This window comes from Triticum urartu, chromosome 3A (assembly GCF_056163025.1).
Source record: "Triticum urartu cultivar PI428250 chromosome 3A, HENAU_Tu73, whole genome shotgun sequence".
Classification (NCBI taxonomy): domain Eukaryota; kingdom Viridiplantae; phylum Streptophyta; class Magnoliopsida; order Poales; family Poaceae; genus Triticum; species Triticum urartu.
Genome location: NC_141875.1, coordinates 645,403,372 through 645,474,241, shown reverse-complemented (window position 1 = coordinate 645,474,241; position 70,870 = coordinate 645,403,372). Strand labels below are relative to the sequence as shown.

Here is a 70,870-nt window from a genome sequence, read left to right as displayed (position 1 = left end):
CTATATCAGTACCAGGGTAGGGAACCACCCAAATGTCCGAGGTATAGACACAGTTGCTTCTCATAAATGGTACTGTTAACGTTGTGTCAATAGCAGTTGGATCGCCTTTCACCATCATCGGATAGTTTTGTCCAAGGAAGAGCGAGTTTTCTCCAAGACTATCAATTCTGTACCAGGGAGAAGGAGTTGGCGCTAGCACACTAGTATCCATCCCGAATACCATGCAACGGGTGTTGGAATAGGTCCAGAGAGTGTGACCATGGGAGACTACACCTACTTCCTTAGCAGTAACATCATCAGTGGGCTGTATACACACAAGAAGAGGTGATCCATCGGAATTAGTTGCCAGGCGCCTCAGAGTATGTGGGCGCTGCTCGTCCTCATGCTCGTGATCATCACCATCGTCATATCTCCCTTGGTTATAAAAATTTTCAAGTATAGGTGGTGGGATGTTCACAGGACCTTGGAAACACAAGAAGAAGGTTAATTAGTAAAGGGAAACTTGCTAACCCGCATGCATGTGGATGAAACAATTATAATTACGGTGGAAGACAAACGTACCGAAACTATGAGGATCCCATGCAAAAACAGTGCCACGAGTGGTGGCAGCAAACACAAGGCCCTTGTATTGAATTGCATCAGAGTACTCATCCGTGTACAGAAACTGATTTTTGAGCAATATCCATCGAGTCGAACCACAAAGGACGGCAACAAGCTTGTCGAAGATAGCAACAACTTGATAGTTGTTGTAATTCCAAGAGCGGTTGGGAACTCGACAAATTGCTATCTTCCGTAGAAGACAGTCACCATGATCGTATTTGAACGTGCGTACAATACCGGTGTGCTCAACCTCTGGGCAGTCTGCTGAGATTTTTGTAAGTGGAACCCGGTCACGAGTGTACACATTCACAAGTTCCTACTCGCAGTTGGACCCAATGTAAACAACCCAATCTCCATTTGTGCCCGCCCAAGCCTTGCCCTCAAGCGATGGCATCTTAACATCATACGTATCATTATCAAGCGGCATCAACTGGCACAGGGCGAGGCCTCCGTCGTGCCGACGCCAGTCATCAGAGTCACGGTGAAGAAGATAGGGGAGATCAAACCGCTCCTTGACTCTTGGGTTCTTTGTAATGATGTTATTAGTTGAGTCGAGAATGGACTTGAATGAACCTGCCATGCTAGCCGAGGTGATGACGTCGCACCGATCAATGAGTTCCCCCACCACATCATCTTTCAGATCGCGGCAAGAATAACGGGGTTGTTTCCAGCCTGTTCCCTCCATGGAGAAGACGATCAAACAATGGCAGAAGAAAGGGTGAAGGGCTGAAGGAAAATGGAGGAGGGAGAGGAAGAGCGTGCGACAGCAGTTCCAAATCGAGAGGGAAAGGCGAAGAGTCGGTGGACGGTTGCGAGTTTGCCACGGTTCACGAAGAGGCGCCCCGGCCTACACGTCCGTTCGGAAATACTCCTACTACTCGTCGTCGTCTCACTGATATGTTGGAACGGGACCACATGTCAACGAAACATGGTGTGTAATTTCTCATGCAAAATGCGATCTGGCCGCGTTGGCCCGAGGTGCCGCATTAGTTATCAACCTTTATTTTTTTAATGGCGTGCCGATCAGTTTTGAAGCACGACTAACTGGTACTGTACGCAGAGAAAATATAAACTACTCTACCACTACTCCACCTCCGGTACTACTAGTATAAAAAAGATATATAGGCTGGAGCTTGAGCGCTTTCTTGCTAAGGGCTGCCCACTTGCTTCTCACACTACCACCCTCTCTCCAGATCTAAAAAAGATGGCCCCTCTCTCCCTCCTCACCGGTGGTCATAGATCCGCCGGGGAAGAAAAGGACGTGCAACGTTGACACACTCGTCGGCGGCGAGCGAGGTCACGCACTGACGACAAGGCCGTCCTCTCAGACCTAGCGCCCGCGTGGGATGGCCTCCTTCCCCAAGCTCGCTGCCGTAGTGTGTGCGGAGGACGACGACCACGAGCGAAGCCACTTCCCGCCGACCCTCAGGTATGCTACCTCTTTTCGAACCATAACCTTGTTCTGTTGCCCCATCTACCACGTCGTTGCATGTGGATCTTTTTCCACTCCACCATGTTCCCAATTTGCTATCCTCTGCTCTGCTGGCCACGCAGACGAAAACCATAATTTGCACTATTAAAGGAAACCCTACTTCATGCAGACTAATCCATGTCTGGGTTGAATAAGGAAAGGAAGGGAGACTGTATTGTCCAAGAGAGTAGGCATCGAACCCGCATCTAGGTTGAAAAGGGGAAAATCAGTAGCTAAGGAACGAGTCTCGTGTCTCTTGGTTGAAGAAGGGTAGAAAGGCATGAAAAAGCAATAGAGAATGACCAGGTCGATCGGTTTGTTGTCCTCGCATAGGAAAAAGGTGGCTAAAGAGAACAAAAATGGGACGTAGTCCACATATGCTGCCTGGATATTTGTTGCTCTGGGCAACCATACCTCCCTCACCACTCTGCGTCCGTGGAGGTACATCGTACTGGTGCGCCCACTGTCCGAATGGGCCTCCCATGCTCTTATTGCCACTTTTTTGCTGTTAGTATAATACCAGCAGTCAAGTCAAGCAATGCTACTGCTAAAGTGATGCCACATTTAACTAATGCCGCTCTCAGTCTAATGCCATCGATAAATTTAAGCAATGCCATTTAATGTCACTGGATTATTTCAAGGTTAGCTGTTGATTGTGAATGTATTAAAGATTTTTCAGCTAAGGCATTCTAATGTTGTTGCACAGCTAGTATACCAACAATGAAACTTGTTACTACCTTCAGATTTTTGCACTGTTAATGCTTATAGATTACATACCTCACTTTCATGAGATAAGTTAATTTTTGTGTACAGTGTCACCAAAATGCCAAGGCGCTGATGTCATTTTATTTTGGTTAAACTGCACAGACAATTATGAAGACAAGAGGAAAGGTCAAGAGTGGGCACCTCCTCCTCCAGCTGTTCTCTTGATTCGTTCGATCAAGTTTTTATGTTTGATCGATTATCAAGATTGGGATAGCAATTTTTAAGGTCCCCCCAAGTTCGAAATGATATTTACCTTGGAGGTACATGGTTTGCAATTTTTTTATACTATCATTAGTTAATAATGCTAGTTACCTTCAGACTTTTGTATTTGGTTTAATGCTCATGCACAGCTAGTATACCAATGCTGAAACTTGTTACCTTTACATTTTGTATTGTTAATTCTTATAGAAACCTTCTAGTGCTAGAGTTTATTGAAATCTGTTCAGTAAAACCATTGTATTGTACCCTGTAATAAACTAACTACTCTACTATTGCACTAGCCACTGGATTAGTGTATATTTGTAGTATTCGAATGGTGTTGCATTAGCGTATGGACATAAATAAAGTGTGGCAAGCTTTCCTAGATATGTGCTCAAAAAAACTACTACCTATTTTTCTAAATACTAGATGTTTGGGTACTTTAAATTGAACCGCGAAAACGTCTTATATTAAGGAACAAAGGGTGTAGAGTTCACTCAAATTACACCGGTAAAGCTAGTCACACCTTTGTTAAAATTAATGTTCATTATGTTATCGGAGGAGGTCTGTATGTTTGTCTCTAATGCCTGTCGACTACATACCTGACATCATGATGTAATGTTAAGTCATTTCCTTTTGTACAGTGTCACTGAATTGTCAAGGCGGTGATGGCATTTTATTTTAGTAGAACTGCACAAAATTTGCTTAAAAGAAGAGGAAAGGTCAGGAGTGGCTCAGTTTTTCAGAAAAAATTATCTATGCCTTCCTGACATCAGCCGCTGTTGCCTTATTTATTCCTTCAAACAGGTGGTTAGAAACAATCTTGCTACCTTTTCCCATTAAGAAATTGGAATGCTTATATTTGTGAGTCTATGCTTCAACTAGTGCCACTTTTAGAGTAATCACACTTTCAATATCTATGCAAACAGGGATGCTCGATTTTAGTGGAACTGCACAAAAAGTCCAACTGGTTCAACATTAGGAGCATGTTTTTTTCCAAACGTTTATATCCAATTGGTGGCAATATGAGCTGTTCATTACGAAGGTACATGGTTTGCTACTATCTTGCTACTCTTTTTGTACTGTCATTAGATAGTAATACTAGTGGTTTGCATGTGAATTTATTGGCAGGGTGGACCTACATTGGAGGTGCAGGACAGGATTCAATGATTGGATGCTCAATTTCGGTTATATCGATTTCATCTCTTCCATCACTGTGAACATGGATATCCTTGGTCTGATGAAGAATAGGCGCTATATTTCAGCTCTGAACCAGCAAATCAATTCAGTATGAAATTGTCCAGGGCAAAACATAACTGTATCAGATTGTCCAGTGCAGAACATGACAGATGCTAAGCAGAAGAGACATGTTTAAACCGAAAATACAAGGTGTGGTATATGTTTACTAGCTGCTTGATATTTGTGCAGACAGAGATGTCTACCCGTTGCTATTTGGCAAACAAACAAAGTGTCCGCAATTTTGGTTGAACTGCACAAGAGAATAGTATAGTCACTGCATGCAGTGCCATATGAAAATAGACACAGAAAGATTGGATAGTCACTTCATGGACTGCAGAAAAGTAGTACTGTACTATTTATTGGCCAACACTAGGTGCTTCATTGCTTTGGTCTGATTATACAATGGGCATCATTTTGCCTAAGTTAAAGTTTGTATTCCGAAAATAGTCTCGCGGTGTGATCGAGAGAAGACCAAATCATATTGCAGTGGATGTTCCTCCATCATGTGTGGTTCATTCTCATGGTTCCAGCTGTTGGTGAAATCACTTACGTTTGCAAGAGGAATTGTAGACTTCACAAACAAATTTGTCTTTCAGTCTATACTGAATGTTGGCCAAGAGAAGCATCCATGTTAGTAGGAAGAACAGATGTTTTTTCTAGATCTTTGCTTTTGGAGCTACATATTTGTATATGATTTGTGAATCATTGAGATGCATTAACATGTTGATCTTATGTATGGGAATCATACTAGTTAGTTTTAGTTGCGACGCAAGATCCGAAGTGGCTGATCTTTGCTTTTGGAGCTACATATTTGTATATGATCTGTGAATCATTGAGATGCATTAACGGTTACTTATTTCTGTTCGCTCGATGTTTACAAGTTATTGATCGATCACTAGCTAGCCTACAAATGCGCTCGTGGCAGTTTTATTTGCGATGCAAGATGCGAAGTGGCAGTTCTTTGAATAAAAATGCCTATCTCTGAAGAAACTGACAAGCTACACTATCGATCCTACATGGATAAAAATGCCTACCTCTGAAGAAGTTTAAGCCTAATTAATTTCGTGAGCAAAGCAGCAAGACCAAGGCATGGCAATAATTAACGGCATGCAGAAGTTTAAGCCTAATTAATTCCAGTGATTTAAGTGGCTGCATGCGTGCCCTCGGCTGCGACTCGTTGCATGCTGCTTTGCATACTGCCTGCGAGCGATTCTGAGTGCCTGCATGCAGCCGGCCGTAATTAAGGCAGCTAACTGATGCGAAAAAAGATACGCTTTAATTGTTGTGGGCTTTTTAAATCCGTAGAATCATTATTGACAAGGAGGGAGATGATTCGAGTGCACTCGTTTGACCGCCATGTCAGCGTGCGACCTAGACGGGACGGGACGGCACAGTCATAATTTCAGTTTCTCTAATTTCCCACGGCAAGCTGGCACGCTAAGTCATTCTGCATTGAATTCTGATGACCATTGCGCTACCTTCCACCTATAAGTAGTGCTTCCCGGCCTTCTCCGGTGCCACCGTGACCCAACTCGCCATATCCTCATAAGCCCCCACCGGCCCGACATCGCTCGCCACGTCCGCCATGCCCCCGCCCGTCCGCGGTAGGCAACGCCGGAGGCGGTCACCGCCGGAACTAGTGTTCGGGTTTTCACCGGAAGGCAGACGAGGGGAGGAGGCATTCTATCTGTCTTTAGATGGCAATGCGGAGATCGAGGAGTTGTTGGAGCGTGACCGCATGGCGGAGGAGCAGGAGTTGTTGGAGCACGACCGCCTGGCGAAGGAGCAGCATATCACCAATTTGTGCCGCTAGCAGGACATGGAGCAGCAGCGCACCGATGCTCTGAGTCGCGAGCAGAGCGCCCGCAACTGGGCCGACTACGTGGAGGCCGGCGCCCGGCAAATAGCCCTAGAGGCTGTCGGGCACGCACACGTTCGCGACGCCAATTTTTACTACCAGCTCGTCAAGTGGGGTTCCCGCTTGGAAGCCGAAGCTTTGGTGGGCCACGCCGGCATGGAAAGGGCCAACGCGCGAGAGCAACGCACCCTATCGCACCTCTTACAAGTCCGAGGCGAGGCGCACGACGCTGGTGCCGGCGTTTAGTGTGTACCAGATATGGCGGCCGGCATCGTCTAGTTAGCTAAGAGTAAGTTAGTACTTGTGCGCTACTAGAGGATTAGTGGGAGTAGATAGTTAACTTGGCTATGATGGTTGTCAACGTGGAAGTTTAGTACTCTATATGTGGATAAGACCTGTTACTTTGCTCTGAATGTTGAACTTTCCGTTTGAACGTATGGAATGAGCTGTTATTCTTTTAAATGGGTTGTATTTTTCCTCCACGGGTTTAGAGGCTGATTTGTGGGCCTAGCAAGTTGACGCGTACACAATCAGGAGATGATTGTACGTGGAGAGGATGACAGCAGGGACCCGCCAAGGTCATGGCAGTACACAAGCAAGTGCCTCCTTATTTCAAGCCAATAAAATAAATGGCTCCTCCTAGTGGATTTCTGACATCTGGGTCCCATGCCATTGTCAAGGTAGTCAATAAACGAGAGAATTGCACAACGAGCGGCTGACACCAGGGACCTAGCAGCTCGCCCAGTTATTTTTGTTTTGGGTTAATTTGATAAATGCCACTCCAAATCTGGTGTATTCAAGAAATGCCACTACAATTTCCAAACTTTGAAAAATGCCATTTCATGTCATTTCTAGTGGCATTTTTCGAAGTCTGGAGTGGCGTTTTTCAAAGTTTGCAAACTACAGTGGCGTTTTTCAAAGTTTGCAAAAATTGCAGTGGCATTTTTCAAAGTTTGGAAATTGCAGTGGCATTTTTATGAATCGCCATAATTGGAGTGGCATTTATCTAATTTGTTTTTGAGACGGAAGCAGGGTGTCAACTGGGCTGTGCGGGACACTCTGGCCTGTCTAGACAACCTTTTCTTTTATGTTTACCACATACCAGCCCAGTAGTTTTTTCTTCTTTCTGAAAATGGATAGCCCAGTTTTTTTGTGATTTGTCAAGTAAGTCGCTTTATCAGGCCTGTTGGGCTACAAATCTTTCAAGACAAGGAGAGCTTCATTCGGCTGGCTGAGAAAATAGCCTATCAGTAATGAGAAATTGGATGTACATTTTTAAAACACATCAAACCGGCAATTAGTTTCAAATATCTTTTTTCATTCCGAGATTTTAAATTGCATTGATTTTTATGCATGGACAATTTATTGGATTTTATATTGATATACATTTATTTTAAAAATCAGTCTGAATATGACTTGAAATTTCGGGATTAAAAACAGTTCAGACCGCACCGACATATGCAAAATTTCGTATAATTTTTTAACCGTGGCCACAATATGGATTGTAATGCTAACAAAAAGAATATAGGCTCAAAAATACCCGTAAGAATTAGCAAATTGGCTGTAAATTATTTGAAATAATGGCAGAAGGGTTGTATGCTGTTTTCCACAGATTTGAGGCTTTCCATAGATGGCCTGTATACTGTTGGATGTCCATCCAACGGCCGTCGTGCTTCTTCAATCTCTGCTCTTCCTGCTCCAGCTGCTCAAACAAGCACCGGCGGGACTGCCTGCTCCCTCCTCCCCGCGGCCGGCTGTGCTGCCGCGCAGGCCTCACCACCCCATCGTACTCCCATTGCTGGCCTAGTCATCCCTCTACTCACCCACACCTACTGTTATTCTCCGGCGATAGCAGACGAACCAGTAAACCCTCGTACAGTCGTACTCCCCTCCGTGTGGGAAACAAAAACAACTGCCGAGTCTTCCCTGCCTCCATGTTGTTCCCTTCCTAGGCCTCGCCGTCGTCCACCGCCCTGGTGCTCTCGGCGTGGCGTGGTCAACGACCGACATGCATCTGAAGTGGACTGTACGTGGAGAGGCTGACAGCTGGGTCCACGGCCGCACGCAAGGAAATGCCTCCTTATTACGCGCAAAATAATGATTCCTCCACCTAACATCTGGGACCCACTGAAAGGGCCTCTGTATTTCGTGAAAAAAATGTTACCGCTGCTGACAGCTCGGACCCACCAGCTATATCTTCGCACGCAAGGAAGTGCCTCCTTATTACGCACAAAAAAATGAATACTCCCCCTGCTAGCTGGGACACAGTATAGTGGGCCTACTAAGTTGACGGGGACGAAGGGATTTGTCAACTTAGTCAATATGCACGATTCTAGCTCGACTGGTCGTACGATGTCCATCCAACAGCCGTAGTGCTTCTTCAACCTCTGGTCTTCTTGCTCCAGCCGCCCAAAGCAGCGCCGGTCGTGCCGCCTGCTCCTGCCTCCCATGGCCGGCTGTGCTGCCGCGGAGGCCTCACCGCCCCATACTACTCCCACCGCTGGCCAGGCCATCCCTCCACTCCACTCACCCACACCCCCTGTTATTCTGCGGCGATGGCAGCGCAGCCGAACTAGTGAACCCTCGTACTCCTCTCCACGTGGGCATCCACTGCCGCGTCTTCCCCGACTCCGCGTCGTCCCCTTCCTAGGCCTCGTCGTCGTCCACCGTCGTGGTGCTCTCGGCGCGGCGTGGACAATATGGTCAACGACCGAATTCCATCGGAAGAATATTGTACATGGAGAGGCTGACAGCTGGGTCCATGGCAGCCACAAGGAAGTGCCTCCTTATTACGCGGAAAATAATTATTCCTCCACCTGACAGCAGGGACCCACCGATGACCACCAGTATTTCGCGAAAAAACGTTTGCCCCTGACTGCTAGGACCCACCCGAGGGCCGCCGTATTTCGCGAAAAAAACGTTCCCCCTACTGTCAGCTCGGACCCACCGAAAGTGCCTCCTTATTACGCATAAAAAAATGAATACCCCCTGCTAGATGGGACCCACCTTGGTGGGAGGCTGACTTGTGGGCCTACTAAGTTGACGGGGATGGAGGGCTTTCTCAACTTAGTCAATATAAACGATTCTAGCTCCAGTGACCGTATGATGTCCATCCAACGGCCGTAGTGCTTTTTTCAACCTATGGTCTTCTTGCTCCAGCCGCCCAAAGCAGCGCCAGTCGTGCCACATGCTCCTGCCTCCCGTGGCTAAATCTGAGAATGGTTTCATACTTAAACCATACTTGAATCATACCCGTACATGTATGTCTCAAAACCATACTTGAACCATACCCGTTTAATGCCATTTTCAGCCCAACCAAAACTAAACCATTTTTTTCACCTAAACCAATTTAAACCCAATGCATAACCGTGGGTTTAAACCAAATACATAACTATGGGTTTGCTTCAATGTATATACGATTGCACAAATCGACATGTTAAGAAGCAAAAAATGACATAGAAAAGGCATAAGTGCATCTACAACAGTTTGGGAACAAAGTTATCGTTGAGATACGGTCAACACACAGCAAGGGTCAAAAAGACAATGCCCACAACTGAAAAGCTCACTGTCAAGTGTATTGAAACCAATTGCTTAGCTAAAGCACAAGCAAACACATTTGATTTGCATGTGGTGTTTCCCCATAATACAGAATTACATAATGCATCGCAGCATGTACGCGGATCAAAGATACTCGTTGTCGATGCGTCCTTGATTATTGCACATAACCAATGCCCAGAAACCGGTTTGGACCAATAGTTTATAGCCGTTAATAACCAAATTGTTTAAGCCATAACCAACTATACCCAAATTGGTTTGTTCACATACCCAAACCAAAACCAAACTAAAAAAAATTCAGCCCAATAAAACCATAACCAATCAAACCCAAAGTGAGAACCGAACCATTTCACCTAGTTTTTTAATAACCATTCTCAGGTTTACCCGTGGCCGGCTATGCTGCCGCGGAGGCCTCACCGTCCCCTACTATTTTCACAGCTGGCCAGGCCCTGCAGCGACGGCAGCCTCACACCGCAGTCGAACCAGTGAACCCTCGTACTCCACTCCGTGCGGGCTTCCACTGCTGCGTCTTCCCCGGCTCCCCGTCGTCCCCTTCCTAGGCCTCACCGTCGTCCACCGCCCTGGTGCTCTCGGCGCGGCGTGGTCAACGTGGTCAAGGAACGACTTCCATCGGACGTGGACTATACGTGGAGAGGCTGACAGCTGGGTCCACGGCCGCAGCAAGGAAGTGCCTCCTTATTACGCGGAAAATAATGATTCCTACACCTGACAGCTGGGACCACCGGACGGGCCACTGTATTTCGTGAAAAAACGTTTCCCCTGACTGCTGGGACCCACCAGCTACATCTTCGCACGCAAGGAAGTGTGTCCGGGCAAAAAAAACGATTCGCCCCCCTGACTGCTGGGACCCACCAGCTACATCTTTGCAGGCAAGGAAGTGCCTGACAGTTGGGACCCACCTGGTCGAAGCGTACATAGCGTTGTCATTCTGGTCGCGAACGTGTACGTACATATATACTGGTGGATGTAGAGGCGCGCACGTGTCGTAGTAGAGGCGCGTACGTGTCGTAGTAGAGACGCGCATGTAGCATGTACACGTACGTACAACGGCCAGGGTGCAAGAAAGAAAATACGGCCACGTATGTGTACATACGGGCGGGGTCTCGAGTGCCTACTCGCGCATACGTACGGCCAGGGCTCGTGTACATGGCTAGGTCGGAACGGAGAAACAGCGTCGTCGTCATGTTCATGGGGAGGTAACGTAATGCGTCGTGTTCATGGGGAGGCAACGAAATGCGTCGTGTTCATCGGGAGGCAACGGAACGCGTGGGAGCCAACCGGGTGGGTCGGAACGGAATGCGTGATCGTGTTCATCGGGAGGGCTTGGACGGAACAGGCGATGGAAACGAGGCCTGGCGTACCGCACAACGGAGGAAACAGACTTCCTACGTTCGGAACAGGGTCTTGTTGATCGGGAGGAGACTGGCGTACCGCAAAACGGAGGAAACGGACCTCCTACGGTCGAAACGGGGTCATGTTGATCGGGAGGGGTGTGGCGTACCGCAAAATGGACGAAATGGACTTGTGTTGGAGCGCTACGGTCGAAGCGGGGGTCATGTTCATCGGGAGGGGTGTGGCGTACCGCAAAACGGGACTCCACGGGATATTGTTCATCTCCACCGTCGACCTCCTCCAGCCTCCACGGGCTACCGTCAACCTCCTCCAGCCTCCATGGGCTCCTGTTCATCCAGCCTCCACCGCGCGCTACTCCACCGGCTACTGTTCAACCACCCCTCCACGGGCACCCCTCCACCGTCTACTGTTCATCCAGCCCTCCACACCACAGGGTCCTGTTCAACCACCCCTCCACGGGCACCCCTCCACCATCTACTGTTCATCCAGCCCTCCACCACACCACGGGGTCCTGTTCATCCAGAGGCAACGCCACCGCTCATTGTTCATCCAACCCCCCCCCCCCCCCGCAACGCTCACTGTTCATCCAATCGATCGGCTTCAGTTAGTAGCAGTAGCGAAGGAATCGCTCGGTCGGGTTCAGTTAACAGCCATCGCTCGATCGCTCGGGTTCAGTAACGCGTAGCCTGCAGTGCAATCGCTCGGGTTCAGTTAGAGCCCAATGCCTCACTCGGGTTCAGTTAGAGCCAACGCCTCGCACACACGCGCGTACGTGTACGAGAGAAACGCGCATCGCTCGGCCCCCGACCTCCCACCGTAACCGGGAACTCCCCGAAATTTTCCTCCCCCTCGCTTCTATCATGGTTTTTTCTGTAATGGACGGCCCAAAGAATGTCATGCAGCTGCGTCTCCGACCCGCCCAGGACGAAAAGCCCATTTTCTGTCATGATTTTTTGTCATAGAAGTAGGAGACCACCACATCTATGATGATACCGGGTTTAATACACTTATTGTCATAGAAGTGTCATATGTATGACAGAATTTTTTTCGTTCAGCCCAAAATGTCACGGATGTGTCTTTTATTTGTAGTGCCTTCAGGATACAAAGGTTCCTGAGTCATTCTACCAGTTCTAGTCATAACTCTAACAGCATTATCATTATTCTTACTATTCAATTCATTGAGCAAATCATTTTGAGCTTTAAGTACTTGTTCTATTTGAGTGGTAACCATAGAAGTATGTTTACTAATAAGTTTAAGTTCACCTTTAACATTAGCCATATAATCACCCAAGTGTTCAAGCATATTTGAATTATATTTCAATTGTCTACCAAAATAAGCATTAAAATCTTCTTACTTAGCCATAAATTTATCAAACTCATCTAAGCATGGGCTAGCAAACTTAGTAAACGGGATTTCAGCTTTATCATATCTATAGAGAGAATTTAACTTTACTACCTGTGTCGGGTTGTCAAGACCATGAGTTTCTTCAATAAGTAATGGATTAAGATCATATGTTTCTTCAACAGGCGGTAAATTAAGACCATGTATTTCTTTAATAGGAGGTAAATTCTTAACATCTTCAGCTTTAATACCTTTTTCTTTCATAGATTTCTTTGCCTCTTGCATATCTTCAGGACTGAGAAATAGAATACCCCTCTTCTTCAGAGTTGGTTTAGGAATAGGCTCAGGAATTGGCTCCGGAGGTGTCCAATTATTTTCATTTGTCAACATATTATTCAATAGAATTTCAGCTTCATCCGGTGTTTTCCCCTGAAAACAGAACGAGCACAACTATCCAGGTAATCTCTGGAAGCATCGGTTAGTCCATTATAAAAGATATCAAGTATTTCATTTTTCTTAAGAGGATGATCAAGAAAAGCATTAAGTAATTGGAGAAGCCTCCCCCAAGCTTGTGGGAGACTCTTCTTCAATTTGCACAAAATTATATATATATATATATCCCTTAAAGCAGCTTGTTTCTTATGAGCAGAGAAATATTTAGCAGAGAAGTTATAAATCATATCCTAGGGACTACGCACACAACCAGGATCAAGAGAATTAAACCATATCTTAGCATCACCCTTTAATGAGAACGGAAATATTTGAAGGATATAAAAGTAACGAGTTTTCTCATCATTGGTGAACAGGGTAGCTATATCATTTAATTTAGTAAGATGTGCCACAACAGTTTCAGATTCATAGCCATGAAAAGGATCAGATTCAACCAAAGTAATTATATCAGGATCAACAGAGAATTCATAATCCTTATTGGTAACACAGATAGGTGAAGTAGCAAAAGCAGGGTCAGGTTTCATCCTAGCATTTAGAGATTGCTTATTCCATTTAGCTAATAACCTCTTAAGTTCGTGTCTATCCTTGCAAGCTAAAATAGCTAAAGAAGCTTCTTTATCAAAAACATAACCCTCGGGAATAACAGGCAAGTCTACATCATCAATTTCATCAGTATTATCAGATTCAATATTTTCAATCTCTCTAGCCCTAGCAAGTTGTAAATCAAGAAATTCATCAAGTGGCACAGTAGTATCAAGCATAGAAGTAGTTTCATCATAAGTATCATGTATAGCAGAAGTGGCATCATCAATAACATGTGACATATCAGAACGAATAGCAGAAGTAGGTTTAGGTGTCGCAAGCTTACTCAAAACAGAAGGTGAATCAAGTGCAGAGCTAGATGGCAGTTCCTTACCTCCCCTCGTAGTTGAGGGATAAATCTTGGTTCTTGGATCTTTCAAGTTCTTCATAATGATAAGCAGATATAAATCCCAAGTGACTCAGAGAATAGAGTTATGCTCCCCGGCAACGGCGCCAGAAAATAGTCTTGAGAACCCAAAAGTATAGGGGATCGCAACAGTTTTCGAGGGTAGAGTATTCAACCCAAATTTATTGATTCGACACAAGGGGAGCCAAAGAATACTCTCAAGTATTAGCAGCTGAGTTGTCAATTCAACCACACCTAAAAACTTAATATCTGCAGCAAAGTGTTTAGTAGCAAAGTAATATGATAGTAGTGGTAACGGTAGCAAAAGGTAACAATAGCAAAAGTAATGTTTTGGTATTTTGTAGTGATGATGGCAATAGCAACGGGAAAGTAAATAAGCGGAGAACAATATGTGGAAAGCTCGTAGGCAATGGATCAGTGATGGAGAATTATGCCGGATGCGGTTTATCATGTAACAATCATAACCTAGGGTGACACAGAACTAGCTCCAGTTCATTGATATAATGTAGGCATGTATTCTGAATATAGTCATACGTGCTTATGGAAAAGAACTTGCATGACATCTTTTGTCCTACCCTCCCGTGGCAGCGGGGTCCTTACGGAAACTAAGGGATATAAAGGCCTCCTTTTAATAGAGTACCGGAACAAAGCATTAACACATAGTGAATACATGAACTCCTCAAACTACGGTCATCACCGGTAAGTATCCTGATTATTGTCACTTCGGGGTTAACGGATCATAACACATAATAGGTGACTATAGACTTGCATGATAGGATCAAGAACTCTCATATATTGATGAAAACATAATAGGTTCAGATCTGAAATCATGGCACTCAGGCCCTAGTGATAAGCATTAAGCATAGCAAAGTCATAGCAACATCAATCTCAGAACATAGTGGATACTAGGGATCAAACCCTAACAAAAATAACTCGATTACATGATAGATCCCATCCAACCCATCACCGTTCAGCAAGCCTATGATGGAATTACTCACGCACGGCGGTGAGCATCATGAAATTGGTGATGGAGGATGGTTGATGATGACGATGGCGATGGATTCCCCTCTTCGGAGCCTCGAAAGGACTCCTGATCAGCCCTCCTGAGAGGTTTTAGGGCTTGGCAGCGGCTCCGTATCGTAAAACGCGATGAATTCTTCTCTCTGATTTTTTTCTTCCTGAAACAGAATATACAGAGTTGGAGTTGGAGTCGGAGGAGCTCCAGGGGGCCCACGAGGTAGGGGGGCCCCTGGCCTTCATCTTTTGCAAGTATTTTTTATATTTTCCAAAAAGTTGCTTCGAGAAGTTTCAGGTCATTCCGAAAACGTTTGTTTCTGCACATAAATAACACCATGGTAATTCTGCTGAAAACAGCGTCAGTCCGGGCTAGTTCCATTCAAATCATGCAAGTTAGAGTCCAAAATAAGGGCAAAAGTGTTTGGAAAGGTAGATACGACGGAGACGTATCAAGGGTCCAAGTCCTCTGGATCATGTTCGTTCCGAAAATCACGTTCCCGAAGGTTTCATTCCGTTTGGACTCCGTTTGATATTCCTTTTCTTCGAAACCCTAAAATAGGCAAAAACAACAACAATTCTGGGCTGGGCCTCTGGTTAGTAGGTTAGTCCCAAAAATAATATAAAAGTGTGTAATAAAGCCCAATAATGTCCAAAACAGAATATAATATAGCATGGAACAATCAAAAATTATAGATACATTGGAGACGTATCACATAACAACTTATCCTCCATCACCGAGTATCCCACCCATCATGCTTACTCTAGGGAACAATGAGAAGGTCAAGAAAGAAGCTTAATGGGATTTGACCAAACACATGCCAAGCCTGCTGCGGCTAGGGACGACATCGGCAGTGGAACAGAGGGTACTTGGCTGTGGACGGATCCAGAGTGGACGGCAACATAGTCCAAGGAGGACAACCTCGTGGGTCTGGGCTATGCCCAAAGAGCGAGGTACAACCGCGGCGTTTACGAGAAGGGTGCAGAACTACCGATGTGAAGGGTTCAGGGAGGGGGCATGGGGCTTAGTAGGAAAAAAGTGATCCGAGAGTGGGATTTTTTTTTGAACTAAGGCTCAAGCGCGAGCCCGGCTTTGAATTAACAAAGCCATCAACCGGCCAGGATTACATCAACCGCCAACTTACAAAGACAGAACAAAGAAACAGCTAAAAGGATACAGAGTGCTGAGCAAGCAGCTAGAAGGCATCCTACCATCTACAAGCAAAGATGAAGACATTAAAGAACAAGACCATCTTGAAGACAATGGAGCCCTCCACCAAGTGCAATCCATCCCGTCGAGACACCAGCAAGCCTTGCGGAGATCCAACTAGCATGTAAGGTAACGCTGACAGCTCCTAGACTCCGACCAAACCGTTGACAACATCCTACATCTCCGAAGGCGCTCCCTAGCCCCTCGCCTCGCACGAGGCGCCGATCCATAGGACGATGCAAACTCTCTCCCAAGAGCAAAGATGTACAACCGATGTCGTTGCCGCCCGGAAAGCCTGACCAGGGAACCACCAACTCGCGTCGCCGAGCTCCACAAAGGCAAACATGGCACTGGGGGGAACCAGCACTCAAGGAGAAGCAAAATGCACGGTGAGGCTGCTGATGACAGAGCAACAATGATGGTAAGCCACTGAACTTGGAGAAGAACCTCCAAGACACCACCAACTCCAACCATGTCGCTGCCAGACGCCCACCAACCAGACCGAACTTGCCACCACCCCATGCTCAACCGAAGGCGGCACCTCCATGAAGGTGACGGCGCCACGAGCGTCGTTGCCGCCCAATCCAGAGGGATTTGGGTTTTCACCCCGGTGCACGAGCAGGGGAGAGAAGCAGATGGGGGAAAGGGGTCACCTTGATGGCGCCTACAAGTAGGAGACGGCGCCCTCAGGCGTCGCCGTCGTCGCGGCCGGCATAGCCAGCCGTGGATTTCTCCGGGGCCCCCGTCACCCCCACCCCTACCACAGACGCGGCGCCGGTGACCAGGGCCAGCCGGAAACCAGATCTGGCAGGGGCCGTAAGGATTGGGGACGAAGGCGTCAGATCCGGGGCGGGCGCCCCCGCGGCCACCGCGCCCCACAGCCACCACCCGCCGCTGCCTTGCCACCCGCGTGGCCAAGGGGGGCGGCCAGCACCTGTGACGCCGCGAGCTGAAGACGATGACGCACCACCACCCGAGGCTGCCGCCCCGGCTACAGAGCCCCTGCGCGAAACAGGCGGACAGATCCTCGCCACCACCCTCCCCGGCGGACGCACGGCTTTCCGGCGACCCCCTCCGGTGGTGGCGAGGGATAGGAGAAGGGGGGGCCGGCGGCGGCTAGGGTTAGCGCCGCCCGAGTCGCCCCTGCGGGAGCGACGCGGGGGCCAAGGGGGGGACTCCATGTTCTGATGACTCGAGTGGGATTTGAGTGGGCGGGGGGATGGCGGAGGTCCTGATGCCCGTAAATCTCCTTCGATTTGCATTTGGTTTGTGAGAATTCAGACAAGCAAAATACTCCCCCTGTCTCATAATATAAGAGGGTGTTTGTTTCCAGGGACTTATTGGTTTAGGGACTTAAAAAAGTCCCTATAAGTCTCATCTAAACCAAACAGGAGGGACTTATAGGAACTTAAAGTGGGCATTTGGAACTTATGAAATAAGACTCTCAAGGAGGGACTTATAGTTATAATATGGTCTTTTAGTCCATGTTAAGTCCCAGAAACCAAACAGGTAGGGACTTTTCGTGAAGCTAATGAGGTTGCTCATATCTTAGCTAGCCACTATTTTAGCAATAGATCTTCCTCCTTTTGGGAAGCTAATATCCCGGACTTTATTTCTCAAGCTATTGTAAACGATCTGTCCTTGATGTGAGGAATAAAGTCTTGATGCTTAAAAAAAAGGCTTAGAAATCAAACAGGTAAGGACTTTTTAGGGACTCAGGACTTATATGTTGGGACTAAAAAAAGTCTTAGGACTTATGAACCAAACATGACCTAAGAGCTCTTTAAGCGCACTTATATTATAGGACGGGGAAGTACAAAGCTGCGTTGGATGCAAGTACGCTCGAACGGTTCAATCTGACGGGTGTTTTGTGGGACGGTGTTGAAAATAAGACGAGGACGAGGATCCTGGTTCGTTGCAGATGGACAGGCTGTTGGCGCTGGTTCGTTCCACAAAACATGCCCCCGTCAGTCCCGTGAACCAGACACGGAGTTGATGGACGATTAAGCCGTGTCCCGTTGTCGATGGATGGATGGACCGAGGCGGGGCGCCACCCAGTTTTGGGGTGATCGAGTTGAATTCGATCAGGCCGGACGGACCGCACGCGCACCGTCCGTCCTCGTGCTGCACTGCATGGCGCCATGGCCGCCTCCTCTCTTGGGTTTACGTGATCTGGACGGCTCAACGAACCAAATCCCGCACTATCTGTCCATCTTACTAAAATCACTTGCTTCGTTAATTAAGAGTAACTTCAATGAGACGAGACGACCCATTTCGTCCGCCCGTATCCGTTTAGATCGACGCGCGTAAAAGTGGTGTCCCAACACGCTGACCCAAACCCAAATTACGTCCGTTTCGCGTCCACGTCTACACATTTGCGGACTAAATTTGCGTCCTAAATGCGTCAGCGCGGACACTGAACGGACGCCACGCACGTTTTCTCGCTATCCGCGGCATCCCACCTGACGGTCGTCCAACTACCCGATGTCCACGCGGTCAGCTTAATTTATGGCCACGGGCCCACGCGTCAGCGACGGCGGTTGCCTTTTTTTAAGCCGACGGTGCGGCGGGGCCGTCCTCATCCAAACTCGCCACATCTAGGCAAGCTCGCTCTCCCGTTGCCGGCAAACCCTAGCCAGCCCTAGCCAAATGGGGCTCTTCTCCGGCGCCGGCAGCAGCAGCAAGGCCAAGGGCAAGGCCCCTGCCGTCCCTTTCCCTTCCGAGTTCCTACCGCCTCCGACGGCGCCGGCTCGCCGGCAGAGGGTGCGCGTGAACGTGCCAGTGCACCAGGCGGAGTGGCACTAGCAGCACAGCGTGCCTCTGTCGTACCCCGACGTGACCCTGTCGCACGACTGGCATCTGGATCCATATAGGATCCTAGTGCCGGCGGCGCCGCGGACGGCTAGGGCGCACGCGGAGGAGGTGCGGCACCGGTGGGCGTTGCTGACGTCGGAGCAGCCCAAGACGCCGCCTACGCATCCGACTCGCCGAACTGAAAGAGGTGGTTCGCCTTCGAGCACGAGGAGGCGAGGCGACGCGGCATGCGCGAGGTCGACCGCAGCATGCCGCGGCCCCCGGTCGTCGTCCACGAGGAGGACCAGGCGGCGGAGGACGCCTATTAGGCGGCCCTTGCGGCGGTCTACCACGAGAGCGAGGAGGACGAGCGACGCAGGGTGGAGGAAGAGGAGGCCCGGTATGAGGCGGCCATGGCGCAGGCCCTTGCCCTCTCCGCGGTCGGCGATTGCGTGGTGCCGCCGGTGGCCCCGCCGTCCCCCCCCCCCCCCCCCCCGACGCAACGTCAAGGCCGACCCGGAGCCCGAGCCCGAGTCGATCGAACGCCACTCCTGGACCGGAGTGTTGCGTGAGTGGGTGTCCGCGCCACCTGTTTGGATGGGGGTGGCGGCGCAGGAGCAGGCGTACCTCGAGATGTGGTGCGGGTGCTGGCTGGCCGAAGAGCGCCGTCGCGACGAGTACGAGGAGATGCTCGAGCGCGACCTCGAGGAAGAGGCGCGCCAGGCCGCGGTTGTATAGGCGGCCGCACAGCCCCCGCGTCGGAATAGCTGCCCGCGGCCTACATCGCTGCCGATTGGAACACGGCGTTCCCCTAGGCCGGCCCTGCGCCGACGCTCATCGACCTCACCGACGACGCCGCCGCTGCCTAGGGCAACGCACCACCTCGTAGTTTAGTTTTTTTAGTGTCTTTTAATGCTAATGTGGATGTGTGGACTCTCACCGGTCTTCCTGGCCGGCTTTAATGTTTAATTAAGTTGGTTTTATTTTAAATATGCATGCACAATTTTTTTGTCGGCGCCGTCAAAATGGATCGGGCGAGCGTTGAACGCATACGCCGACCCCAAACCCGGAAGCTGACGTCCGTGTCCACCTGACCGACCCAAACGAAAAACGGACAAAATCTTCGTTCGTTTGGGTCGGCCCGTTGGAGTTGCTCTAATCACCACTGGCGCTACAGTGCCTCCTACGTAGTAGTACTACGTTCTGGCACCAAAACGAAGAGCCACTGGCGAGTGTAACGGTTTACAGGCTTGTCTGGGCCCGGGCGTGTGAATTTCGCAAAGGGGATCTGTCCGTGGCTCGTACTCCTTTGGATCGGGCTGAGCTTAGGCTTAGCATGCCCGTGACAACGATTGGTGACAGTAGTTAGCAGCCAGGCGAGCCGTCGTCTCAATCAAGATCTTAATTAATCCTTGTCGTCGTTTCTCAAAAGAATAAATTAATCCTTGTCTCACCTGCCACTCATGACGTACGTGACCTCTTGGTGTTTAGGGCAGCTTGCACGGAACACGCCCAGCCGTGCAGTACTTGGCCAGGGATCGATCTGTACGCTTCTGAAGGAAGATAAAAAGAGAAGAAAATAGTGTGAGTTTTTTTTTGTGTGAGGGAGTGTGAGTTTTTTTTTGAATTGGTTGGATTGCTTACCACATGTGTTACATGATAAGAAAGTAGTGTGAGTGGGCTCCAGAGACATACTTGCACGTGAATCTCTAGACATACTTGCACGTGAATCTCTTGTCAGATTTTCGTGCAACCAAGATGATTCGGTGCATACTTGCACGTGTGAACCGTGCATTACACTGGGTTGTTCTGCTGAGATGAGCACATGACAAGGTTATTCTTAGTTGAGTAAAGTCTGCTTTAAACCTTAAATTCATATAGCTCATGGGAATCAAACCCTAACCTTTCAATTTCTAAAGTTGGTACCCTCTACTCACTGATACCAATCTATCTCCACCTTGAAGCCGTTTGGCGCAATGGAAAAAAGATGATCCTGACCAGGATTAATCTATATTCTCACTTAGAACACTGACCCATATGTCAATTCCATCTCCACCCTGTTCCCAAATCCCCTCCTCTCTCTCTTTGTGTGTGTGTGTCTCTCTCTCACTAGTGCAGAACCGGGCAATAGCACCGGTTCGTAAGGCCCTTTAGTGCCGGTTCCATAACCGGCACTAAAGTATGGTCACTAAAGGCCCCCCCTCCTTAGTACCGGTTCAACATGAACCGGTGCTAAAGGGAAACCACGTGGCACGAGCCAGCTCCGGGGGTCGGGAGCCCTTTAGTACCGGTTGGTAACACCAACCGGTACTAAATGTTTGTGGGTTTTTGTTTTATTTTGTATTTTTCAATTAAATTTGTGTTATCAATTTAATTTAGGATTGTTTTACGTTATAATGAGTTGTAGTCGTCGTCATCATCATCATCATCATCATCGTATATTAATAAATAAATAAACTCTAGCTAGCTAAAAATCATCGTAGTCGTCTAATTACCACTATTTAGTCATCATAGTCATTACCGCTAGCTATCTAATCATCACCAACACTGGCTAGCTTAAAAAGGAAACATTCACTTTGTAACAGAAGCAAAGATATCATCGAGTTCAACATAATCATCACCAACATCGAAGTTCACGACACGGACATGAGACACTAATTAAGAGCATGAACTAGTGCTGCTCCCTCTCAGGTAGAATAGCATAGAACATGTATAGCTCTCCTGATTCATCATACCGGAGCATGCAGATGAATCTGTCTCCTAATCTTGGGTTGCGCTTCTCCTTGCTGCCCCCTAGTACTTCTCTGTGATCGTTAATAATTTTGCTCCAATCTTTCACTATTAAGCATTCTTCGCTTTCAGAAATCCTGAATGCACTCATGTGCAATGTAGGATATCTTGGCCGTAAGCTAACCATTGACATGTCACCTTTAGTCTCGATCCACTGAGGCACAACTGTCATCGGAAGTCCCTGTTGAAGAACATCGTATAATAATTAATATACTAAGCAATGAAAGTTTAGCTTCAAAAATAATATATGCAAAAGATGCACTAATTGAGGACAAATAGTTAAAATATTACCATCTTTCGATTATAGATGTGACCGTAGTTCAATACGATCACCATTGGTCGCACGTTTTGAGTACTAACATTTCTAAGTTCAGGAAAAAAATTTGTCTTGACAGTATTAAGATCCTCAAGCCATGAAACATAATGACTTATCTCCTCGCAGTTTAGTTGAGCCCCGGGGCAGTAGTAGGTCCTGTCTACCAAGAGTCGGACATGTTTGCTTGAACCGAAATAAGCTGACAATACAAATTAGTTGTCAACTATTTTTGAATAAACTGTATCAAAGACATAAACATATGCATGCATGGTTGAGAAAAACTCACATAATGGTAGAACTGGAGGCGTTTGCACATCGACCCAGATGTCTATATTACCTTCAATATCATCTTCCGGACGAATATCAAAGATAACAACCATACCAGGCTCAAATGCATAAGCCTTGCATAGTGCTTGCCAAGTTTTGCATTCAAAATGGGTGTATGTGTCTGCATTATATAATTTGACGTTGAAAGTATACACATGCTCCGTCTTCAAGTAAACTCTCTTTACCTCCATATCATCTATAGCACTAAAACCTATCTTATCCAAGACAAAAATTCTTGCATGGCAGAGGATGCGCTAGTAGAATAGTGAAAATTTAAAATTATAAGTTGAAGCAAATGAAGCATAAGTTTTGCATTCAAATAATAATTGACAAAGTGACTTACTGTATCAACTTCAAATGTCTCATCCAGCTTGATGCTGAAGCGCCTACCATCAACATGGAAATTTCTGTCGCACAGGCCGCGCTGGTCTTCACAGTGTTCGCACATAATGAAATCTTTTTCGTCGTCAGATGACATTTCCTATGTTCATATAGGTGAAATATTAAACACCTATTACTATCTAACATTAATTAATATCTAGCCAAATATATATTCATCTAACATTTGACATTAATATATCTAACTATATTCATCTCTAACAATTGACATTACTATATATTTAACTTTTCTATCTAATTCATCTAACATTCGACATTAATCTAACATTTATATAAACTCAAAACATAAAAAAAATTAAATAAACAGAAAAACTCATTAACAAATAATATTTTAATTAGATCATCAAATCTCAGATACCTAAATTTTCTTAGTAAAAATAAACTAGTTATATTAATAATTGAACTAGTTCAAATCTCATATACCTAAATAAACTACTTATATTAATTATTGAACTAGTTCAAATCTCATATACCTAAATAAACTAGTTCGACAATTTTATTACTAAAAATAAACTAGTTATATTAATTATTGAACTAGTTCAAATCTCATATACCTAAATAAACTAGTTCGATAATTTTCTTACTAAAAATAAAGTAGTTATATTAATTATTCAACTAGTTCAAATCTCTAGTTCGACAATTTTCTATCTAGCTAATTCATATAACATTCGACATTAATCAAACATTCGATCATCTAATTAACTTTTCTAAAAAACAGAAAATAAGTAAAAAATGTGTGTGTAGTGTGTATGTATATATGCATGTGTGTGTATGTGTGTATGTGCGCGGTCCCGTACGTACGAGTGGGGGCGCCGGCGTACGGGGCGGGGGCGGCGGCGTACGTACGGGCGGGGGCGCCGCCATATCGGCCAGGTGCGACGACGACGGACGGCGGCGCGGCGGGTATACGCGAGAGCGAGAGACGTACGGGACCGCGGCGGGACGACGACGGACGGCGGCGCGAGACGGGACGACGACGGGCGGCGGCGGGGACAGCGACGACGACGACGGACGACGGGCGACGGGCGGCGAGGACGGGTTCGAGCGGCGCGCGAGAGGTTGGAGACGGAAGAAGTGGGAGATCTAACTGAATTTTCGTAAGTGTTGTATATATAGGAAAGGCCTTTAGTACCGGTTGGAGCCACCAACCGGTACTAAAGGCCAACTTTGGCGAGGCCAAGAGGCGGGAAGAGCAGGCATTTAGTACCGGTTGATGGTTTCAACCGGTACTAAAGGGTGGTCTTTAGTACCGGTTGGAGCCACCAACCGGTACTAAAGGCCTCGCGCCGCCATCCCAAAGTTTAGTCCCACCTCGCCAGGCGAAGGGCAGCCGCACTGGTTTATAAACCCAGCCGCGGCTACCTCTTCGAACTCCTCTATATAGCAGGCTTCTGGGCCTAATTAATTAGGGCGCGCTGCCCTGTGAGCCTGCTGGCCCTTCTGGGCCTGCATTTGCACACCCTAGGTCTGGCAGGCCCACTGGGCAGCGCGCCAACAAATTTTTTATATAGTTTTTTGTTTTCTGCATTATTTATTTTCTTCTATTTATTTTTGAGTAGTTTTTTATATAGTTTTTTATTTTCTGCATTATTTATTTTCTTCTATTTATTTTTGAGTAATTTTTTTGTATAGTTTTTTATTTTCTGCATTATTTCTTTTCTTCTATTTATTTTCTTCTGGAAATTGAATGCTGCATACTGAACAATTAGGTAAATGACCGAAAAACAACAAATGATGTCAGAACATGTTGGAAATTGATGACGTCGCTTTGAATGCTGCATACTGAACACAAAAGAAGTCCGGAGTTCAAATAAGTTTAAAAAACATTGAAGTGGCCGTGTAACCGATGAGTTCTCGTCCGAAACCCTGATACTCCGAAAGAGTATGTCCAGTTTGTACATGAAGTGCGTCCAGTTTTTGCCGTGACCCTCTCTACTCTTTCGCGCATGCTATGCGGGTGATATGATGATACCATGCCAAGTTTCAACATTTTCAGGATTCATTTTGTAGTGATTTTCAATTTCACGGTCATTTAGCTCTCTAAACAATTAGGTAAATGATCGAAAAACAAAAAATGATGTCAGAACATGTTGGAAATTGATGACATCGCTTTGAATGCTGCATACTAAATACAAAAGAAGTTCGGAGTTCAAATAAGTTTAAAAAACATTGAAGTGGCCATGTAACAGATGAGTTCTCGTCCGAAACCCTGATACTCTGAAAGAGTTTGTCCAGTTTGTACACGAAGTGCGTCCAGTTTTTGCCGTGACCCTCTCTACTCTTTCGCGCATGATATGTGGGTGATATGATGATACCATGCCAAGTTTCAACATTTTCAGGATTCATTTGTAGTGATTTTCAATTTCACGGTCATTTAGCTCTCTAAACAATTAGGTAAATGACCGAAAAACAAAAAATGATGTCAGAACATGTTGGAAATTGATGACGTCGCTTTGAATGCTGCATACTGAACACAAAAGAAGTCCGGAGTTCAAATAAGTTATTAAAAATAAAAAAGAGGTGCAATGCTGGTTAATTTGCTTCAAGCCATTCGGAATAGTGTAGACTGCACTGCACATAGCTCAGTGCAATCTATGCTATTCCGTAAGGCTTGAAGCTAATCAACATGTAGGTGAGCATTGCAACTCTTCGTCATTGTCTGTGCACTCACGGCTTATAAACCGCTCATACTGCCTCTCTCTTGGCGAGGTGGGACTAAAAATCAGCTTACAAAGAAACTCTAGTACCGGTTCATGGCATGAACCGGTACTAAAGGTCTTCGTGGGGGCCCCAAACTAACCATAGCCTGACACAGCCTCATTAATACCGGTTCGTGGCATGAACCGGTACTAAAGGTTACCCACGAACCGGTACTAATGATGCCCGCCCGCCTAGCCGTTGGAACCGACACTAATGGTCACATTAGTGCCGGCTCAAATTCAAATCGGCACTAATGTGCTTCACATTTGACCCTTTTTCTACTAGTGTCTCTTCCCTAAAATGGTGGAATGCATGGCCAGAAAGACGGAGGCGTTGGTCGGCGGCAAAATTGTTGAGGCAGACGGAGTAGTTGAAATGCCACCCCTTTGCGCTGGAGCCGGACAGCTCGCTGTACGCGAACGCCTGCAGTGCCCCGTCGATGGTCGCGCCCAGGTCTGCTGCCGTCTCGTGGAACAACCATTGCAGCTCTCGTGGTGTTCCACGGCCTTAGCTCCGCCCTGGCATTCACGCATGCTTCTCCTCCCCTCAAAGCTGGCGCGCGTGCTATCGACGGTGAAGAAAAGGTAGGGCACGACGAGCGAGTCATGCTGGGTTTGGCCGAGTGCCATAGGTGCTACTCGCTGGCTCCTCATCCTCCTAGCGTAGGAGAAGATGGCGAATTGGCGATGAAGAGCTAGAGCTTCTCCTCACCAAGCGACAAGCACCGCGACTGGCCAGCTCTGATGGATGAAGGACAACGACACGAACATCCTGAGTGCTTATATCGGTGCCACATGGGCTGCATGACCACGGCGGCCCACATGCTCCGGCCGGGAGAGTAGCTCCGCTGCACCTTGTCATTAGTGAAGGTGTAGCGAAAGTGCCACGTGACGTACTTGGCATCGGCCGCCTTCAACTTGAACACCTCCGTGCTCTGCAGCGCCACGAAGCACGAACGACATCCGTCAACGGGCATTGCCTTGAACACCGGCTGGCGGGCTTGAGCACGAGGTGCGGTTCGTATAGAGATATGAAGAGAATGAGGAGATTATGTTAGAGTTGTGTTGAATATTATTGTATAAAATACGTTACAGTTATACTCTGAGTTGTATGATGTGTAAATAGGATATGTAGCCTTATCCTACTAGGACACTTGTAAGGTATCTTATACATATGGGGGTAAACACATGATTTAATCTCTATGCTAACATAACAGCAATCACACAAGGGGAGTTGGCGATGTGCGCCGGCACCCGGGTGGTCGATGTTCGGTATTGTGATGGTGTCATGGAAGGAGCGTCCGTAGTCAGACCCTGAGGATGCAACTGAATCTCGTTAAAAATCTTGATGCCTTGCTCATGTGATTGTCTGGTACTCAGTAGATCGACTATCCGTTTCAGATTAATTGTAATAGATAAGATGAATATGACGTGTGGACCCATGTACTCAGTGAGAGTAAAGAATGATCCTGGCCAGGATAGTTGTTTTTCTAGAGCGCCAAATTGGCGTAACCGGATCTGGTATTAGATAGACCAGCATCAATAAGTACGGTACATATTTTAGGGATTGAAATGTTAAGGTTTAATCTGACGAGCTGCATAAATTTAAGGTTTAAAATAGATTTCATTTTCCTTACACGACAAGATATTTTTATTTCTTTGTTGTCCATGATTAAAGGAATCACGAGCAGGGCGTGGCAAACCATACCTTGGCCGAAGGGTGTTGCATGCAGGGCTACTGGTAAGCTGACAAGTTAGGGTATTTCCAAGGCGCACGTGTAAACCCCCCGCAATTGTTTAGATTGAACTTCGAACCGTCGAAGCCATCCAACGTCGATCTGTATCAATTCAAGGAACGGTCTGGACACGATTTCTTTCACAAACCGAAGACAAAAGTGGGGGAGGTTTGAGGGAGTGCGTATCGCTCCCAAGCCCGTTTCTGACCGCCCTGACCCATCAAAAACCCGTCACCCGCCCCTCTCGCGCTTTCTTTCCTATGCACGCGCTGCATTCATGTCGACCCAGAGCACGCGGACGCTGGTGATGCCGCGATGTGACCGGAGGAAGGGAGGGCGGCGCTGACCGAGGCGCCCTCTTGGCAGTCGCTGCCTCAATGCAGACACATGTTTCCGAGGAACCAACTCCGGCCGCTGGGCCGCATTGAAGTGGCTGACCAGCCCTTCGCATGGCCTGGCAGTGGCTATTTAAGCCATGCTCTGGCACCGTCCATGTCGCATCATTCTCCTTCTTCCTCCTCCTCGTCGCACCCCCTTCCATATCCCCGGCGATGGGCAAGTCCTGGGCATCGGCGCTAGCAGGCGGTTCTGGGCGGGATCTGGCGGCTCGTGGAGATGCCTCCCTCGGACTCTGGGGCCGTCGTCCTCGTGGGCTGGCGGTGACTTGACGCCTGCGGAGATCATCATCTCCTTCGGCGACGAGGAGGACCATCAGCCGCCGCAGTCCGCGCCAACGGTGCCAGGCCAGGTCTACGCCGGCACTGACGCGGAGTTCGAGAAGCAAATGGAGATGGAGCTGATGCTTCATCGCTCCGTCATCCACACCAACGGCCCGGCTCTAGCACCGGTGGCGCTCCTCCCCGTGAAGCCGGAGCCGACATCCCCTCCACGCTCTCCGCCGCCGCGCAGCAGCGGCGTCCAAGTCGGATGCCGCGTGAAGACTGGCTCTCGCCACCGCCCCGGCGCACTGTGAAGGAAGAGAGGCTCTAGCATCCGCCCCGGCACGCCTCGTCACGTCGTCAAGGAGGAGCGCAGCTCACCACCCCTCCTGCCGCCCAAGACACGCGTGCGCATTTTGCACTACCTCCGCGGCGGCTCCTCCTCCTCCTCCTCGTCGTCCCGGAGCGCCATGATGCAGTCTGGGAGCAGCGCCGACGGGACAAGCGCAACGCTGCACTCCGATCCCAGTTCGCGAACTCCGCCGTCCCGTCGCCACACATCGCGGTGGACCCAGACCTGGCGTACGCCTGGCCCGGGATCACTCTGTGATGACGTTGGATACAGCCAAGCGTCGTCTCCGCCGACTCGGCAATACTGCAGTTCATCTATAAATAACATGCAAATATTTATGGTACAATAATATTTCAAATATAAATGTTATATCCAAGATAACCAGATGTTCAACAAGTTTTTCGAATTCAATGATACTCAAGTCAAAAACCGCACATGTCGTCATTGTGCCTCTTGAGCTTGATCAAACAATGTATGACATAAATGGGATGCCCTCAATTTTGTGGTACATCACGACAATGTGTCTGGATTATTGAATGTGATGATTATCAAGTGCAACATTGAGTGAATCAATAAATTGACCAACATTTAGAGCAACAAGAAGCAAAACTTACTATCTACATGATTGACGCACCTGGTGATCACCTTCTCTCCACTTGTGTAGTCGCACCGCAATACTTCATAATAGAGTTGGAGATGGTGTGCCATAGATGGGATAGCGACTTCACATTGTGTTCACGAAACGTGCAAGTCATAGGGCGGAGAGTGCTTTTGCTCATGAAACGAAGAATGCACATTTTGCCAAAAAGGCTGAGCCCCCTTGCCTCATGCCTATAAAGTCCGGAGATACGGCCAACCATGCATCGCATAACAACTTAACCTTCGTCATCGAGTATCCTGCCATCGTGCTTACTCTAGGAGCGTGTTTGGTTCGGGGGAATTAGAGATGGGGAATGGGAGTTGAGGGGTAAGGAGATTAAAAGTGCACTGTTTGATTAGAGGGAATGGGAGTTTAAGTGGGAAGGGGACTAGGAGTTGAGGAAGCCAATTCCCACCGATTTCTTCCCAGGGGGTACCCTGTTAATTTGTGAGCAGAGTTCTATCCCACGTCAATTCTCATCATATGTCAAACAAGGGAATGGGAGTAAAAATCTACTTCCCACGCCTAATCCTATCATAAACATCCATGTGCAGACTCCCATTCCTTGCCCGGGTGTTTACCAAACAGGCTGCAAGGGCAACAAAAAGCTTAATGGGATTTGACCAAACACATGCCAAGCCTGGTGTCGGCTAGGGACGACATCGATAGGGGGAGGGTACTTGGCTGCGGACGGATCCAGAGTGGACGCCAACATAGTCCAAGACGGACAACCGTGCGAGCGTGAGATGTGCTCGGAGAGCGAGGTACAACCGCGGCGCGAACAAGGAGGGTGCAGAGCTGCCGATGTAGAGCGCTCGGGAGGGAGGGGGGCAGGGGCGTAGTGGGGAAAAGTGATCTGAGAATGGGAGGGTACGGAAGTCCTACGTGAGTGACGTCTGAATGCTCGTAGGTTTGAGTTTGGTTTGTGAGAATCCAGACAAGCAAAATACAGAGCCACGTTGGCCCGTTGGATGCAAGTACATCCGAACGGCTCAACGGGAGTTTTGTGGGATGGTGTTGAAAATAAGAGAGGATGAAGATCCTGGTTCGTTGGAGATGGACAGGCTGTCGGCACTTGTTCGTTCCGCAAAACATGCCCCCGTCAGCCTCGTGAACCAGACACGGAGTTGATTACGGCGTGTCCCGTTGTCGATGGATGGATGGACCGAGGCGGGGCGCCACCCAGTTTTGGGGTGATCGAGTTGAATTCGGGCCGGACGGACCAGCACCCGCACCGTCCGTCTTCTTGGTGCTCTGCATCTGCATGGCGCCACGGCCTCTCTTGCTTGGGCTCACGTGATTTGGACGGCTCAACGAACCAAATCCCACACCGTCTCGACAAATCACTCGCTCCATTAATTAATCATCACCGCTACAGTAGTACGCCCTACGTTATGGCACCAAAGCGGGGAGCCGCTGACGAGCGGGTCCCGGTGGAACGGGTTTACCGGCTTGTCCGGACCCGGGGACGTATAAATTTGGAAAAGGAGATCTGTTCGTAGCTCGTACTCCTGTGGATCGAGCTAGCATAAGCTTAGCTGGCCCGTGACAGCGATTGGTGATGACAGTGGTTAGAGCAACTCCAACGGGTACGGTTTTTGTCCCTTTTTTATTCATCTGAGTCGGCCGTCCGCCCTTTTTTAGTTTTGAGTCGGCAATGCGCCTAACAGGCCGACCCATATCATGACCCAAGTATTTTAGATCATATTAGTGTCCATGTCGTCGTCCTGATTTTGGCGCTCCAGCGCGCGGGAAAGGTCCGCGCGCGCGGGGAAAGCGGCCTAGCGCGCGCATGAAAGGTTCGCGTGCGCGCCGCGGCCGGCGCTCGTTATAAGAAAACGCTCCCTCCACACTCTGTCCGCCACTCACTCGTCTCGCCCCCTCTCACTAGCCTCGCCGCCTCTACGCCACCATGTCGATCCGCCGCCTGGGCGCTTCGGATTTTCGCGGAGTCCGCGAGCGCCGCTCCGGCGCCTTCTTCTCCGAGATCTGGTTTCGCGAGAAACGTCTCATCCTCGGCACCTTCGACACCGCAGAGGAGGCGGCCCGCGCACACGACGCGGTGCCGTGGCGCCTCCTGAGGCCTCGTCGAGACATGAATTTTCCCGATGTGTCGAGCCAGCGGGCGCAGGATCTGGCGCCTCTCCCGCGGCTTTTCACCGACGAGGATCGTCGTGTCCACCGGAGGCGGCAGTGTCGCCTCGCCATCGCCGAGATGGACGTGGAAGCCTTGGCGGTGTGGCGCGAACGCTTCCCGCAGGACATCGTCGACGAGCGCCAATTCTATAAGCAAAGGAGGTTGGAGAGGGACGTGAGGAGGAGGGAGCGAGTCGTCTATCGGGAGGACAAGCGTTCGCAGAAGCAGGCCACTCAATTGAAACTGAAACTACGAGAAACGTCGGGTTGGGACTTTGAAGACGAGCAACATGCTCACGCCTACATTTAGACGTCGGAGGACATTACCGAGTCGGAGTCAGAAAACGACGAGTAGTGGTTTTTTTTTATCTATATACGCTAAAACTATCTATGTATCCATTTTTATCTGAAAAATGGCTGGCGGCGTCGACGACGAAGCAGGAGGGCGAGGGTATAATCCAATGTGCCATCGCCCAGCGGGCTCGGTGAGAAAAAAGGACGAGCGCGCGCGTTCGTCGCGTGTCCGCGCCGACGCAAATTAGGCTAAAAAATGGATCAAAAATGAATCGGCAGACGGATGAAAGCGGACGTGTGTTCGTTTAAGTCGATACATTGGCTCGATTTTTTTGTCCGCGCCGACCCAAATGAACGGTCGCAGACGAAATAAGTCGCCCCCCATTGGAATTACTCTTAGCGGCCAGATGAGCCGTCGTCCCTCCTTTGTTGCGGTCCGTCTCGAGCTCTTAATTAATCCTTGTCTCACCTGCCAATTACGACGTACTACTACGACGTGACCTACCGACCAGCGTTAGGGCGGCTTGCACGGAGCACGTCCTGCCGTGCAATTTTGGCGCAAGGGTCGGTCTGTACTTTCTGAACCGAGGAAAAAAGAGAAGGAAATAGTGCAAGCTGGCTCGACAGACATCCCCATGAATCTCTTGTCAGATTTCCGTGCAACGCAGCACATGAGTTTCATGGGCGTGCGTGCGTGCGTGCGCTGATTCGGCGCATACATGCATGTGTGCACTGTGCATTGCGCTGGGTTGTTGTGCTGAGCCTGAGCAAGTGAGCATGATGATATTATTACTCTGTTTTTTTCTTAAGGCCTTGTTTAATGGAGGAGGTTTGGGAAGGTTTGGAGGGGAATATCCTCGTAGGGTTTAAAATTCTCAGAAATTCTTGTCAGTCCATTTGACACGTAGAGATTGAGCAGGCCAATCCTCTCCGTTCCTCACGAATCCCCCTCAATCCATGTGGTATAGAAAACCCTCCAAGACACCCATGTAACTGGATGCTTACTTTACTGCTGCTGTTGTAGAAGGTTTAACCAAATAGAAGAGTTTATGAGAAGGGAGGGATTAGCGGTGAATTAAGAGGATTGGATGGAAGAGAGGGATTAACCAATTCCCATCAGATCCTCCTCTACTCCGAGGCTGCAAAATCTCCCCTGCCAAACGAGGCCTCACGATTCTTATGATTCCTTGGGCGAAGGGCGACTGGCTAGTGCTGAAAAGTTTTAGTACTCCACAAGTACAGTGGTCTATCGTGTGTGCCTACGAATTGTTACCAACAGACAAGTTGTGGATAGAGGAGAACAGTGGTCGATCGTGTGTGGCTACGAACTAGCCACTGGGTTGGGCGAACCCAGACAAGGCCTAGCTGGTGCACGCAGCAGCTACGTTCTTGTCTCATGTTGGAATCCGTTGCACCCGGTTCCCGTTGGAGCGTTTCGTTTTCCGGCACGGGTGCTTGTTCGCTAGCTGGTTCCCCTGGCTCCACGCCCAATCGTCATTCGTCGTTCACTGACCGAGGCCATTCCGGCGTTATCCATTAGTTGAGGGACAAAATTAGACTTTTCTCTATTGACAAATATTCTCTCTGTAAACTAATATAAAAACGTTTTTTTTGCGGGAAATATAAAAATGTTTAGATAACTAAAATAGTGATCTAAACACTTTTATATTAGTTTACAGAGGAAGAACCTACCAGACTATTAAAAAAATTGAACTGAAAATACCAGACTGTTTTGATATGGTTTCGGTAGATGTCACGATGATAGTACCAGTTGTGTTTTCTTTCGTTTGAAGCACTATGTTTTCTTTGGGTGTTCCTAATAGGCGCTCTCAGTGTCTGTTAGCCATCCTGGCGCTCGAAAGGAGAGATATAGCGGGCCGGCCAAGAAAAACGCGAAATCAGGGCTCGCATGTATCTTTTTTTTAGTCGGGGCTCACAGCATCTGGATGGTGCACCAGTTTGCCCTTTTACTTTTGGAAGAAAAATTAAATCATAGGTATGATATTTTTTTTCCAAATTTGAGAAGAAGTTAGCGAGTTTCAGAAAAAACCGAAAAAATTTGCAAAAAAAAAAATCTGTGAATTCAAAACTTTTCAAGAATTTTGAAAAAAAGTTTAGGAATTTGAAAAAAGGTTCATCTATTTGAAAAAAAATGTTCATCAATTTTGATTTATTTCACAAATTTGAAACAATGTTCATAAATTTTGAAAAGAAAAGTCCACAAATCTGAAAAAAAGTTGATGAATTTTGAAAAAGTTCATCGGATTTGAAAAAAGTTCATTAATTTTTTTAAAGTTCACCAAAATGTTAGAAAAGTTCATTGATTTTTTAAAGTTCACCAAAATGTTAGAAAAGTTCATTGATTTTGAAAAAAAGTCAATCAAATTTGAAAAATGTTCGTTTAAATTGAAAAAAGTTCATCAAATTTAAAAACAAATCTTTGATTTCAAGAAAGTTCATGAATTTAAGAAAATAAAAAAGAAATAGGAAACAAAAAAAGAAAAAAATTTGAAAGAGTAGGGGGGGTCCCTGTACATAGAAATGTAAAAAAGAAATAGGTATTCACGAGCGTCAAAGTGGCGTAGTGGTTAGTGTCCTTCACTTGGAAGAAGAGATCGCGGGTTTGATCACTGTCAATCGCACCCTTTTAGAATGGGCCGGCCTAGAACTACGGTGTAGTGTGCGCCGGCTTGCAGGTTGAACTACAGCCAGCGTCTGAAGCGCCAAATAGGGTTTGCCATTTTCTTTGGGAAAGTTTGACTCATTATGCGGCCATGTTTTTTTTGATTGCATGGTGGGCCTATTGTATGGATCTGTTCGATTTGAGCCCAAGGAGACCTCATTGATATTTTGACTAGCTAATATGTTTGCTAAGGTGTTGTATGTCCTTTTTTGCCAAAGGAAAATCAACTAGAGTTAGCTACATAGTATGGCATACACAATATTGGTCAACCAGCAAGATCGATATTTTGGTCATCATTAACATTTAGTAGGGTCATAAACCAAACGAATAAGTATAAGATTTATTTATTTTGCTAAAAGGCCCTGGAACTATTATGAAGGGTCGTAAGAAGTGCAAAGCACCCCCAAAACATAGCAAAAAATACATCAAGGACCTTGTACCACCGAACAACTACTGCCGCCAGAATGAGCAGCCGATACGCCACTTCGCCGCTCCTCTAATAGAGTTGGGCTGACCTTATCGATGACACCCTGGAAGTCTTCGGAAGTGCTCATAAGGACCAGTGTTCCAGAGCCACAGTTGTCGCCATCGAATCAATGAATTGATCTGAAGCGCCTAGCACCAAATCTCGCAAGCACGCACATACGACAAGGAAAGCTAACCTCACCGCCCCAAGGAGTCTGTAAGAATGTATGCCAGAGCTTCGTCGACCCCATCCTGATGGACGAACTCGAGGAGGATCATAGCCTGGATGACCAACTAGAAGATGAAGCGCTGCCATTCCGCGGAATGCCGCCCCTATAAGAAAAACACGTAACCTAAAGCACCAGCCGCTTGAGAGACAAGTGGATCCACGGGCTCGCCGGCGAAGCTTGAGGGGTGATTAGTGCCCTAGCTACCGCAGATGCGAGAGGGAGAGAGGAACCCTATAACTGAGAGATAAAACTAGTATAGAACTATAGAATTTCTTCCCTCTTATATATATTTTACTTTTAAAAAATAAGGTTCATGTTCCGTTCCTCCCTTCATCTACCTTCTTTTGGTGTACGTCGCTCCCACGATTGTCTTTTCGCCACTGACCCCCCTTCCCTTAAAAACAACCTCTACTGGCTCACATTTTATTAAATTGTCAACAAAATCATGTTTTTATAAGTAAATACGTGTTGATTCCCACTAGAGTGATTGTGCCTATTCGGCGTAAGTTTTGGGACTACTAACTACCCCCCCCCCCCCCCCCCCCCCATCCATGTTCCCCTTCACTGATAGAAAACCCGCCCTTTTCTGAGGAAAAAAAACGCCCGAGTTAGATAGTCAAAAACTGACCCAATCCTGGTGTAGTTTACAACCCCAAGAAAAGTTACGAGACCTCCTGCCCCGCGCATAAAACGCGGACTACTCACCTATCCCTCACCGTGACACTATCCCAGTGGGCTAGGCCGTTTGCTCGGTTAAATTTAATTCAGGAATAGGTGTCTCGTCTGACATGTTTAGAGTTTAGTCTTTTTCTAAACCAGCTAAAAAATTATGTACTCCCTTCATTTCTAAATATTTATCTTTTTAGATATTTCAAATGGACTACCATATACGGATGTATATAGACATATTTTAAAGTGTAGATTCATTCATTTTGCTTCATATGTAGTCATTTGTTAAAATCTCTAGAAAGACAAATATTTAGGAACAGAGTTAGTACTTTAAAAGAAGTCTATGAATTCCAAAAAGGTTCTGATTTTTTTTAAATCATGAATTCAATTTTTCATGATTTGGAAATTTTTTATGAATTCAAAAAATGTTCATGAATTTGAAAAAATGTTTGCGAGTTCAAAAAATGTCTATGAATTTGGAAAATATTGCCAAATTTCAAAAAATGTTCGTGATTTGGAAAATATCCGTGAATTTGGAAAAAAGTTAATTAATTCAAAAAGTGTTTGTCTACAAAATGATTCGTGAGTTTGAAAAAAAATTCACAGATTAAAAATTGGTCCACAAATTTAAAAATGTTTATGACTTTGATTTATTTTCTGGATTTCAAGCAATGTTTCAAATTCCAAAACATTCACTATTAACTGATAAATGTCTCGTATATAAAAATCTTCATGAATTTCTAAATATTCTTGAATTTTAAAAAATATTTCCAGATTAAAAAAAGTTCCTGGATTTTTAAAAAATCATGAATACGAAAAATATTCATGCATTGAAAAATGTGTTTAGGAATTGAAAAATTTCCTTGATTTTAAAAAATGTTCCGAATTTCAGAAAATATTCAATAATTTTACAAAATCCAGAATTTCAGAAAACGTTCACGGATTTGGAAAATATTCATCAACTTTAAAAAAGAAAAAGATAGTCAACAATAAATAAGTAAAAATAAAATGAGAGAATCTTTGAAAACCGACACAAAGAAACATAGGAAAAGGAAAAACAGTGGAAAGACCCTTCTCAGAAACCTAAAATGGCTGTCCGAGCTACATCAGCCAGCGACCTGGGTGCGCATTTGATCGCCTATTCCGCGCGGAATAGGATCGACCCAAAATCATGTCTAACTAGTAAAAGAGGCCGTGTAGCGTGAAAAAAAGAAGTAAAAACGAGGGCGCGCCGTTTTTGGGCTGTAAAGTAGTAACAGAGGTGCCGAGCTTTCACTCTAATCCGACAATGTCGGGCTCTTCTACTCGAGGATGAAGATGAGCGGAGCGCCCATGGCGGCGGCCTTCCGACCAGCGGCGCAACACCTCGTCGCCCCATGCGACGACGCCCCTTCTCACTCCCGCTGCTCAAGCAGCTTTCGCCAGCGCCCTGCGCCTCTGCCGCCCTATAAGATCCCGTCCCCGCATCACCATACGTTCCAGGATTAGGTCGCCAAGATCTAGATTCGAGCCAGTGGAGCTGAATATGTATACGACTGACTGGTCCTTGTAGAGCTCCGCCGCAGGTAGCTCATAGAGTCGTGGTCATCAGCCGTACTGTCCGACGCTCACTGCCGCCGACATGCGCCTCACCCACGAGCTATGGCGGGTCAGCGGCGGCCGAGAGGACGGCCTCGTCATTGAGGTGAATAACGCGACTCCTTCTCACCGGATTTGTGCTGGCCCGTGTGTCAATTTGATGGATTTTATCTGAGCTCCTTGTAGTTCCATCCAGGTGTTCTGTACTTCTGTTCTGAATTTTCTGCGGACTGAAAATGAAACCCGTTGTTCTGTCATGGAGGTTTCTCAGTTCTCATGCCCGTTTCCCCCGTTGTACAGTACAGGATTATACGGAACCGTGTGGAGAGCTATACGGAATTCTTATGCTCACCTACCAATTATACGCGTGTAACCGTGTGGAGAATCACTACACAGAATTGACAAGCGCAAGCGCAAGCGGGGCCTGGACCCTGGATATTTTCGCGGTTGACAAGTCTGTGGCCGCCAACGATGACCAACTGATGCCATGGCCTGGTCAACGGACCCATCCCAGAGCAGTATAGGTACCATTCACCATTAATCTCAGTCAGGCGAGAGAGAGGGGGAACGCCAAGCAAGAACGATGAGGCGACGACATGAGCTGCTGGTCTCGCCGTCTTGTTGCTTGATCGGCCTTGTGCTGCTGCTGCTCGCGCTGTCTGCTCGAGCTCAGCGGCAAGCACAGACAGGTCCGTCTGAAGGTGCGTGATTTTAGTACTTTATTCAGTTCATGCTAACACGCTCGGATTGTCTTCACGTGTCTTCTCTTTTTTTGAGAAACACCTGTAATTTTATTCATACTCGTAACAATTACAGTGGCCGCGCTGAACACCATCTTCTCACGGTGGGGCCTGCGGGCGTCCACGGCGTGGAACATCAGCGGCGAGCCTTGCAGCGGTGCCGCCATCAACGAAACCGCCATGGATTCAGACAACGAATTCAATCCGGCCATTAACTGCGTCTGCTCCTACAACATCAGCACCGTCTGCCACATCACCAGGCTGTAAGTTGCTCCTTTCGATCCCGAGCAAGATTAGTGCCATTGGTGGGTGCATGTTAGCTCCGGGCAGCGGGTTGGTCCTTGCAGGTAACAACACTCGGTTTGGCCGTTCAAACTTGAAAGTTAGCCCAGGTTTGCTAAAAAAAAAGGTTATATTTCAGCTTGAAGTTGCAATTAGTGATAGTAAATTAGTAAGTACAGTTAGTCAGTTAGAGCTGACATTTTGTAGCTCGGGCCTCACTGACAGCACAACTGCCGTAAGCTGACGACTTTTGCCAGACATGCAGTTCCTTATATCTAAAAATATCAAGACCAAAATATTCTGAAACAACCTATGAATGGCACTTATATGGAGGCTTACTTCATTGTTGGAATATATGTTGAAGTGTCTACCATCAACAAGAAATGCTCAAGATTTTTGTAGCAATCCATATAAGACAACCGGACATTAGAATTTCTTTATGATTATATTAATTTCTTTGGCAAACTTGTTGAAAATTGGGATATGATCCAATGTGTCTGCATGCTTGTGAACTCACCACACATTTCTTGTTTGTTGTGAATAATTGCATGTTCTCATCCTAGTCCATGCTTTCAATTTGTTACGCTAATACTTATTGTTCTTCCATTTGTTCATGCAGGAGAGTATATGCACTAGATGTGGTTGGTCAGATTCCCGCGGAACTGCTAAATTTAACTTACCTGACAGTACTGTATGAACTATTTCCACCATGAAGCTTCAAAGCTAATGGATGTCCACTTAAAGTGTTACACATGCTCACAATTACAAGCTGCAGTTCCCCTAGTTACTGTATGATGCATGCCATTAGCGGGAGATAGAAGGAGTGCAGTAGTTTTTCATAGACTATTTGTTCTAATCTTACATCTATAGGTTAGAATGGTGCGAACTGAGTATTCATGTGTTATACATACAGTTTCTTCGTTGACTAGTTATGCCTCTTTCAATATAAGTCGCTTCTGTTGATGTGTTTGGTTTTCAGACGCCCTTCCCTTTATTTACATGTTATTTTCAGTCGATTTTTTCCCAATAACTTGAAAATTGTAGTTTAACTATAACAGGCTCACGCTACTTCTATAGTTCATGCAATAACATTTATGTTACATATCATTTGGTAGCATGGTAGTTCTAGTTGCCTTTACTTTCCAAGGCCTATACGAATTAAATGCTGATGCCTGCCAGCCAATAAGAGTTTCTGCAATTGAAAATTTGGAAACATTAGTTTTACATTGATTCTGATGCGCTTCGCCGCTTTCAGGGATTTATCCCAGAATTACTTGACAGGATCTTTGCCAGCATTTCTTGGAAAGCTGACTCGGTTGCAATATCTGTAAGAATTATGATTTATCTTTCTCTGAAGCATTTAAATGTAAATGGTATCTCGTGTAGTGCATAACTTGCCCTGTTTTCTTTTCAAAATTACAAGAAGTTTGAGTATCAATGCATTAACTGGAGTTTTACCGAGCGAGCTGGGTAACCTCAAGAATCGCATTTCTCTGTAAGAGAATATATCTCTTTTTATTGTGGCAACTCGAATCCAACACAAAAGTATTGTAGCCATATGTGGCAATTGTCAATCTGTTGGTTCACTTTATTTGTGATGCTCAGAATCTTTTTGTTTATGGAAGTTACATGCAAAGTAAATAAAAGATGTAGGCTCCATAAATTAAACACCTGATTTTTTATGTACCAATTGTATCGTATTTGTATTTTCTGAACCTCCATTTCCTTATGTTTCAGGGGCGTTATGTAACACCCCGGATGTAACTTTCCCAATTTGTACTCCAACTCTTGCCGTTTCCGGCGTTAAGTTATTTTATTTCCTCGGGTTCGGGTTTTGTCTCCGTGTGTTGTTGTCGTTGTCATGCATCTCATATCATGTCATCATATGCATTGCATTTGCATACGTGTTCGTCTTATGCATTCGAGCATTTTCTCCGTTGTCCGTTTTGCATTCCGGCGCTTCGTTCTCCTCCGGTGGTCATTTCTAGCTTTCTTTTGTGTGTGGGGATTAAATATTTCCGGATTGGGCCGAGACTTGCCAAGCGGCCTTGGTTTACTACCGGTAGACCGCCTGTCAAGTTTCGTACCATTTGGACTTCGTTTGATACTCCAACGGTTAACCGAGGGACCGAAAAGGCCTCGTGTGTGTTGCAGCCCAACACCTCTCCAATTTGGCCCAAAACCCACCTAACTCTGCTCCATTATATAGAGCGTTCGATCACGATCGTGTAGCCGAAAACCGCACCTCATTTGGACTCTCCTAGCTCCCTCTACCTATATATTTAGCCTCCTCCCCGAAAATCCGGACGAAACCCTAGTCCCCCTCCTCCTCCAGCCGCCGGACAAAATCCGGACGGCCGGACGTGTCCGCTCTCCGCCCCGACCAACCGCGTCGTGCCACCTGTCCCCGGGGCGGGACCGCTTCGCCGCCGCCGCCCGAGGCCCGCCAGGCCCGTGGGAAGCCCCCGCGGCCCGGTCCGCCCGTCGCCGCCCGGGTCGGCCTCCTCCCTCGCCGCGCCGCTCGCGCCAGCTGCCAGCTCCGCCGCGACGCCCCTCGTCGCCGGCGCCGATCCCGCTCGCCGCCGTCCCGCATCCGGTGCCGCCCGGCCTCGCCCGAGCCTCTCCGGCCATCTCCGCCGTCCACCGCTCCGACCCCGACCTCCGGCGACCGGACCCGCGCCTCCCCCCGTCAAGTCCGGCGAGCCCGAGCTCCTCCGGCGATCCTCGTACGACGTGCGCCGATCTGGATCTGGATCGGAGCTACAGTAAACCCTAGGAGGTCGAAATTTTCTCGAAGTCCCTAAATTTTTCAGTCCATATGCTCCTGTTCGAGGCCCCGTAACTTTGCATCCATAGCTCCGATTCATGCATATAGCATATCAAAATGTTCATCTCAGAGAGTACATCATTTCATTCCATTGCATCATTTTCATTTGAGCTCATCTTGATGCCCGAAATGCTGTTAGAAGAGGGCTACTTGAGTTAATTGTCAGATCTGTTACTCCGTTTAGCACTTTTGTCATTTTTGCCATGATTAATGTGTGCATGCTATGCCCGTGACTTCTGCATATGTTTTGTTAAGGGTTTTGTCATCTTTCCAGAGGTGCAACCCATGTATTTTTGTGACGTGTGTGGTGACTTGTGCAAGCTTGCAAAGTGGTGCATTTGCTAATTCTGTTTTCAGGGACTTAGTTTTTCACTAAGTCCTGGGATTGTTTATCTCACGATGCCATATGTTCTTATTGTTTCCTAGTGATCCGTGCCTCTTTTGAGGATGATTAGTAAGGGAGTTTTGTTAATCTTGTAGTTATCTATCCCTCCATGTCTTTGTTTGCAATTATGGAGCACCCTAGCTTGAGTCAATCGAGCTCTACTTTTGCTTCGTTGCGAATCTGGGCAGATCGTCAACTTGTTTGCGATTTTGCCGATGTTATTGTAGTTGATCCGTGCATGTTATGCCATCGTTCTTGCCATGTATAGCTTGAATTTTGTGCCTTCTTAAGGGATGTATGCTTGTCTTGCCATGACTTGCACCGTGGTGAGTGCATCGAGCTTGTAAACATGCCTTCGTGAGTTATGTTTCAGCATGTCCCAGTTTTTCACTAAGTCTGGAAACTGATTATGTTTTTGCTATGTTCGTGTGCTTGTTAGTATATTTTGTGATCCGGTTTGGCTCAAGGTCACTAAGGGACTTTTGTTAAGCTTGTTGAGTAGCTCCATGCCATGTCTTTCTTTGTCATGTTCAGGTCATGTAGCATGTTGTTTTGTTGCTCCGAAGAGGGCTATATGATCTGAAATTCCAGACGCGTGTTAACACTAAGTCTGAGATCTGTTTGCCATTTGCGTTTTTGCCATGCTTGTTTGAACCTCCTAATGGATGAATTGGCCATAGCTCAGTGCTAGACTTTTGTTAAGCATCTTGAATGCTTCCCTGCCATGTATTTTGATGCCATGTTTGAATGCTGTAGCATGTTCATCTCATTGCATTTAGATGCCTACTTGCTGTAAATTGCAGACCGGTGTCATTTTTGAATCGCTTGCCATTTCCAAACTGTAACTCCGATTCCGGAGTTCTTTATATCGTTTTCAAGCGATTTCATCTCATCTTTACAGTGGCACACTTGGTTTTCCAAGTTGAGTCCAGGTTCATGCATTTCCTGTCATATCTTGTATTTTGCATCCCGCATCGCATCCCGCATAGCATATCATCTTTGCATTGTGTTGTTTGAGTTTGCACGTTGTTGATTGTATCCTTGTTGCTTGTTTGTATTGTTTGGGTAGAGCCGGGAGATGAGTTCGCTAACGAGGAGCCCGTTGAGTTTGCTTTTGAGGATCCAGTCAACTCTGACAACTGTGCAGGCAAGATGATCATACCCTCGAAATCACTACTATCTTTGCTATGCTAGTTTGCTCGCTCTTTTGCTATGCCATTGCTACGATGCCTACCACTTGCTTGCAAGCCTCCCAAATTGCCATGTCAAACCTCTAACCCACCTTGTCCTAGCAAACCGTTGATTGGCTATGTTACCGCTTTGCTCAGCCCCTCTTATAGCGTTGCTAGTTGCAGGTGAAGATTGGAGGTCGTTCCTTATTGGAACATCTTTTATTTACTTGTTGGGATATCATTATATTGCTATGTTATCTTAATGCATCTATATACTTGGTAAAGGGTGGAAGGCTCGGCCTCTCGCCTAGTGTTTTGTTCCACTCTTGCCGCCCTAGTTTCCGTCATATCGGTGTTATGTTCCCGGATTTTGCGTTCCTTACGCGGTTGGGTTATAATGGGAACCCCTTGATATTTCGCCTTGTTTAAAGCTTTTCCAGCAATGCCCAACATTGGTCTTACCCTTTGCCACCTAGCCTCTTTTTCCCTCGGGTTTCCGGAGCCCGCGGGTCATCTTATTTTAAACCCCCCCGGGGCCAATGCTCCTCTGAGTATTGGTCCGACCGAGTAGACTGCGGGGCCACCTCAGGGCAACTTGAGGGTTGGTTTTACTCGTAGGATGTCTCATCTGAGTGTGCCCTGAGAAAGAGATATGTGCAGCTCCTATCGGGATTTGTCGGCACATTCGGGCGGTGTTGCTGGTCTTGTTTTAACCTGTCGAAGTGTCTTGAATTACCGAGATACCGAGTCTGATCGGAACGTCTTGGGAGGAGGTCTATTCCTTCGTTGACCGTGAGAGCTTGTCATGGGCTAAGTTGGGACTCCCCTGCAGGGATTTGAACTTTCGAAAGCCGTGCCCGCGGTTATGGGCAGATGGGAATTTGTTAATGTCCGGTTGTAGATAACTTGAACCTTAATTAATTAAAAATGAAACTACTGAGTGTGTTACCGTGATGGCCTCTTCTCGGCGGAGTCCGGGAAGTGGACACGGTGTTGGAGTAATGTTTGCGCAGGTTGTTCTCTAGTTTCTCGCTCGTGCTTTGCCCCCTCTTCTCGCTCTCCTTTGCGAATAAGTTAGCCACCATACTTGCTAGTCGCTTGCTGCAGCTCCACTCATATTTTACCTTGTCATACCTATAAGCTTAAATAGTCTTGATCGCGAGGGTGCGAGATTGTTGAGTCCCTGTGGCTCACAGATTACTATTACACCAGATGCAGGGCCTGATGATTCCGCTCCAGGAGACGCGTACGAGTTCAAGTGGGAGTTCGACGAGGACTCTCAACGTTACTATGTCTCCTTTCCCGATGATCAGTAGTGGTGCCCAGTTGGGGGTGATTGGGACCGTTGTCGCATGTTGGGTTCTCTTTTATTTTGGCGCCGTAGTCGGGCCATGAGTGTTTGGGTGATGTAATGTTATTTATGTACTTGATTGACGTGGCGAGTGTAAGCCAACTATTGTTATCTCCCCTTTATTATTTACATTACATGGGATGTTGTGAAGATTGCCTAACTTGCGACATATGCCTTCAATGCGATTATGCCTCTAAGTCGTGCCTCGACACGTGGGAGATATAGTCGCATCGAGGGTGTTACACGTTAGCACAAATAAGTTTGTCGGTCCACTCCCTGAAGTAGTAGAAAACTTGACCAAACTTGAGCAACTGTTATGTCTTGGTTCTGCTTGACCTAATTTTCCTTGTAAGACCCATGTAATGAAACTCAGCATAACCATTTCTCTCTTTCAATTTCAGGTATATCGATAGTTGTTGTTTAAGTGGAGAGCTACCATCTTCCTTTTCCAAACTTAAGATCCTGAAATCCCTGTGAATTCTCTTCTCATACTTTCTGATCTGTTATAAAGTCATTAAAACAGACTCAGTGTATTAACTTCGTCCTTATCTATCCAGATGGGCATCAGATAATGGGTTTACTGGGAAGATACCTGATTACATTGGAAGCTTATCAAATTTGCAGGATCTGTAAGATATCATATGAAGAATTTGTTGATGAAAATGATGAATTGAGCCAAGAAATGATTCACATCTGTCTTCAATGTTCATGATAGGACTGAAGTTACTGTTTTTCTAAAAAAAGTTTTAGACCATTGTACTTCTTTTGTATCACATGTTGGAGCCCGCTTTCAAAATTTGTAAAAGAATTGATTCTTTTCCCTGCTAATTAGATGTATCTGTCAATGCAGGAGACTCCATGGAAATAACTTTGACGGTCCCATTCCTGCAAGTTTTTCTAATCTTATCAACTTGACAAATTTGTATGTTCTTCCTACTTTAGATTTGGTGACAGCTGTTGTGCACTTAGTGCAAAAATCGGGCTTGTTGTTCACTAACTTTTATATTGTGAAGGAGAATTGGTGATTTAACGGGAGAGCTGTCTTCATTGGCTTTTGTGGTTAACATGACGTCGTTGTATACTCTGTACGGTGACACAGTTTGCTCTTACCAACTTTTTATTAGTTTGCGCTTCACAACTTTGTATGTCTTCGCATATGTGGGATAACCTCTTTATTCTCTTCCTACAGAGATCTGAGAAACTCCAGGATATCTGACAACCTTGCTTCAGTGGACTTCTCAAAATTTGTTAACCTCAATTATCTGTAAGCAATTTTGGAACTGTTTGGAATCTACTGTATACTTGAGAGTAAAGTATTTTGTGTTAAAAAGCTCTTTATACGTTCTGGGTGAGGCAGGGACTTGAGTTTTAACAGCATCACAGGCAAAGTTACTCCAAACCTTCTGAACCTGAATCCCCTCGAATTCCTGTAAGGATATCTGTATAGAATCTAGTGTATTTGGAAGTCCTATTTAAAGTAGTATTTTTATTTTCCCCAAACTGAAGTTCAGATGAATCAGATTTCTTGGGAGTAATAACCTCTCTGGGATCCTACCAGATATGATTAGCCCTTCACTTACTACTATGTGAGCTGTTTTCTTCCTTCGTTTTAATTTCCTTTTCCTGTTTCATACTGACGACAGCATGTATGTCCGATGTTTTTCTTCATCCTTTTGGTCAACATGTCTGTCATCTGTCTTTGCAGTGATCTGTCATACAATATGCTCTCAGGAAGATACCCTTCTTGGGTTAACATGAATAACTTACATGTGTAGGTTTTTCTTTTCTAATTCCCATTTATAAGGCAGACAAAATCAATCATGCCTGTTGTATTCTGGACTCTGAAACAACAAACTTCCGTGAACATCGCAGTTTGTGACTTAACTGTCTGAATGGCATTTCTTTTAGGAATTTGGTGTGGAACAACTTTGGGATAGATAACTCGAACAACAGGTTTTTCCCCATTACTTCATTTAGTTTCCCTTCATATGTATGAACCACTTATATTCACCATGTGATCAAACTATCTGTTTTGTTCCTAGTATTTTGCCTTCAGGACTAAATTGTCTTCAGCGAGATACTCCATGTTTTGATTCTCCATCTTGTGCCCTGATCTCTTCATCCTTAGCAGTATCTGCTCTGGGCATCACTAAAATCTGCATCACTTTTTTAATGATCCTAATTTGTAGATTCCTCCTTTGCGGTAGACTCTGGTGGTTCGAGACCCATCAGAGGCTCAGACAACTCCATTTACGAACCTGATGATGCCAGTCTTCCAGTTGCATCATACTATGTTACGAACTCAACGAGATGGGGCGTTAGCAACATCGGGAGATTCATGGACTCGTCTAATGGGAGTTATATAATATACACTTCTCGCCGGTTTACCAACACACTTGATTCTGAACTATTTCAGACAGCCAGAATGTCACCCTCTTCATTGAGATACTACGGCATTGGGCTCAAGAATGGCATGTACAGCGTTGTACTTCAATTTGCAGAGATTTTTTTCCCAGATGACCAGACATGGAAAAGCATGGGAAAGAGGATTTTCAATATATATATCCAGGTGGCTTATTATTTGAATATATAATCAAATAATAATATTTTGCATTGATTCTCATTTGTTTTGTGCACTAAACCGATTCTAGAATATCCCATTTTTCTCTGTGGACTTTAATATCTTTTGCTTTGCTTCCCTGGTGCAGGGAGATCTTAAAGAAACAGATTTCGATATAAAGAAACAAACAAATGGAAAATCTTATACTGCTGTTCAAAGACAGTACACTGTTGAAGTAACGAATAATTTCATTGATATTCATCTCTTTTGGGCTGGAAAGGGCACTTGTTGCATTCCTGACCAAGGGTTCTATGGGCCATCGATATCAGCATTAAGCGTATCTTCTTATGGTACTGTTACTTGTGCTATCAATTAGTTACATAAATCATATAACAACAGTCCACTTTCTATTATCTTACGCCTACTTAGATGGCAACGGTGAAGGGGATCCTGGTTCACAGAGAAACAGCACTACCAGTAGAACAGGTTTGGTTGTTGGAGTTGTAGTCTGTGTTGCGATTTTAGGATTTCTAGCACTCGCTGGGGCCTTTGTTTGGAGGCAGAAAAGAAGAAGGCTAGAGGTGGAAATGGAAGGTAACATAAACCATTAAAATTAGAGTGTTAATCATGGGGAGAAATTGACACGTGCTTCATTTTGCAGAGCTGTTCAGTATAGTTGGAAGGCCTAACGTCTTCAGTTACGGTGAAATAAAGTCTGCTACTGACAGTTTTAGTGATAGCAACATTCTCGGAAGAGGGGGATATGGACCTGTTTACAAGGTTGGTTACATTTCCAACAAGATTAAGCAGCTCTAAATTTCATTGTAGATCGTTGCTATACGCAATCTACTGAACATATTGTACTTGTTTCACGCCGAAATCATGAGTTGTATCTTTTTTGTACAGGGTAAGCTACTTGATGGGAGGATTGTAGCTGTAAAGCAGCTGTCTTCTACATCTCATCAAGGGAAAAAAGAGTTCATGACAGAAATTGCAACCATATCTGCGGTGCAGCATCGAAACCTCGTGAAGCTGCACGGTTGTTGCATCGACAGTAAGACACCACTTTTGGTCTATGAGTATCTGGAACAAGGGAGCCTCGATCAAGCAATTTTTGGTAACTTTCATTCTCATTGTCATTGTCCACCTGAAATGTCTGCTGTTAAATCATCACCATGAAAAGTATCCTTCCAAGTGTCTAAATCTTCGGTGAAAACGCAGGCAAGACAGACTTGAACCTGGATTGGAGAACGCGCTTCGAGATATGCATAGGCATTGCAAGAGGTCTCGCATACCTCCATGAGGAGTCCAGCATGCGGATAGTCCACAGGGACATCAAAGCCAGCAATGTCTTGCTCGACGCTGATCTCAACCCTAAGATCTCTGACTTCGGGCTGGCCAGGCATTACAAGGACAGCATGACGCATCTCAACACCGGAGTAGCTGGCACGCTGTAAGAACATTTGCTGTCCGTCTTAATCGTTCCATGCACCTTGATTCATAACAGAGAATCGATCAGAAGCTCACGGTGTTCTCTGCTTTTAGTGGTTATCTAGCACCCGAGTACGCCATGATGGGACACCTGATGGAAAAGGCCGACGTTTTTGCGTTCGGCGTCGTGGCACTGGAGATCATCGCTGGACGACGGAACTTCGATGACAGCCTCGAGGAAGATGAGAAGTATCTTCTTGGATGTGTAAGCTTTCACATATTTATCCCGACCTCAGAATAAATCATCTACTTCACTTTGCTCAGCATACTAAGGAAATTAATCTCACCACTACTCTCAGGCCTGGCATCTGCATGAGAGCCAACGGACACTTGAACTGTTGGACAGTAAACTCATTGAATTCGATGAGGAAGAGGCCGCGCGACTCATCAATGTCGCTCTTCTTTGCACGATGGGCCTGCCTCAGCGACGCCCACCAATGTCCAAGGTCGTGTCCATGCTCACGGAAGACATTGAGGTGACTGACGTGGACACAACCATGAGGCCCAGCTACGTCCCTGAATGGCAGCTCAGGAGCTTCAGCAGCAGTTACGTCTCAGGGTCGGGGTCGTCGGCTCAGCAGTCCTCCGGCAGTCAAATCAGCGCGCCGTCCAGCTCGAGCAAGAAGCCCGGGATCCACAGGGACACCTCACCGCTGGCTTTGTCGCGTTGTTCTAGTGGCGGGATCGAAGAGGGAGCATGAATGCCCGGAGTAAATTGCAGAAAACCACCATAATTGGGGACCCTAATTCACAAAACCACCACCTTTCGGTTTTTTTTCAAAAACACACCGCCATTGTACTGACAGTTTTCAGAAAACGCTAATCGCTCAATCAAAACTGTTTAAGTGAAAATCTGACCAGTGGGTCCTGATGACATGTCCACGTGACGGAGGATAGACGGCACAACTGGTCAACCCTGCCCCCCCTTGACTTTTCCCCGCGCGCAGCAGCCAGCAGACGAGGAGCACCTAGCGCTTCCGTGTACATGCACGCCCTGCGGCTCCGGCCAGCCAGGCTGCCGGCCGACGAGCCTCCCAGCACCGCTAGCTCCTGCGCCACGCAGCAGCACGCTCGGCCGCTTGCCATGGCCTTCGGCCACAAGCTGAATATGGATGCAGGACATGCCCAAAAGCTCCTGTTCCTATACGGGCCTCTGGCCGACGAAGCAGCCGTCGCCGGACTGCAGGAGGCCGCCGGGAGCAGACCACGACAGGGGTGAGACGAAGAGGTTCTCAGGGGAATCGAAGGAGCTCCTGGAGCCTGCGCATGCTACTAGACTACAGGACTAGGCAAGGAAGCACGACCTGCTTGAGTTCGTCGGCCATGGCGGTGGTCGTGCTCGGAGCTCTTGGGGGATGGCGCTACGGCGCGAAATAGAGCAGAGAAGATGGGGGGAAACTGAGAGCAGCTCACTTCGATGCGGCGGGAGAGCTCAGTGGGTACTAGGAAGGCTTGGAGGCGGCGAATTGACGGCGAGGAGCGGCCGGTGCAAGCAGCGGAGAAAAGCTCGATTCGGTCGTCTCCGGGCGTCCCTGCTCGAATCCGTCGGCGAGGGATATCAGCGCGAGGAGGCGGAGCTCATGGACATGGTCTGGCGGCGATTCGTTAGCGGTGGCTACGCAGTAGCAAGGCAGTGCTCTTCGGGGGCGTCCTACCGCACCATGCCGCTCGGCTCGGCCACGACTACCCACCTCGCCGGCTGTGGCAAGCCACCTCCAGCTCGTCCCCGCGCGCTTCCCCTCCTCCTCATGTATCCTGCTCCATGCTCCGCTCGCCGCCGGCTACGGACGGAGCCGCGCGCATGACCCGGCTGTGCCACGACCAACCACCTTGCCGGCTACGGCCATGGCTGCGCCGCCACCTCACGCCGTGTCCGACGCCATCAGTCGGCGAGGACTCCGCACCGACGCCAGCTTTGCCCGAACCCCTGGATGAGCAGCTCGAGCTCCGTGATGGAGACGACGACGGCGGCGCACAGGAGGTGTTTGTAAGAATGCTTGAAAAAAGAGGGAGGAGCAAGCACACTGATGGGTGGGCCTACGTCTAACTTAACATGGAGCGAAACTTTCTAACGGCGTGTAACGAGCACCGTCTTTACCCGGGCCACGTGGCACCTGTCATTGGGACCCACTGGTCAGATTTTCACTCAAACAACTCTAATTGCTTGTTCAGTGTTTTCTGAAAACTATCAGCACAATGGTGGTGGTTTTTTGAAAAAAAAACGAAAGATGGTGGTTTTGTGAATTAGTGTTCCCAATTGTGGTGGTTTTTTGCAATTTTGGTTCGAGATGAGAATCTGGATCTTGTTCTTTCCAACATTGGGCCCTAGTAATTTCTTCGTGCTATGTGTTTGTATTTAGTTAGTTCTTCTGCTCAATTTAGGATGATTTTAGTTTTCTCTCGCATGTAAAGTATTAACTCTTAACACATGCATCCCTGTGGCCTCGTTTGTTTGGGCTTTAGAAACCAACTTTTGGTAGGCGCACTTCACGGCGATGAAGTGCGAGGCAGAGTCGATCAATGCGCGCGTAGCGCAGGAGGAACAGGGGAGGGCGCATTGCTGGGAGGTGGATGTGGGCGCGCTTTGGGGCGTTTCTGCCTTCTCATCAACTTCCACGATTATGTTGTCAAACAACTAACATTCATTTTTGACGTAAACAACTAAGTTTCATCGCAGCCCCTTTCTTAGCATAGCAAGTTTACAACTGCTTTGGGAGAAGCCGCAGCGCAAACAAACAAGCCTATATCTCAAGAATGCCGGTTGGTTACACAATGCCACGAACCTCTTTTGGCTGGTAATCAACTCCTTTGGTGGTTATTCGCGCATCTATCAAAATTTTATCTTTGTGATTCCATCTTCTTCTCCAAAATTAGTACCAAAAGTTTTGTATTGCAAATTTTGTGCCAATTCTGTTTATTTGAAGGCCCGCACGTGTCTGTGTTGGAAACTTGTTATTTGTGCTTACCAACTTGCCACGAGGAATTTAAATGACGAGAGAGATGTTGAGCATCGTTATCCAGTAAAATGCAAGTTCGTGCCCTCTGTGCATTTAACTGGTACAATTACATGAGGAAATTGTGCTGGAGTATCAGTTTGTAGTCAACAATGGCACATTTCTCTTCTCCTTCAAATATGCTCTTAATCGAACGAAATAACATGAATCATCAATGTATACCGTATATGTTAGCAGCAAAAAGTGATCCAAAAATATGTCTCGTCGTATATCGTTGCTCATAAAAAAGTCTACATATAGTGTTTCAGAAAAGTTACAGGAGGAAACCGACAACAGGCTGCATAAGGGAGCTGCCAAGTTGGTTCACAAAATTGAACCACAGTTGTGCCCAACGTACAAGCGAATTGCCAAGAGGACTGTATATATCTTAAAAGAAAAGTTGGAGGACCAGTTCGCAAGTGAAGCTCCAACACCAACAGGACTGCGTTGTAAACAAATCAGGGGGCTACAAATAGAAGAAAGGACCTATCTGTAAGCGTTCACAAAGAAGCGAGGGTGTGGAAGTAAGATACCAGGGCCATATGTGTGAGAAGAAAAAGGACCTGCGCGCGAAACCTAAAAAAAATTTGGACCATTTCTCGATTTGTGCGTGTCATCCTTGCGCAGGGGCCATGCTAATCTTCTCTGTATCGTTCCAATTTTATCGGATGTCCCCGAAGGGACAGATTTAGCTATCGCAAGCGGGCTTATAAGCTGGGTGTAGGTCTCTTCGGTAGCCGAGGTGGTACTAAACATCGGCTGGTCTGTTGCCATCCGCCTCGCCGGTCTCCAGCACCAGCGCCTCGCGTGGGCTGCATCCTCTTCCGCGGCCCTAATTCGGTAGACTGGGGCCCAACCGGGTGGGGGTTGGGACATTTGGACTGTAATAACTGGGACCAAAAAAAAATTCTAGTCGGTGCGCTGCCGCTGCCGCCCGCCAGTCCCGCCACGGGCGATGATCCGGCGTGCGAGCCGCCGCCTCCTCCCGGCCGTCTCTCACCACACGCGCCCGCCCCGCCGCGACCTCGCGGCCAACGCGGCGCTGCAGTGGCTCGACGACGAGCTCACCTCGCTCGCCCTCCCCGAACCCGGGCGCGGGCCCGGGGTCGACGCGCACGCGTGCGCCAGGCTGCTGCAGGGCTGCGTCGCGCGCGGAGACGCCCGCGGCGGCCGCGCCGTGCACGGCCACGTCGTGCGGGGCGGCAGCCTCGACCTCTTCTGCGCCAACGTCCTGATCAACCTGTACGCCAAGCTCGGGCCCTTCGCCGGCGCGCGCAGGGTGTTCGACGGGCTGCCGGAGCGGAACATGGTGTCTTTCGTCACGCTCCTCCAGGCCCATGCGCTGCGGGGGGAGTTTGAGCCGGCGACGGCGCTGTTCCGGAGGCTGCGGCGGGAGGGGCACGAGGTGAACCAGTTCGTGCTCACCTCGGTGCTGAAGCTGGTTGTTGCCATGGACGCTCTGGGGCTCGCCTGGGGCGTGCACGCTTGCGCGTGCAAGCTGGGCCATGACCAGAACGCCTTTGTCGGGTCTGCGCTGATCGACGCCTACTCCATGTGCGGGGCTGTCGGTGATGCAAGGCGCCTGTTTGATCGGATCGTGGGTAAGGATGCCGTTGCTTGGACTGCTATGGTTTCTTGCTATTCTGAGAATAACCGCCCGGAGGACGCGCTTGAGGTTTTCCGGGAGATGAGGGTGGCGGTTTCTAAGATCAACCCCTTTGCACTCACCAGTGTGCTCAGGGCTGCCGTGTGCTTGTCGTCGGTTGTGCTAGGCAAAGGTATCCATGCCTGTTCAATAAAAACGCTTTATGATGCTGAGCCTCGCGTTTGTGGTGCGCTGCTTGATATGTATGCCAAATGTGGGGGTATTGAGGATGCCCGCTTGGCTTTTGAGATGGTTCCCCATGATGATGTGATACTTTGGAGTTTTATGATATCCCTGTACGCACAGAGCAATCAGAACGAGCAGGCCTTCGAGCTGTTCATCAAAATGATGCGGTCTTCTGTGGTGCCTAATGAATTTAGTCTATCAAGTGTTCTGCAAGCTTGTGCTAATATGCCCCTCTTGGACCTAGGCGAGCAAATTCATAGCAATGCTATAAAGATTGGTCATGAGTCTGAGTTATTTGTTGGAAATGCACTAATGGATCTCTATGCCAAGTGCAGCGACATGGAAAGCTCACTCAAGATCTTCTCATCATTGCGGGATGCCAACGAGGTGAGCTGGAACACAATTATTGTTGGTTACAGCCAGTCTGGTTTTGGAGAAGATGCTTTGACTGTATTCCGTGAAATGCGTGCTGCTACAGCACCTTCAACTCAAGTTACATACTCAAGCGTGCTCCGGGCTTGCGCAAGCACAGCATCCATCAATCATGTTGGCCAGGTTCACTGTTTGGTTGAGAAATCCACATTCAACAGTGACACCATTGTAAGCAATTCACTTATTGATTCATATGCAAAGTGTGGATGCATCAGAGATGCTCACAAGATATTTGAAACTCAGAAAGAACATGATTTAATTTCATGGAATGCCATAATCTCAGGATATGCTGTTCATGGACATGTTGCACAGGCCCGAGAACTTTTTGACAGGATGAACAAAAATGGTATTCAAGCTAACGATATCACTTTTGTTGCTCTCCTGTCTGTCTATGGTAGCACGGGTTTAGTGAGCCAAGGACTCTCTCTGTTTAATTCTATGAAGCTTGATCATGGCATCAAACCATCCATGGAGCATTACACTTGCATTGTTAGGCTTCTAGGACGTGCTGGCCGTCTGCATGATGCTCTGAACTTTATTGGAGATATCCCTTCAGCACCATCTGCTATGGTTTGGCGTGCATTGCTTAGCTCCTGTATAGTGCATAAAAATGTGGATCTGGGGAGATTTTCTGCAGAGAAGGTGCTTGAGATTGAACCACAAGACGAGACAACTTATGTCTTGCTATCAAACATGTATTCTGCAGCTGGAAATTTGGATGAAGTTGCTCTTTTGAGGAAATCAATGAGGAATATAGGTGTAAGGAAGGAGACTGGTCTTAGTTGGGTTGAGATGAAGGGTGAAGTTCATGCCTTTTCAGTAGGGTTGGAAGACCATCCAGATATGCGAGTGATACATGCTATGCTAGAATGGCTAAACCTGAAAACCCATAGGGCAGGTTATGTTCCTGATACTAACGTAGTGTTGCATGACGTAGATGAGGAACAAAAGGCTCGCATGCTGTGGGTGCATAGTGAGAGATTGGCTTTAGCATATGGGCTTGTGATGACACTGCCTGGACATCCAATTCGGATAATGAAGAATTTGCGCTCCTGCTTGGATTGCCATGCCATATTTAAGGTGATATCCAAAATAGTCAAACAAGAAATTATTGTGAGAGACATCAATCGCTTTCATCATTTTGACAAGGGAACATGCTCATGTGGTGACTATTGGTGATGTTCTATTGTCCATTCATGTATTAAGGGGAGCTGCTCATTGATTTGCATCACCTTTAGTAATACTGGATTGCTGATTGAAATGATTATGTTGATGATTTGCTGGACATAAAAGAGCACTCTTTGTTCAGGTGAATCATGTACCAGGTACACTTTGTGAACTAAATCCTGTATTGATCTCTCAATAACATTTGTATTCATCAATTCTACCTTAATGTGCTAGGTTGGCATCAATCAGCAGGATAATTTGCAAAAAGAAATGCTTGCTTGATCTGGACTGAGCAAAGGTAAACATGCAATAGAGCCAACGGTTTTTCATGAACGTATCTCATTGTGATGTATATGTACCCTCTCCAGAATGTCTTTCTTTAGAGAAAATGCAAAAGGCTTGCGTCTCGATGTATTGAAAAGGTAGAAAGGATAGTACCCCCTCCATTCCTTTATATAAGGTGTATTTGTTTTTTCAAAAGTCAAACAAGTGTGTGTTTGACCGAGTTTTTTAGAAAAATATATCAATATTCGCAATATGAAATTTATATCATTTGATCCATCATGAAAAGTAGTTTCATATTAAATCTATTAGGTATTGCAGATGTTTTTATTTTATTCTATAATCTTGGTCAAACATTCATATGGTTGACTTGCACGGAAACCAATACACCTTATATTCTGGAACGGAGGGAGTATAACCCAGGAGGGCAAGATACAACACACACTAGAAAAGGAGAGAGAGAGAAAGATTAGTGCACATCCCAATCAACTGGGATTAGAACACGCAACCGCAGAGCACTGGCACAAGCCAAATGGTGGGCCTCATCCCTGATTAAACCTGATAGCCCTCTCCAGAATGTTACATTGAAGGATACAGAAAACTTCAGGTTTTGTGCGGTTTCTGGTGAAACCCTCTGATCATGAAATTGCCTTGTCATGATCAGTGAAGATTAAAGTGAAAGGGTTGTTTTGGCTATGATAGCAAAAGAGATTAGAACATTTCATCTTTCTCCGGAGGACAGGGATTTATTTGGCAAACTGTGGATACTGCCTTCATCGATGATTTTCTTGGGTATCCTGAAATGGATCAGCGAACTGAACACCGTTGTACATCACAACAGACAGTAGAAGGGCACCTTCAATTTGTTTTCCTGGTTAGTGCTGAAGTTTTGAAAAGTTGACCAGGTGCGAATATTGAAGCTCACTAAATTTAGGATCGATGAGACATACATAACCGTTGCATATTTGATGTTTCAGAGATACTTACTTTTAGATAAAAATATTATCACCTAAGATTGGGAATGTACTGTCCTAAGTTAAAGTTCAGGAATGCAGGTGCATATGGTATAACATATGGAAACCCTAGCCGCCGGACTTCTTCCCCCTCCCGCATCCTCTCCTCCCCCGCCGCCGCCACAGGGCGCGACCAGGCGAAGTCCGGCCAGCGCAGGCGGCGGCGGGGCTTCTCGCCCCTACGCGCGTGGGGGGCGGTGCGGGCCGTCCTCGATGGGCCTGGGCGTCGCGGTCAGGTGGGTCGCGGTGGCGCGCCGGTGTCGACAGGAGGCGGCGTGGTGGCTCCGTTGGTGCGGCTGGCTACCTCGAGCGGGGCAGTTGGGCAGTGGTCGAGGCGGCATCCTGGCCCTGCATGGATCTGGCGGGCGGCTGCACCCGTGTCGCCGGCGTGGGCGGCACTGACTACCGTGGGGCGTGTTGTGGCCGGTGCAGGCTGCTGGTGGTGGGTGGTGGTGGCGTTGCGGCTGTGGGTGGTGGTGTGGGCCGAGGTTGGTGATGGCGGCCGTGGCGGCTCGTCCAGATCTGGCTTTGCGGCGCAGCGGACCGCGGGCGGCTAGGTCTGCGGGCGGCTGTCCTGACCGGTGCCCTCTCGGCTGGTCGAGGTGGCGGAGCAATGGCGGTGGTTCGACCCCCTCCTCCTGATTCATGGGGTGTTCGGCTCTGCGGTTGGCGACACGTTTGACAGGTGGAGGGGCGCTCCGAGGGATTGACATGGGTGCCTCTAGGTCTTGCTGTTGCCAGGGGTGGCGACGGTGACCTGGCCCCGGTTCAAGAAATGGCGTGGCGGCTGCGGCGTGGCCGGTAGCTGCCTGTGGCCTCCCCCTGCCCTGCTCCGGCCGACGGGGCCTCGGTCTTACCAAAAGGGCCTGCTTTTCTGGCCTTAGCGTCAGTGCTCGATGTGGATGGGGGTGGGATGGTCTTGGATGCCGGGGCGGCGGCTCTGGAGGTGGGAGCGCGGGGCTCGTGGGCGGAGCTCGTGCTCAGGTGCTGCCCGGGGGCCATGGCCGTCTGGACGGCGTGGTGGCCGGGGTGTGACGATTAGTGGCGGTGGTGCAGCGTCCGTACCTATGTCGAGGGCAATGAGTGTTGGCTGGGGTGAAAATCTGACCTGCCTTCGGGCAGGTCGGCGGCGGCGATGTTCGTTCCCTTCTTGAAGGCGCTGTCGCGGTCCTCATTGCCCGTCGTATTGCTCCAAGGGAAACCCTGATCCTCGGTTCGAGTGGTGGCGGCACTCTGGGCTCGTGCCCTTCCTGGTGTATGCAGCTTAGTCTCTTCGCGGTGGCGTGTTCACGGTTGAGGACCCCGGTAGCTCTTGTAGTGGTAGGGGTAGTGTTGCTGCGCTCAGCGCCGTTGTATCCACCTTGGGTGTGTGCGTGAGTTGGGGTGGTGTGAGTTTGTATCAAGTTGTTGATGGTTGGTGCGAAAAGGCAAGTGAAAGTCCACGGTGTTGTCAGCGTGATGTGTGTTGTGAAAGTCCGCAGTGTTGTCAGCGTGATGTGTGTTGTGGAGAGGTTGTGATCATTATTTTTCGTTAACAATTCTGCATTATCCCTTTTTTGTGGCAGATTTGGGTAAAACCAGAAGCTCGAAGACAATTGTTACCGGTGTTCCACAAACTAAGGCTTGTGAATTCGATTAACATTTCTGAAGAATGCAATCTCACCTGGACAATGTTCATACTCCAAGGCGCACCTGCCCTGAAGGAACTGGGCATCATGGTAACCTCTTTGTACCGATTCTTTAATTCTCTTTTTTGTTCCACCTCATGTTGGAATTGCAGAGCGTATTGTCTCATTTAGAAGTTCAAACTTTTTAGATGTCTCCACTTAGCGAGGAGAAGGACAAAGGACTCGAGTGGGAACCATCTGCATCTAATTTGAAACACCAGAGTCTGGCTGAGCTCAGAATCTATGGTAGGTTGAAAGCAGAAGAAAAATTTGTTAGCTATGCCAGATGTGTCATGGAAGCAGCGGTGAATCTGGAGGACATAAAACTATATAAGAATCCAGTGTGTGATAATCGGAAGCACAAGGTTCCAAAGAAGTGGACATGGAAGCAGAAGCAGGGGCGGAGCTCTGTAGGGGCAAAACAGGGCCATGGCTCGCCCAGGAATTTGACCAATTTTTTTTTACCTATGTGTCATCGTAGCCCAGCCCATTGACACTGAGCCCACGCACGCACAGGCAACATCTCGTCTCCTCGTCTCTGTCTCACGCACAGGCCTCCCCAATTCCCCATCGTCTCTGTCCTCCCCAATTCCCCATCCTCTCTGTCTCACGCTCATGTAGCCTCCGCCGACCGCCGACCGCCGGCCGCCGTGGAGCAATGGGAGCGCACCGGCCCCCTTCTCGCGGAGAAACCGCCGCGGCGACGCACGCAGGCCCCCTTCTTGCGGAGAAACCACAGCGCGACGCCCGCCGTCGCTGGGATCTCGCCTCGCGCCCTCGCCCTTGCCCTGGTCTCTACCGCAGCGGCGCCGCCCATAAATCCATAATGCACCGACCACCAGTTCGTCGTGCGTGCTGCCGGCCATCAATTCCTGCCGTTGTTCTCCTAATCTCCTCTAACTTCAAATAGGGCAGCGCATGACCTGACTCCTGAGCGAGCTCTCATGACTTAGCCCCCAGCCCCTGCACAGACGTACAGTACATGGGCAATTTAATAAGGAATAGCCTGATTCTTTTATTTGGAATTTTTTTTCAGTTTCATACATCCAGTGATCAGTCCTGCTAGTGAAGTAGTGATAAACTGATAAATACGTAATAGCCTGATGATTTGATCATATGCAAATTGCAATATAGGAAAATCAGACTGAAAGAAGCATTGATTTGGTCTTTAAAAGAAAAAGAGATGACATATCTTCTAGCTCAATCTTGTGACATGTCTTATGATTCATAATTTGGAAAAAAGAATTGCTCTCCTTTAGTCTGGCCCGCCCAATTTTTTCTTTCGAGCTCCGCCACTGAGCAGAAGTTGTCTCTTAGGAACAAAATCACTAAGGGGATGTCTCTCATCCGGATGCACTTCCCTAGTATAGGGCAAGTTTTTTCTTAGACAAAAAATGCTCTTGCGCTCCAAGCTGCAGTTGAAAGAAACTGCTGTGGGAAATTTTAAGATGGGAGAATCAAATCCTAGCCGACAATTGATCGAGGGTGAATTAGGCCATACAGAATACTAAGTATGGCAAGTTGGAAAGGAAATACTTTTTGACAGATTTAATGTTCGTCCATTACCACTTCCCATGTAGAGACTTTATGCATTATATGCATGATCGTCCAAAGCAAAATATGCCATACGTGCACCTATATCTTATTTATATGTTATACACTGTTGAAATTCGACCTTTTTCTATCTTATAACGTGGCATTAGTGTTTGTTTGTCCAATTCTATATAGTGTTTGTAATAATCAGGTTAATAACCAAATAAGGAGACAAAGAATAATACCAGTACTACTTTGTTTCATCATGTGTGTTAAAGGCCGGGTACCAAGCTGTGCTTTGCTGGGGCAGCGATGGCTGTGATTCTTCACAAGCTGCTCCAGGATGTTCCTGTGGAATGAACATCAGACAGTCTGGACTCAACACACTATAAATAATAAAGATAAGTAAAGGAAAATAATCAGGAGTCACCTATAGCAGCGGTGTGCCCAGCATGTCGTCAGCTAGGAAAGTGGCAATGGCACCGGTAGAACTCTGCCTTTTTGCATAGTTGCAACACGTTCTTTCAGATGAACTGGGCCCGGGACATTGCCTCCAGAAGCTTCCTTTTGCAAGTTTTCAGGCCGCAAGTTTGCATCGTCGTCGACAATTACCGTTTTCTTTTCCTGGAGACAGCCCATTGCAGACAAGCTTGCAGATTCAATAACTTTGCATGATGTATTTTCAAAACCTCCATAGAACCCAAAAGGAAGAATGAAGAGCAGAAGAGCATATTCTGGCAAACAGATGAGCAGAACCAGTACAACTAGACTACCAGGAGTTCAATGGTGCACTACGACACAGAAGAAAAAAAATCAGTTAAAGCAAAAGCAGCAGCGACAAAGTGAACAACAACAGAGTATAAGAGCTCTGGATCTGGCAAAGCAGACAAAAAAGCATGAGCTTAGAACTATCAGTTCTCTGAAATGCATAAACAAAAGAAAGGAGAAGTGAACTTTCAGCACAACAATCTTCAGAGCTTGTGAAACACCCATGCTGCCATGAGTGACTGACACACAGTACATGAATTAAGATACGACAGCATTTGTCCCAACTACAGCCTGAACATGAGCAACACTGGTTTATCTCTTTTACAATCTCCAGCATTTGTCCCAACTACAGCTACAAGTTACCTACCATCAGCCTACATTATTACATTACATCACTGTCAAGAACAGTGCTACGAGGCCAGCTCTATGTGCCGCCCCTGGACACCGTCACCACCAGAGGTCCGCACTCCATTGCCTGGGTCATCTTGAGGCCCTTCACCACCTCCACCATGCTTGGCCTCTTCCACGGCTCGTCCGCGGTGCAGTCCAGGGCGATGCCGAGCACACGCACCATCTGCTCCCGCCACACGCCTGAGACTGGCAGGCAAGGATCAAACAGCTCGTTCCTCGTCCCGCGAGCGATCACCCATCGTACCCAGCCGACGAGGTTCCCACCACCTTCCAAGTCTTCTTGCCCTGTAGGTGGCCGTCCTGTAAGCAGCTCCAGCATTACGACGCCGAAGCTGTACACGTCGCCTTTCGTGCTGGATTTCATTGTCTGGCCGTACTCTGGGGGGATGTATCCAAATGTACCGGCGATGTCGGTGCTGACATGAGTCTCGCACGCGCTGATTATCCTTGCGAGGCCAAAGTCAGAGACCCTCGGCTCGAAGTTCACGTCCAGCAGGATGTTGCTTGATTTCATGTCCCGGTGGATGATATGAGGCACAAATCCTTCATGAAGAAAAGCAAGTCCATGGGCAGAACCGAGGCAGATCTTGAGACGGTCTGGCCATCCAAGCGCTTCAACCGCATCTGCTCGGTTCCTCAGCCATATCTCAAGGCTCCCATTCTCCATGTACTCATAGATCAGGAACCGTTCGTCGCCACAAACACAGTAACCAAGCAGGGGAACAAGGTTTGGGTGCTTCACCTTTCCAATGGTCTCCATCTCAGCTAGGAATTCACGGTCACCCTGGAACTGATGGCCACCGTGAAGCCTCTTGATCGCGACTCTCCGACCTTCAGGGAGTGCCGCCCTATAGACAGTGCCAAAGCCACCATCGCCTATGATGTGTTCTTTACTGAAATTCTTTGTGGCTTTCAGTATATCATCAGTGGTGACCCGCAACAGTGAATGCTGAAAAGTTGCAAGATTGATACTCAGAGGTTCCCGTGACTTCCTTCCTAGGAGCTCATCACTTGAGGTTGGCTCAACAGTAGCCTTGGCCTTACCGGCGGGCACAATAACCAATGAACTGTTCCTCGATAGTTTGTGTCTCAGATAAAACACCAGAAGTACTAGCACAATGATGACAGCAAGTGAAAGGATACAAATGATCCCTAATCTTCGAACTCGATGAGATGGATGAGCCACCCTACGACCAGTGCCATTAGTGGAGCAAACACCTCCTGCTGCACAATCTGATGAGCTGAACATGTCGATGTGGTTACCAGAGAAGTTGGCAAATGTGAGGCCAAATATATTGCAAATACCACAAGGGATGACACCATAGAAATCATTGCTTGAGAGGTCAAGATAGTTCAAAAAGCTGAGATCAGAGAGTGCTGATGGTAAGCTTCCAGTGAGGCTATTGTTGTGGATATCAAGAGAAGACAGTTGTGTGAAGTTCGAGATAGACTCATCTAGGGTCCCTGAGAAATGGTTACTGCTGGAATTGAAGAACAGCAGTGAGCTTGAGGATTCTCCGTCCATGGGACAAAAGAATAAAATTTTCCCAGAGAGATTGTTGTTACTGACATCCAGGCGGTTCAGATATTTGTTGCACAGCAAAGACTGGGGTAGACTTCCGGTAAGTACATTACCGGACAAGTCTAGCATTGAAATTTTGGGAAGAACTTGGCCTATCTCAACAGGAATGGTTCCATTTAGGTGGTTGTTTGATAGAATAAGGCCTTGAAGTTGTACCAATGGTGCAGACCAAGGAAGCATCGGTCCAACTAATCCATTAGAAGACAGATTAATGCTTGTAAGATTTGTCAGCTCACCAAGCTCTGAGGGAATGGTGCCATTTAGCAAGTTGCCTTGCAGGTTTAGCACCATCAGCATAGAACACTTCTTTATTGCTGCCGGAATCTGACCAGTCAACCGGTTGTATGACAGATCAAGAAGGCCGTTATGCTGCACAAACTCCGAGTCAGGGTGAACCTCATTTTCAAACCCCACACAGATCTCAGCAGGAATAGCACCAGAGAGCTGGTTATAAGACAAAATCAAGCTATTGAGCAATGTCAAGTTAGATATGGCCCTCGGGATGTGCCCAGTCAGATTATTAGAGCTCAGGTCGAGTGTAGCAAGGTTTCGGCAGTTGAAGAGTTCTATTGGAATGTTCCCAGATAACCGATTGCCATGCAGAGACAGAATAGTCAGATTTCGTAGATAGCCAACAGACTGTGGTATGGGTCCTTCCAAATAGTTATTGTCAATCTGCAACCTCTGCAAGCTGGACAGCCTACCAATGCTATCTGGGATCTGGCCGGTAATCTGATTATTGCTGAGAGAGATCTGCAAAAGAGTTGATGACTCCCACAACCTGTCAGGCAGCATTCCTGTGAAATTGTTTAGGGACAATTCCAGACTAACTAAAGGCAGCTCAGCTAGGTACCCTGGTATCTCTCCATGAAGATGGTTACCTAGCAAGTTCAGCTCGGTGAGGTTTGTGCATCCTTTAAAAGTTTCCTCGATACTTCCAGTCAGATTGTTATCATGCAGTATGAGTGTTTGCAGGGAGTTGTCTTGACACATCTCAGCAGGGACAGAACCTGAGAGACGGTTGGTTTCTGCAGAGAAACTGAGCAGATGCTGCAATGGCAGCAATGGCAAAGGTCCACTGAACAAGTTTTGACCCAGCGATATAGATCTTGCATTTGCCCAGTTTCTTATCCAATCTGGAATATTGCCTGATAGTTTGTTCCCTTCCACAGAAAAAGAGATAACAGTTTCCAGTTCTGCAAGTTCTTCAGGGATGGAGCCAGTGAAGGCATTAAATGACAGATTTATGAGAGTAATCTTCTTGCAGTTACTTAGTTCTTTCGGTATGCTCCCCCTGAGCCCTGCATTCTTCGCAATCAGCTGTGTCAGATTGCCAAGCAGACCGATGGATGTTGGGAGTTCAGCATCGAAGCGGTTCTCTGATATGTCAAATTCCTCCAGGCTTACAAGACCGCTGATTGACCAAGGGATGGTGCCTGTGAGTTTGCATTCAGGGAGCAGAAGTACTTGAAGCCGCTTCAGATTACCAATTTCTTCTGGAATGCTCGCGGTGAACGCATTTTGGCCCAAAATCAGCAGTCGAAGGTTTTCCAATTGACCAATCTCCCTAGGTATTGGCCCCATAAAATTGTTTGAGGACAGATCAAGTGACATAAGGTTCACCAATGAGCTTATTCCAGAAAATATTAATCCACTGAGGTTATTCTGGCTTAGATCAAGATGCAACAGCTGAGACAGATTACGAAAAGCTGCTGGTATTGATCCATTTAGGCTGTTCATGTGAAGGTCCAGGAACTCTAGGTTCTGCAGACTGCCCAACTCTGTAGGAATGCCACCAGAGATGGAATTCCCGGATATGGACAGCTTGGTGAGATGCTGCAACTGAGCAATTGCAGGGCTCAGTTGTCCATGTAATAAGTTGTTGTCAAGCACCATTTCTTTCAGCATCTTCAAGGTATATAATGAAGGAGGCAGGGGCCCAGTAAGCTGGTTATCGTTCAGTTCTAGGTACTGAAGACGCTGCAAATTCCCCAGGGTGTCTGGAAGCTCACCGGTAAACCCACACCCACTTAAGTTCAGCAGAACAAGCGACTCGAATGCCCCGATGCATGAAGGAAACCGGACGTAGAGTGGCATGGAGGACAAGTCTATGGCCACAACGCTACGCCCCGAACAGGTTATACCTAACCAGCTGCATGGGGGAGTTTCTGAATCAAACCAGCTGCGAAGGAAACCTTTTTCTTCAGCAATTGAGTGCCTCAGAGTGAATAAGCTTTTTATATCACTTGATTCAGACATGACAGGGCTGGGGATGAAGATCACAAGAAGAATGAGAAGGCAGATGCTCTGAGATCCCATTGCTATTATGTTCTTTGGACTTGTGTAGCGTTCAATCTGCATAAGAGATAAACATGTCAGCAGCTTTCAAAAGAACCACATAGGACATATGTCAAAAGTTCGTCATCTTCGCTATGTCAGTGCGGAAAAAATGAGATGTTCTATGTGATGTGGCACAAAAGGAAATTCAACTTTTCCTTTAGCTTATGAGGAAGCAACAATTGAAGTAATGGTCAGGTTTTTATTTATCTGAACCAGAATGGATGTTCAAGGCTTCAAAACAAATGGCTTGTACATTATAGAACTTGGTAGATTTTAATCACACTTTGATGTAAACGAGCAATCAAAAGTTGTACAAGCATAGAGCTCAAGCAGGGATTTACAGTGACTACCTTCTCAATCATATGACGCTCTTTCTTTGCTGCTATTAGTTACAATAGAGAAACAGCAGATGAAAAGCTCAACTCAATCAAATGTAATACGCTCCCCTCAGAAATACACCCTGAACTCCTGAAGAAAAAGAAGAAACAGCAGTCAGCTTCATGCATGTAATGCTCAGCTCAAGACACAAGAATAAGTAAACAAGCAAGCCCATTACAGTTCAGTAACATCACACAACACAACGGAAGACCCACAAGTTATAAATACTCTCAGTTAGCATTTCCTCAGACCCGGGGAAACCCCGGTGGTGATTAGTTACCCTAGTCTCCAAAAGGAGCAACACACTACCATAACAAACCCAGGAAACTCAAAGGAGAAAACAGCAGCACAAGTTAAACCCCTCCCTAATGCGTCGGGGTAGGACACAAGGATGCCCACGAAACATCCATCCAACAAATTCACAAGCCACTCCACTGTTTTCCTATAACGAGAAAGGGTGGTATAGTAATGCTGCATGGTAGGGGTGCAGCTTTACATCAGATCAGATGGCACAAAACCAAGCATGCAGCATCATAAATGCAGGCAGGCAGGGATGCCACCTCCTGCACAGGGAGGAAAGGAAAAGCGACGGACCGCAGGGCACAAGAAAGACTACTCCCACACACATCCCCTTCCCCACGAGATTCAGCAGGTGGCGACACATACGCAAGCTGAGCACAGAACAGTCGTGCTCCATACACCTCCACCGCTGCGGATTAAATGACAAGAACCACGTCAAATCGTGCCCCCTCCCCATCACACGAATCTCTGAAGCCTCTGACCGGGCTCTCTGATCCTGGTTCTTTAAACCTGGGAGCCAGAACAGCGATTGGACTGGACCGATTCAGAGAGGCAATGGGTGACAATAATACAAATTTGCGGGGGGTAATTGCAAAGGGGGTTACTGCCACTACCAGCATTTCTGCCTAAAGATATCAGATCTTTTTCTTGTTTGCAGGATAAAGATGGAGAGCCAGATCCTTACCTTACAACTAATCTAAGCAAAACATGAAGAACCAGACTAGTACTACCACTTGTAGAATGTTTTCTCCAGTGATTTGGGCCATCATTTGGGAGCGATTTGTTTATATGCGACCGATTATAGTATATTAAATGTAGTTCTACTGCATTCAAGTGTGCGCACAAAACAAAAGTGCGGCCAGCCGTGGGAGTCTACGGCCGCTGCAAAAGAGTAAGTACGTGCGTAGCCCGAGACAGCACGAAGGGGTTGGGTTTAACTGAACTGACGCCACGACGGCGAAACCGGGGACGGAATTTGCAGGAACAGAAATTACCAAACATTTTTTTCGTCAAGGGGAAAAAAGGCGAGCAGAACGAAAGGAATTGGAACCCAGAAACACTGAAGGAGAATTTTGAGGGGGAAAATACAAACAGTAGTAAGATTCTGGGAGACGAACAGGACAGGAACAGTGAAAAGCTCCATCAAAAAACACCCAAAAAGGAAGGAAAATACTCTGCAGTGAGTACAGCGTTGCATATGGAATAATTGTTCAAGAACAAAGCTATAATTAGGAAGACCCGTCACGGAGAAGCCGCAGTGATCCTCCTCCACCCCCGTGAAGTTGCAAACCCCAGATTAGAGAACCCCGCCGCAGCAAACCACTTATTCGAGGCCCAACGGGGATTTTGAGGAGGGCAAGGAGGAATCCCACTCTCTGCCGTAGAAAGATCTCCCCGGACGGTCAATTCGCATTTTCGCGACAAGGGAGGAAAATCGAAGAAACAGCAGATGGTTCCACACAAAGTTGCACACAATTCGCAAACGGAGTACTAGTGAGCAACAGAAGAAAAAAATCCCGAATAAATCGGCAAACAAATTGGGCCTTCTACCACAACAACATTTGACAGCAATCAGTCTACTGAAAAAAGTGCCGCTGTTGCGATTAATCCGAGATGACGAGAACGAAACAAAGACACGCGCGTGCAGCGGTGTGGTTGGTGCATACCGCGACGGTGACAGATGCGGAGGCGCGGGAGCAGGGGCGCGCCAGGGCCGCGCGAGCGCTGGCCGCCACCGCCGTGGAGCCGACGAGCCGCTTCAGCCGCCGCTTCTCCGTGCGCTGGAGGCGGAGCCAAGGAGGCGGGCGGGCGGAGGGAGACGGGGCCGCGCCCGCGGTTCGCGCACCTGCAGGGACGAGGGAGGGGCGTGAGCAGCGGGCGAGAGAGAGGGAGAGCGCGGCGGGCGGGACCGGCCGGGGAGAGGAGGAGAGGGGAGGACGATCGGCTCGCGCGCGCACCTCGCAATGCCGGGGCGGTGGCGGACGGCGGCGTGCTCCCGCGGGGGTCGTCGGGTTAGGTGGGGCGCGCACGAGATGGGCGTGCGCGCGCGGCGGGCGAGCGAGCGAGCGGCGGCAGGCAGCGGGTGGGAGGGAGGAGAGCCGAGAGCGTACGTACTCGCGCACTGACTGGGGTTTGGGGTTTGTGGGGCGGGCGGAGGAGAGGACGAGAGGACGAGGCGGTTTGGGGTGGCAAAAAAGGTGGCCTGCGTGCTCTGTTCTCTTGCCTCTCCTGTGCTTGCTGCCTTCGCCGTTAACGATATGATGAGCAGCGGTCACGTTTCCTTCCCATGGCCACCAAGTCGCCTACCCTTCTCGCAAGAAACGTCACCACTGCGTCTATGTTTGCGCAGGAAAATGGGTAAATGACCTGTGCCATATGCACAGCCCATGTATTTTTGCTTCCACGGTGATAATAACTGGTAAGAGCAACGCTAGCTAGCAGACCCTGCAAAACGCCCTGGCCCACAAAATAACGGCCAAATTCAGGTCGGAGCCAGAAAATATGCACGAGCAGACCCCGCATCCCGTCCCGACCTGTAAATTTCTTTGCGGGGCGCGGCAAATCTTCTCCCCCAACCTCTATCTTCACGGGCTGGGAGGCCGACCCGAGCTCAACCCCTATCCTGTGCGAGATTTGGCGGGAGGGACATTTCCGCGCGGCCCTTCCCGCTCCCCGCACCCTCCGTCACCATTGCCCCCACTCCGCAAAGCTCCGGCTGCTCTTCCCCGGCCGTCCGTCGCCGCCATGGACGACCCCCTGCTGTCCCCCGTCACCGTCGAGGTCGACCACGCCCCTTCCGCTCGGGCGGATCTCATCGCCGGTCAAGTTGGCCCAGCCGCTGTCGCACAAGCCCAAGCCGCGCCTGCCCGCAAGCGGCAGGGCAACGTTGTCGTGCAGGGCGGGAATCCGGCCGCCCCCGCCGCGATGGCCCGCGCTCCGGGCGCCAACGCGGCAGCGCGATCCCGGCCGGCGGCGGAGAAGGTCGGCAAGGTCGCGGGCGTAAAGCGGAGGAAGGTTCCGGCTTCAAAGAAGCCACCTTCTTCAACCTCTCGCTCCATCCCGCCGCAAGAAGGTGCTCTGGCGATGCCGTTCAACGGTGCCGCTCCCCCCGCGAGCGAGGTGTTCGACGAGATGGCCGGAAGGTATGCGCCTTCGGTCTTGGCGATTCCCTTTCATTTTTCGCCATTATTCTCGATAGCACGTGACTTGTTATCGTTCGCTACAACGGTGGTTCGAACAATGGAACAACCGAGTTCATGAACTTGTTGGACACGAACGCGGTTGACATTGATCAAGCCCCTTTCGAACCATTCAAGTACAATGAAACAGAGGCCGGCGTGGATGATCATGATTGTGCGGACGAATTGGAGGAGATCGAAGCGGAAGCGTTTGAGCAATCGCAAGCGAAAAATGGGAAAAGCATAAGATCAAAGAACTACACGATCTTGGAAGATCAAGCTTTGATTCAAGCATGGAGTGCGGTGTCTCTTGATGCATGCACGGGTACATCTCAAACTTCCAAGAGATATTGGCAAAGGATCGAAGATCAATACTTCCGCATTATGGCAAAGTATCCCAATAGGACTCCACGCACATTTCGGTCGCTTCAAGGGCGTTGGGAGAACATCAAGCCTATGTGCAGCCGTTGGGCAGCTTGCTTGGAGTAAGTACGCAATGCACCTCCAAGTGGCACCGTGAAGTCTGACTATGTCAGTTTGTTTTGCCTTTGTTCAAATTGTGCACCATCATATTGCATCATGAGAAGTGATTGGATCACTTTGTTCACATTATGTAGAAAAAGATTGCTCAACATAGATACAAGGACATGGAAGCCTCGGAAGGCAAAATTTTCAAACTAGAGCATTGTTGGGAGTTGCTTCAAAAGTGCGAGAAGTGGAAGTTGATCGACAAAGAATCCCCACCAAAGAGAGGCTCACTTACAAACATGGATGAAGATGAGGATGATGATGGCCCAAGAAATTTGCACAAGCCCGATGGTGATAAGAAGACTAAGGAGAAGATGAAGAGAGAGCAAGAAGCATCAAGCTTGAGGGAGAAGATTGATGCCATGTTGCAATCCAACGAGTCGATGTTGTTGAAATCATTGGAGATCAAGAAAGAGTTGGCCGAGAAGAAGGCAAAGGAGAAGCAAGAAAAGTGGCAGTTGCTCAAGGAAGAGGGGCTGCGCAAAGCTGCCATCGAGGAGAGAAGAGCACGAGCAGCCGAAAACAAATCTATGTCCATGTTGCTCGCCGAAGAGAACAAGATCATGTCAATGAACCGCAATGACATGGACGACCTCACCAAAACATGGCATGATATGGCAAGGAGGGAAATCTTGAAGAGAAGAATGGTGGCGTCGGCCGGTTCGTGCTACAGTTCAGGTGATGTTTTCTCCGCTCCATATGGTGGCAATGTGGATGATTTCGATGCGGGAGTTGGAACAAGTGCCGGAGGTGGATTCGGTGGCGCCGAAGAACTCTAAGGTGGACTCGATGGCGCGGAGTGAAGATCGATCAAGATGATGCTGGACATGGGCGCAAACCTTTTGCAGGGCCCTCTTTTGCGTTAACCGTAATGAACTTGGCTTCTATTTACGCGTAAAATTGTCTGTGTCGTTTGAATTTGAACTTGTTTGTGAAATCCTATGTCAAATGCGAGATTTACAGTTTATTTGTTTGCGGGTCGTTACGGTGGTGTCCGAGCAGAACTTGCATAGTCGACCCGTAAAAAAGCATATTCCGTGAATATACTTTTTTATGGATCCATTTACAGTTTATTTGTTTGCGGGTCTGCATCTGTGCCAGCCTGCGTCGGCCCGCAAAAACTGTTTTACGTGAACTACAAACACGTTTTGCAGGGTCTGCTAAAGTTGCTCTAAGGTCCTCTTGGATTACAAAAATCGTCAAAAGGGGTGTAAATCTTCGTTTTCTTCGAAAGAGGATCTGAATCCTCGGGTTTACTAGCATTCGGGTTGTGCAATGTGCATGCTACTGGCGCTGTAATTGTCCGAAGATTGCCCGGAGAAAAAAGCGATCGTCTGAATATACGCAGGAGATATTCGTTCTTGAAACGAAAAATGGAAAGTAAATGTGTCGTAATGCGGCTACATTGATGTTGTCTCTTCTTATTTGTACGCGTTCGGCGCACGGGCGGACGGATGGTGTTGTGCTCCTCCGGGGCACTGGTCTAGGAGTGTGTGCTGCGAGCAAGCGACGACAACGAGTGAGGGGGGAGGGGGGCATCCTATCTTGCAAAGAAATTTCCCGGTTGGATGAAATCTTACGGCCACAAACATTCATATGAAATTCAGTTTCACCACTACTATTGCATTTAGTGTCATGTCTTAGCATCATACATGTATCATTGTAGAATCGTCGAACAAGGTGTATCGTTTTTTTTAAAGAAGATCTAAATCCTTGGACTTACAGCTACGAGTTGGTCGCATGGCATACAATCATCCGAAGATCGCCTGGAGAAGAAAAAAGCATATGCATATATGCAAGAGATATCTATTCTCAAATGACAAATTGAAAGTAAATGTCTCATAACACAATTACATTGATGTTTTTTTCCTTTTTTGTACGCGTACCACACACGGTGGGGTGGATGGTGCCATGCTCCTGTAAGGCGCGGGTCCAGAAGAGGGCATGCGTGGCGAGCGAGCGGCACCGGATGGGAGGAGCAGCCTATTTTACAAACAAAAAACCTGCTTGAACAAGATTTTCATAAAAAAAATTTGTCCAAAACTATGGCATTGGATGTCGTGCCTTAGCATCATGCATGTATCATTGGTAGAATCGTCGAACAAGATGAAAAATCCTAGTTTTCTTCTAAAGAAGATATAAATCCTTGGATTTACATCTACGACTTGCTAACATGTGTGTTGTGCATACTATTGGCGTTAGAATCATCTTAAGATTGCCTTTGTTTGCCAAAGAAAATGACCTTTGCCATATGCACAACCCATGTATTTTGTTTCCATAGTGCTAAGATCCTCTTGAGTTACAAAAATTGTCAAACAGGGTGTGAATCTTTGTTTTGTTCGAAAGAAGATCCAAAATCATTGGGTTTACCAGCATGTGTGTTGTGCATACTATAGGCATTGTAATCATCCAAAGATCAGAAGGAAAGAAAAACAATCAAGTGAATATATGCAAGAGGTATATTTTCTCGAAATGATAAATTGAAAATAAATGTCTCATAACACAGCTACATTGATGTTCTTTTCCCCTATTTGTACGCGTCCGGCACACGGGCAAATGGATGGTGTCGTGCTCCTGCGGGGCATGGTTCCAAGAAAATGTGTGGCGAGCGAGCGGCAGCAGCGAGTGGGTGGAGCATCCTATTTTACAAAGAATTTTCTGCTTGAACAAAATCTTACTGACAAACACACGTCGAGGGCACGACTTTCTTATAAACATAAATTTGGCCAAAACTGTTGCATTCGGTGACATGCCTTAGCATGTGTATCGTCTGGTAGAATCGCCGGACAAGGTGTAAACCTTTGTTTTCTTCAAAAAAAAATCCAAATCTCGGGTTTACAGGTATGGCTTGCTAGCATTTGTGTTGT

General features: G+C 47.5%; 4 protein-coding genes and 1 non-coding gene across 6 annotated transcripts; 3 read left to right on the top strand and 2 right to left on the bottom strand.

The window, feature by feature from the left end:
- The first annotated feature begins 30,648 nt into the window (after positions 1-30,648).
- Positions 30,649-31,182, top strand: LOC147981052 (uncharacterized). The gene has a single exon (XM_087515853.1). The coding sequence runs from the start codon at positions 30,649-30,651 to the stop codon at positions 31,180-31,182; it is 534 nt and encodes a 177-aa protein (XP_087371979.1).
- Positions 31,183-36,475: 5,293 nt separating this feature from the next.
- On the top strand, positions 36,476-48,524 carry LOC125545732 (putative LRR receptor-like serine/threonine-protein kinase At1g56130). The gene is made up of 24 exons (XM_048709760.2): positions 36,476-36,897; positions 37,092-37,492; positions 37,608-37,794; positions 38,433-38,504; positions 39,069-39,140; positions 39,237-39,308; positions 43,950-44,021; positions 44,106-44,177; positions 44,399-44,470; positions 44,562-44,633; positions 44,738-44,812; positions 44,906-44,977; positions 45,069-45,134; positions 45,254-45,319; positions 45,457-45,501; positions 45,591-45,652; positions 45,738-46,117; positions 46,257-46,458; positions 46,538-46,702; positions 46,770-46,888; positions 47,015-47,225; positions 47,330-47,561; positions 47,654-47,804; positions 47,899-48,524. Exons 2-24 carry the CDS (start codon positions 37,375-37,377, stop codon positions 48,298-48,300), a joined length of 3,057 nt encoding a protein of 1,018 aa, XP_048565717.1. The 5' UTR covers positions 36,476-36,897; positions 37,092-37,374; the 3' UTR covers positions 48,301-48,524.
- A 2,649-nt stretch (positions 48,525-51,173) lies between these two features.
- LOC125549809 (U6 spliceosomal RNA) lies at positions 51,174-51,276 on the bottom strand. Its single transcript, XR_007301521.1, has one exon. It is a non-coding gene; the product is annotated as a U6 spliceosomal RNA (small nuclear RNA).
- Positions 51,277-51,443: 167 nt separating this feature from the next.
- On the top strand, positions 51,444-59,352 carry LOC125545730 (putative pentatricopeptide repeat-containing protein At5g13230, mitochondrial). Of its 2 annotated transcripts, none has more exons than XM_087513777.1 (4): positions 51,444-54,164; positions 54,257-54,320; positions 56,883-57,035; positions 57,134-59,352. In XM_087513777.1, the coding sequence occupies exon 1, from the start codon at positions 51,548-51,550 to the stop codon at positions 54,032-54,034; it is 2,487 nt and encodes an 828-aa protein (XP_087369903.1). In that variant the 5' UTR covers positions 51,444-51,547; the 3' UTR covers positions 54,035-54,164; positions 54,257-54,320; positions 56,883-57,035; positions 57,134-59,352. The 2 variants fall into 2 exon arrangements, with proteins under 2 accessions (XP_087369903.1, XP_087369902.1); XM_087513776.1 differs by having other exon boundaries at positions 51,444-54,180.
- Positions 59,353-59,471: 119 nt separating this feature from the next.
- Positions 59,472-66,880, bottom strand: LOC125545729 (leucine-rich repeat receptor protein kinase MSP1). Its single transcript, XM_048709757.2, has 4 exons — positions 66,255-66,880; positions 65,964-66,142; positions 63,969-64,086; positions 59,472-63,633 (listed from the first exon to the last, which is right to left on the bottom strand). Exons 3-4 carry the CDS (start codon positions 63,978-63,980, stop codon positions 59,710-59,712), a joined length of 3,936 nt encoding a protein of 1,311 aa, XP_048565714.1. The 5' UTR covers positions 63,981-64,086; positions 65,964-66,142; positions 66,255-66,880; the 3' UTR covers positions 59,472-59,709.
- Between the last annotated feature and the right edge of the window lie 3,990 nt (positions 66,881-70,870).

Excerpts from the sequence above, each read along its gene's own strand:
- LOC125545732 (XM_048709760.2), top strand. The coding sequence starts at position 37,375 with ATGAGGCGACGACATGAGCTGCTGGTCTCGCCGTCTTGTTGCTTGATC. Across the intron at positions 37,795-38,432 it reads GTCTGCCACATCACCAGGCT|GAGAGTATATGCACTAGATG; the intron begins GTAAGTTGCTCC and ends TTGTTCATGCAG. Across the intron at positions 38,505-39,068 it reads TTAACTTACCTGACAGTACT|GGATTTATCCCAGAATTACT; the intron begins GTATGAACTATT and ends CGCCGCTTTCAG.
- LOC147981052 (XM_087515853.1), top strand. The coding sequence starts at position 30,649 with ATGTCGATCCGCCGCCTGGGCGCTTCGGATTTTCGCGGAGTCCGCGAG.
- LOC125545730 (XM_087513777.1), top strand. The coding sequence starts at position 51,548 with ATGATCCGGCGTGCGAGCCGCCGCCTCCTCCCGGCCGTCTCTCACCAC.